At 52.4% G+C, this 70583-nt stretch overlaps 1 protein-coding gene across 1 annotated transcript; it reads left to right on the forward strand.

Moving 5' to 3' along the window:
• Positions 1-24301: 24301 nt before the first annotated feature.
• Positions 24302-50556, forward strand: TRIB2 (tribbles pseudokinase 2). The gene is made up of 4 exons (XM_028515269.2): positions 24302-24392; positions 24792-25952; positions 30736-31028; positions 48098-50556. The coding sequence occupies exons 2-4, from the start codon at positions 25683-25685 to the stop codon at positions 48564-48566; spliced, it is 1032 nt and encodes a 343-aa protein (XP_028371070.1). The 5' UTR covers positions 24302-24392; positions 24792-25682; the 3' UTR covers positions 48567-50556.
• The last annotated feature ends 20027 nt before the right edge of the window (positions 50557-70583 follow it).

The following is a 70583-nucleotide window of genomic DNA, read 5'->3' on the forward strand; positions in this document are numbered from 1 at the left end:
TCCTCTGCACATTTCTTCTGCGCAGGGGGCTGAGGTGATCTCTTCATGGGATTCCGAGGTCCTGCACAGCATGGACTGGCTCTGTCTGTGAGGGGCAGCCCACACATCTTCTAGGCGGTCCGTGTTTCCTGAACATGGCCTAACTGAGCTCAGCGGACTGGCTGAGGGTTTATGAAGCCTAGATCACGCCGCCAACGAAACTGCAGGAGCCGTGTTCTCTTGTCCGGCGCTCCGCTCCACTCCAGCACCGTTTCAGGACCGGGGACATCATCTCCTCCCGAGAGCCGGCTGTGTGTGCCGACCCCACTGGCATTTTCCCCTCTCCTCTCGGCTTTCTTCCTGTAAGAATTACACAACCTCCCGTCCTCCGCGGGCCTCCTCCTCCTCCTCCTCCCGCACGCACCGTGCGGTGCCTTACCTCCAGCTCTGCAGAGCTATGAATAAAGACAGACAGCTGGTGCTCCGGGATCCTGTTACTAATTCAATACGCGCATACCTTTCCCGAGTCGGGCCGCGAGGCAGTTTCTTGAGAATGGCGAAGACAAATAAGCCTTCCCCTCTTCCTCGGCAGAAACACACAGACCTTAGAGACCTCAAAGGGCGTATGGCCTCAGTCAGACCGGCCCCATCCTTGATGGGGGACATAAGGGAGCCTGGACTGAAGACCCAGGTTAGAAAAGGCTCTGCTGTCTGCTTTCTCGTTCTGACCTGCTCTCCACCCCTCCCCCACCCCCAAGGCAGCTCTGACACTGCTTTGCCGCTAGGTCTCTTCATTTCTGAATTAAAGTGAAGACTATTGATTGCTCTATATTCGAAGGAGGATTATTACAATTATGTTATGCGGAGTCCAGCGCCTAGTACTCAAAAGTGGCCAGAAGTGATGATAATAATAATAATAAAAATGTATGTCAAGCTGGTACAGGTTGAACTGCCTCCCCTCATTCAAATGCTGAAGTGCCTAGCCCAAGGACGTGACCTTGTTTGGAGACAGGGTCTTTGCAGAGATAACCAAGTTGAAATGAGGTGTGTAAGGTGGACCCTGATTCAATATGGCTGCGTCATAAAAAGGAGAAATGGGGGCACAGACAGGTGCAGAGGGGGGGCATCTTGTGATGTTGACGGCGGAGGTCAGGGCGATGCCTCCAGGGGCCAAGGGACCGAGAGACACCAGGGAACCACCCACCGCTGGTGTTGGTGGGTGGGGCCTGGGGGAGAGCCGCCCTCACGGCCTCAGAGGGTCCAGCCCTGGGGACGATGACACCTGGGTCTCGGGCCTCCAGCCCCCAGAACCGTGAGAGATAAATTTGTGTCCTTGCAGCCTCTGAGTTTGTGGTGGTTTACGCTGAGGACACAGAGAACCGAGGCGTCAGACAAATGCACGGCAGGGCCAGGGAGAGCCGGAACCGCCCTCATGGCCGGTTTCGGCCCCGCATCCTATCGGTGAGCACCCGTTTCGGCGAGCGGGTGCCGGGTTGGTTTTCACCATCTCATCCACATGCTTGCTCCTCACATACTACCTCTCCCAGCCCCCTTCCTCCGCACACTCGGAACAGGTCACCTCATTTCCCCTGGTCACCTGTAGCGCGTTACCACGCCCACCTGGCTCTGCAGGTAGCAGTTGCATCCTGCTTCCCGCGAGAGGCTGGGGTCCCATCAGCCCGTCAGCAAAGCTGCCTCCCCGCGCACACCCAGTCCCTCCGTTTTGAGTGCGAAGCCCATGGCCGAGGCCTCTGGGGAAGCCGTTTGGCAGTGACGAGGGGCCGGTCCTGAGGCTGCTCCTGGGTGGGACGCCCTGGCCAGGGCCTCAGAGAGATCACCATGGAGACCATAGAGAGAGAGAGGGAGCACAGGACCAGGCCTGTCTGCGGTCCCCCGCTCCAGCTCCTTAAGTGCGCCCAGCCCGTGCGGCGACAGCACTGAAAGCCACGGCTGTCACAACAATCGGACCCTGGAATTGCTCCAGGCCACCCCAGCCACCGGCTTCACTCCTGTTCCTGTTCTGGTTCTTCCCAGGTTCTGAAGCTCCAGGATGTTCTCATCTCGTTTGGCTCCAGCTCCTCGGCAGCGTCCAGGGATCCACAGTGGGATTTCAGATTCCCAGGCTCTTATCTCCTTTGGCTCCCATTCCTCCACCGCCGCCACCCCACCCTCCACCCGTCAACTCTGCCTCTGCCTCCAGGACCCCCAGGAGCAGACTGCCGGGCTCTGCCCCGTGGCCTCACAGGCTGTAAGAAGCTGCCCAATCCCCTTAGCCCTGGGTCCCCTCTGGTTTACTGCAGCCCGACCATCCTTTGCCGGGCAGGGAGAGGAGTCTGACCCGGGGCTGCCATCGGCCCCCCAGGTGGCATCGAGCCCAGGCTCCTGGCCTCGCTTTAGTCACACCTTTGTGAGAGGCTGGAGCCAGGGGGCCCCCAAAAGAAGGATTTGTAATGGGGTCCAGAACTCAGGGTGTCCAGGAAATATCAACAATGTGGGATATCCCCACCCCCACAAGTCTGAGCTGGGGGATGGGACACAGGGAGCAGGGTCATTGAGAGTTGTTTTGCATAGCAAGTTTTGCAGGTAACCTCTAGAATGGTCATTTAACATATCTACAACCTTTAACTGGTTTCATAGATATGTTAAACAACTGTGGCCATACTTGGGGGGGGTTGGGAGTGACTTCCACCCAGGATATAGCTGGGAGGCAGCTCCCGCTGGTTACAGAGCCTGAGTAAACACTTGGAAATGATTGGCTCCACACCACAAGGCCACACTTGCCTGGACTTACTATGGCAGCCCAGAAAAGCTGGAGAAATACGGGAATACTGGCAAGTGTAGGCAGTTGTGGGAGGAGTCACAAATGGGGCTGCAGAGGAAGATTGGCTTGGGGTTTAATCCCAGGTCCGGCAGCCATCAGAAGAATCATCATGTGGCTTTGGCAGAGAAGAGCTGCACATCTTTAGCAAGGGAGAACCATGAGGCTTTGGGGCTCCCTTTGCCACGCAGCTTAGGAAGCTGGAAAGCAAGATGTAGCAGCGATGCAGAGCTCTCTCTTAGCAGTTCGGAAGAATGCAGGAGAGACGCTGTGGGAAGGAAAGGGGTGAAAGGACTCTCTTGCTGATGGGCCGTGAGAAAGTGCCACGTGGGTTTGGAATAAGAACTAGAGATCCCGGTGACACAGCTGATGGTGCTGGGAACCACGGGAGGCCTGCCAGCCGACCATGGGTTACTGGGAAGAACCAGGAGCCACCTGAGCCATGGACTTCTATTTCTTTTCCTGAGATACAGTACCCCAGACTGGGCAAAGGGGGAAGGAAGGACTGTGTGTGTTTGTGGGTGTTTTAAGGGACTTTGGGGTTTTAATGAAGAGATTGAGTCATTACTCTTAAGTCTGTATAACTTTTAAATAAATAATTCCTTTCCTTTTCACCAATCTCTGACATGGAGAGCTATAATTCCCCGGCAGGAGGCAAGGTGAACCTAGTACAGGGGGACCCCAGGAGAAGGGGGAGTCCACTCGGTAACATTGCGCAGCCCCTTCTCCGGTGGCCAATCAGGGAAAACCATGGGAGACCACAGGTGCAGTAGCTTTAAAGCACTACAGCTACGTGCACATGCGCAGTAAAGCCCACCAAAACTAGCCAGGAAGGATCCGCCCTGTAAGAATAGAGTCCCTCCAGCCTATGAGGTCGATCTCTTCTTGGAGCTGGCCTGCTCCCATGTTCTCTGCTATAAGCTCTGGGTGTTCGGTTCAATCTTTGTCCTGATGATCGCCAAGAACCTGGTTACCTGTGCCCACCTGTGACACCTTCATGGCGCATTGCCTCCAGGTGGGTGAGACTAGGTCAGTCCCATGAGCCCCTCCCCCATCCGGTAGGAAAGCTGACCAGTGAGGAGCTCACAGCCGGACGCGACCCTCCCTAAGCAACAGTGGTGAGCTTTCGTGGGCTGGGTTACCGACGTCCCCCAGTCTCATTCTACCTCACCTTACTGTCGTGTTTTGTTGTTTCTCCCTCATTTTGTTTTAATTCTCACCTGGGAATATGTTTATTGACTTTAGAGGGAGAAGACGGGAGAGAGAGATCAATGTGAGGGAGAAACTGATCAGCTGCCTCCTGTACATGTACAGGTTGCAGGGAATCGAACCTGCAACCTTGTTCCAGTGAACTGAGCTACCCAACTAGGGCTGTTTCTCCCTAACGTTCTCCAATCCTTAGGAAGAAGGGATAAAAATGAGTGAATAAACACAGGGAAATTATCGCATTCACTAAAACCAGGGACTATCCACAACGCGAAGCAACATTTTATGGTCTTTACGTGGTCTCTGGGGAAAGGGTTGATTGGGAGTTTCCCAGCTCTGGAAAGTCACCAGCTATCTGAACACTTAACTGCATCCTGGGTCTCCGACAGGCACCAGTGGAGGGTACCGAGAGGTCTCCTGTCCCTACACATGCACGTTAAAGGTGGGAATATGGAACCTGGAGGTTGGGGAGATTCGCCCGAAAGTCATGAGTGAATGTGCCTCAGAGATAACATCCTTTATTCAATGATCCATGTGTTTACCAAGCATCTGGTATGTAGCCCAGAGAGCAATAAAGCAGAGGGGTTGAGAGAATAACGTGAGACTCAGACAGCCCCTGATGTTGACTCGCTCCAAACCATGACTGGTTCGTGTCGCTTTCTGTTTCCTCAACCAGAAAAAGAAAAGTCTGGAGCAGACTCAGAGGCCCTGGCAAGCCCCAAATTCTGCACGTTGTACTGTGTAGATTCTAGGTTGTCCTGACGCGCCCCCCCCTGTCCTTCGGGGTCTCCTCTGTCCACGAGCAATCCATGTCACCGTCCATCCTGTCCCAGGTCCCGCCCATAGGCCCCCTCCCTCCTCTCAACTCCCTTCCCGGCCAGCACCAGGGGCCGCAGAGGCCTGGGGGGGGGGGGGGGGCGGGGGGCGGAGCTTTGATGTCTGCCGCTCTCCGTAGAAAGAAGATACATCTTGGGAAGGTATTTATTTGGTTGTCAGGAGGAGAAACACTGTCTCCTTGGGCGATGCAAAGTAGAACACGGAATCGCTTTGTTGGGCATTAGCCGGGAGCCAGGAGCGGGCGTGGGCACAGCGGCGTCCAGCCGGGAGCCGTCCCGGCTACCTGGAGAACAAATCGGAAGACACGGGGCGACGCGGAGAAGGAGCGCGCACAGACGCCCCTGCCGTCCTGCACATATGGCAGCTTTTTTTTTTTTTCTCCCAGGCGCTCTGTTTTCTTTAGCTCCGAAATCTTCCTGATATTTCAGAGGCATGCTGTGATTTTTTTCATAGAAAGAAATTACAGCGGCTCAAAATGATATCAATAATTATATGCTGCTCAGAAGAGAACGGCTCTGTGTTCCAAGTTGCTAGCGGGAGCTCCGGCAACCGTCGGGAAAGCGTTTGTTTGTGCCAAATAATTAGGTGGAGCGTTTTAGTGGAAGCGTTAGGAGGCAGCGCTGAGGTCCCCCCGACCTGAGGAGTGGCGTTTCTGTCACCCGCTGGCCGAGGGTGGAGTCGGCAGAGCCACATTATTTTTTTAAATTCGTGAATTATGAATAATAACATGTTACTTATATTATGTATAATTGTGATGATGGAATGAGAAATGTACTTTTCTGTGTATTGTCAAGCAGGCCACGAAAAGATGGTGCGTGAGAAATAGCCACAAGAGAGCCCTGGCTGGCATAGCTCAGTGGATTGAGCGCGGGCTGTGAACCAAAGTGTCGCGGGTTCGATTCCCAGCCAGGGTACATGCCTGGGTTGCAGGCCATGACCTCCAGCAACCGCACATTGATGTTTCTCTCTCTCTCTCTCTCCCTCCCTTCCCTTTCTGAAAATAGATAAATAAAATCTTAAAAAAAAGAAATAGCCACAAAAGGAAAGATGAAAGCCCTTAATTGGGGCTCCCTAAAGATTCCATCGGTGGGAAGTTAGGGTTGAAAAACGGTGATGTTTGTCCCCACTTCTGAGAGCAGACTGCCTCTCCCCACCACAGCTCTGGGACTGGCTGTGGGACTGGCCTTGGCCCTGAGGCATGAGCTGATGGGACCTAAGGCTCCAGACGCAGTTGCAGGTTTGGTCTTGCTTCCTCTGCTTCCGTCATCGCCGTGAGCAAAACGGGACCCAGTCTGGTTGCTGTCCCCCCGGGGAGGAGGAGGGAAACTCGATCGGAGTCCAGGCACCTGAGCTGATCCCCGGTGACGGTGACGCTTAGAAGCGTGCACGCCCGGCAGAAACGCGCACCCGCGCAGACCCCAGAGCCGCGGAAGTGAGTGCTTGTTCTAGAGTGATGTGTGTTTTTTTTAGGAGTGATTATTTTTTTAAAGGCTTTTTAAAAAGATTTTATTTATTTATTTTTAGAGAGGGAAGGGAGGGAGAAAGAGAGAGAGAGAGGGAAACATCAATGTGCGGTTGCTGGGGGCCGTGGCCTGCAACCCAGGCATGTGCCCTGGCTGGGAATTGAACCTGCAATGCTTTGGTTTGCAGCCCACACTCAATCCACTGAGCTATGCCAGCCAGGGATAGGGTGATGCATTTTGAAGAGACAATCATTTTGTGACGTGACCTAATTTGTTCTGCTTTCCATGGAGGAGCACTCCCATCTAGCTCAGTTTACCCAGAACTGGGTTGGTTTATACCTGTGGTTGTAATGTTTTATCTGTTTTATGTTTTCCTGGATTTTCCTAATTTTAAACGCAAAGCAGCGTAAATTCTTGGTTGCACAGAAACGAGCTCAGATGGGGTCGGGGGGCCTCCATACTGCCCTGGGAGCTGCGGCCAGGGTCTGTCTACTGGCGCTGAAGCACCTGCGCCCAGGAGAGACTCCTGTTCACCTCCGGTTCAGTGTGGAAGGTGACTGAACACATGTCTGTCTTGTCGCCTGCCTCACACAGGGGAACCACCACCTCTCTCTCAGTGACAATTGTGGGGACTTGCAAATACAACAGAACGTGTCCAGGCACTGGCCACTAGGGACAGCTAACTCCTCCCAGTTCTGATGTCCTTTGAAATGTCCTTAAAAATTACTATTCATTGCCCTGGCTGGCGTAGCTCAGTGGATTGAGCGCGGGCTGTGAACCCAAGTGTCGCAGGTTCAATTCCCAGTCAGGGCACATGCCTGGGTTGCTGGCCATGACCCCCAGCAACCGCACATTGATGTTTCTCTCTCTCTCTCTCTTTCTCCCTCCCTTCCCTCTCTGAAAATAAATAAAATCTTTAAAAATTTACTATTCATGTTTCCTTATGAGAACCTTTCTATGGAGTAGCAAAAAAAAAAAAAGGTCAAACATTTGGTTAAGAATGAAATGCTGTCTTGTTGTCACAGACCAACGTTTTTAAAAACCTTAGTCTCATAGAAACACTTTAAGGCCGTATCATGGCTCAGGAGCTAGCTGCCGGCTGGCTAGAAAGCTTTAAAATACTATTGCAAGTGGCAACTGTCCTTGCAAAAGTCACAGACACTCCCGAGTCGCAGCTGAAATGAAGGTGACTGGAGGATCACGACTGCAGCCCGCGTCCAGTCCTCGGGGCCTGATCTCCGAGACACACTTCTGCTCCTGGGAGCCACGCGCCGCCGCTCCCTCACGGCCGTGACCCTTTCCATTTCAGACGGCACTGCCACACACGCTGCTTCCTCAGATTCACGGCGACGTCACTCGTGGGAATGGCTAGTCAATGTCGCAGTTCTCCCTGCGTTTTATAGAAAAAGTAAAAAGAGCCACATCCCCCCTTTTTCACGTTTTATGTTGCTCCGTTTGCTCCTGAAAATAATCCAATGGGAAAGTCAGGAAGTTGGCACACAAATTAGATCCCCTTCTCTCCCCGAGGTTGTGGGGGCTGCAGGGGAACGTGGAACCGTGCAGACTTGCTCGACTGAAAGGACATGCGTGACAGGAAGCACCTCCCCAACGCAGGAGGACACGCTTCACCCCTCTCTCTGCAGTGATGCCCTTGAATGGCTTTTTGCTGCTTCTCTCCATCTCTTGTTTGACTCAACCCGATTCCTCAGGACCCACCACGGCAGGCAGTCCGTCACTGCCCGCACACAACTGCGTCCTTCTGGATGCTCCGTTACCACCTAAGAGGCTTCGGAGTCTCACAGAAACACAGAAAATCTGAATGATTCGACCCTTCCCATGAATTGGTCCCCCTGGGTCAAAGTCTCATCATCCTTCATCTCATCAGCTGGGGAGGAGGTATGGGAAGTTCTAGGAAAATGTTGGAAAGTTAAATATCTAATTAACCCCTTTTAATATTTTCTATGCGCCAGTTGCTTGGCTAAATATTTCATATGACTTTTAAAAATTTACTTCACAGCACTATGTATAGGTAATTATTATGGTTATTCCTTATTAGTTTCAAATGAAGAAACCGATTCTCTGAGTTGATGTTACAGGATAGAACGTTGTACAATCCTTCTTTTGGTGCTGGGCATGCGATCCCAAACCTGCTTTCACTCCTTGTGCCGTGCCGCATCTCAGAACATCTAAGTAGAGTCATGTTTCCAATTCCAGCTTTAAGAAATTACTTTGAGATGTGTATGGAGTTCAACCTTGGAGGCCAAAGTTTTCTGGATCTTTAAGTGTCTAAGAATGATTGAAAGAAAAAGAGGGGAATACAAGGAAGACAACACTGTGAGAGATACACCAAGTAAAACAGTATGGCGTTATTGCCAGGTGCCAGGTAATAATATGGAGGCTACAAAGGTGGATTCCTTCTATGTGTATCTAGTGTATCACACAGCTAATCATCTAAATCCTCAGGGGACGAATAAACTACTCACGAGATGAGATGAAGACGTGAGCTCCCAGGGTCGAGTCATATCCCACAACAGGCAAAATTTTACATGTTACGTTCTGGATGCATTAACGCTATACATTATTTAGTCAATACATATGTATGAAACATCACTGTGACCTAACGTTACACAAAGCAGCAAGGACTCTCATCCAGAATGGTTCCTGTGTCAGCTCTGTCCTTTCAGCCAATGAGTATCCTCGACTCCAATTTTCTCATTCAACAAACACTGACTAAGCACTTCCTCTGGGTCGTGTACTAGGACTGCAAGTTAACAAGCTCTTAATGGCCAGTTCTGTTATTCTTCTCTCCTTCCCCTAGCACCCAGTCCAGTTCTGGTCTAAAAGGGCTTTTGAGTGAGTACTCATTGACGGCCAACACTTGGCTATACCCTGAGCATACTGAAGAAGGAAGAGAAGAGAGAAAGGGAAGAATCAAAAAGGAGAAAGGAGAGGAAGGAAGAAAGGAAGGCAAGAAGAAAGAAAGAGAGGGAAGGGACTACTAATTAGTTCCAGAATTTAGAAAAAGTATATTCCAGTTGCACAGCTACACAGACAAACCAATTATTTCAACATAATATGGTAGATGCCCCCCAAATGATGTAATGCCTGCCTGCTAAGGGTGCACAGAGGAAGGGTGGGGGTCCCCAGAAAATGTCTTCAAGGTCACGATGCCGGAGCCTGACTTTGAAGGCCAGGAGAAGTCACCTACTGTGATAGAGAATGTGTACGTATTAATGAGTAAACGTTGGGCTGCTTGAATACATAGCGAATGATTCATTCAATGGCTAAATAAGTAAGGGGATGGAGGAATCAAAAACACCTAACATGACTTCTCACCTCTCGACTTTACCTGTTGGAGACAAGAGACAGAACACACACAAAGCTCAATTATTGCTCCAGAATAAATCTAAAGAGACCGTCTGTCAGGCTGCTTTTGGCTGCACGTAACAAAATGCATGGCTACAATACCGCACGAGGGATGCGTCTGTACATGAATCTCTAAGCTGGGAATTCTTGAGACAGGAGTTCGGCCCCTCCACGTTTCCCTTCCACCAGGGTCTTGGGCAGCTTCTCTCCGGGTGTCTTGTGTGAAGGAGAAAACAACCTTCCTGGTGTGTATTTCCTTTAATCTCAGTACTCTGCGCCAACACTACTTCACCTCTGACACCAGAGGGGTGGCCTTCCCCACCGTTGGGGCAGTTCTGTGACACCGGCCTTGTGTCCTACCGTTTAGCTCAGTCCTGACACTGTCTACCTGGAGACAGTCAAATCCCACAGGTTAAGGACTCAGTCCCCCCAAACTGCTCCCCATTTCTGATAATAATCCAAGATGAGGTTGTTCCCTGTGCTTCTGGCCAATGGCTAGCAATTAGAGGTTCCCCTGATCCATCCAAGATTTGATTTATTTGCTAGAGAGACTTGGAGAATTCAGGAGACTGGTTTCCTTACTAAACTGCTGGTTTGTGACAAAGGCTATTGAAAGATACTGATGAACAGCCAGACGAAGTGATACACAGGGCGAGGTCCAAAAGGCTCCGAGCTTAAGAGTGTCTGTCCTTGTAGGGTTTGGGAACGCCACTTTCAGTGCACGTGGTTGTTTGCTGGTTCACCGCCCTGTAACCTCTCTGAAGCCCATGCTTTTGGGTTCTTATGGAAGTTTCTTACACAGGCGTGACTGATGAAAGCATTGGTCGTTGGTGATGAAACTCAGTCTCAGCCGCTCTTCCCCTGCTAGAGGTTAGGGGTAGGGCTGACATTTCCTACCTTATAATCCAGGTCGACTCCCCTGTAACCAGCTTCAGTCCTTAGGGGGCTTACCAAAAGTCGCCACATTAATTTAAACTCAGATATAATTTAAGGGGGTTTATCATAAATGATGCGAGACACTGATTTCACCTTTGTTGTTCTGGAGCTATTTCAGGAACGAAGGCTAATAAAAGATGTTCCTAGGGCTTTTAGATAGGAAATTACGAGTTTGAGGAGCTGTGTTCCAGGAACAGTGGAGAAAGACTGAAAGTATATTTCTTATTAGAAAGTGCAGTATTACATCCTAGCTTCCCCTTTATGGTCTCAAGACTCCATTAAAGCCTCACGCATCACATCCTCACACACCAATTTCAGAGCAAGACAAAGCTTCCTCCCACAAAGTTCTCTTTTGCACCAGAGGGGAAGAAAAACCCTGCCCAAAGTTTCCCCAAGTGTACTTTCCTCCGTCCCTGGGTCAGGATGCTGCCATAGGGCCTTGCTTAGTTGCAAGGAAGGCTGGGAAAAAAGTCCCAGGCATTTCGACCTCTGTAGAGGGGACTGGGTCTGACTCTCACGGAAGGAGGGAGGGCGGTGGCTGCTGGTGGCGACAACAACAGTGTGCACGCGTGTCCCGTGAGTGTGACGGGGAACGGCGGGCACACCCCGGGACAGTCCCCCATATGTGGAGAGGCACGCAGCCGTGTCAGCTCCTGAACGTGAACAGCGAGGAATCATAATTTAGATGAGTTCTGTAACTTTTACTCTTTCTTATGCTTCTCTTATGTGCAGGTTTGTCCCATTAAAAAAAAAAAGCCGTGACTTAGTGACTTCCTTTTAAATATTATATGCGTGCAATGCCGGAAGCATCATTTCTCTTCCTTGGTCTTGCTCCTTCCATCCACTCCGAGGAAATCGATGACTCCACTGGAAAGGTGGGGCTGAGAAGACGAGAACATTCCTCACGTGCAGGGCTCCGGACCAGGAACTGGACACACGTCCTCTCCTTCAGCCCCCACACTGACCCCGCAAGGCAGGCATCAAGGGAATGGCAGGCGCGGTGGGCCAAGCATTAGTCTCCGGTCAGCACGCTGGGAGACGGTCTGGTTGGCTGGGTGTCCGTCCTTGGCCTGTCCGACTCCCAAGGACATGCACGTGTCAGGATCTGATTTCACAAGTGTGTGAACGGGCCAAACACTCAACTTGTGTCAGGGCTCCTGCTGGTACAGCTCATCCCTGATGACAGGCAGAAGATGTCTCTTTTAAGTCCTCTCTAACTCATTAATTCATTACATCACCGAGCCTCACGCCATAGGGCCCATTTCCACGGCCCAGGAAATTTACGCAGATTGCGCCATGACGGCCATAAATCACATTCGGAACAACTACAGGAACAAAAATGGCAAGGGTTTGCCTGAGGTTTGCAGAGCCTTTCATCCGAAGGATGACGTAATTTGTTTTGAACCTACACATTCATTATTCATTCAGCAGATATTAACAGAGCATCCAGCATGCATCACGCCCTGGACTCTCCTAGATGTTTATAAACGTTGATTTGTGATCGGCCTTGAATTCACAAACACTTCCTGATTCTCTGCTAGGCGTCAGGCAGTGTGATCGATTCTGATGGGTTGAGGAACTCAGCAAAAACCAGTCCTGCCCTCAGGAACTTTGTTCCTCAACAGTCATTCTTCAATCACTCCGGAAAAAAAAAAAAAAGTGTTCTGCCTGTGACCCTCAGTGGCAGCATAAAAACATGTGTTAAGTCACAAACTGTATGCTGGGGCTTCGACAGTCTGCTTTCGCCCACTCCAGATGCATGCACTGCCTTTCTGGCTCCGCTCCTGGACGTGAAGCCAGTCCCTGTGGCCTGCTTATCGGGGCCCCCTTGCTGACAGCGTCCAGCTGGGTTTGACCCACGAGAGGCACCGGTGGGGGAGTGGAGGGGGCAGGGGATAAGATACAGGTGAAGTTATTTCTCCCTGCTCTGTCCTGTGTCAGCGCCGCGTGCCTGGGAGAGACCACATCACCCTCCACCCCGAACTGTGGCACCCACTGGGTGGGCCCCTCCAGTGTTCTGGGTGAGCCTCCTCCAGAATTGCAGTTCTCCTGGCCTCCAGTAACCCATTGACGCTGTTTCCTTTTCGTCTGTGTGAGTAGCAAATGGCTTCCTGCTTTCACTAGTCTCTGGGTGTCCTATTCTCCCTTCCTTGTTCCCCCAGCCTGGCACCCACATGAGTAAGAAGTTCCTTTCTTCACATCTTTTTTTTTTTGAACCATCTGTGGCCAATTCTGTTTCATACCAGGACCCTGGACCTTGGCTAATCAGAATACCAAAGTGGGTGCAAATCGACAAATCATCTGTTCTTTTTTATTTTACAGGGACAGGAAGCAGGCCCAGAGAGGGCTTGGCTGGCCTGAGGTCCCTCAGCCTCTGGAAGGAAGGGACACAAGCCGAACCACCTCTGTCACCCACACTCCTGAGGTGTGCACCCCAGACCCCCTCCCAGAGCGAGCCCGGCTTCATCCGTGGGGTCTGATCTTCCAAACAACGGCCCCTTCTGCAAGCGTTCAAGCCTGCGAGCCAGGGCCATGAATGAACTGAGTCACCCCGTGGAGCTTCATTAATTTTAAGGCGATTTAAGATTTCTGAGTCATAGGTTTCAGTCATTTAGACTTTCCCAGCTGGTACTGTACTTGCCCACACACATTCTTCTTTAAAGATTGCATCTGTGTCTAGATGTGTGGTTCTGCCCACTCTTCGTTGGTTTCTGAGAGAAACCAGCCCCGTGGAGTGGTACGTGCAGGGGGCTGTGCCTTTTCCCCTTGCCGAGTGCATTTTAGTCTTTGCTCGAGGGGTTAACGGGGTTAGCAGTCTGCAGCTTCATCCAGACTGCGTCCGCCAGAGACATGCACATTTCCACATTCTACATCCAAAGTGATGTATGGCCCAGCCTCCCAAGGAAACTCAGCGCTGCCATATGGTGACTCCGCGGGCTGAATAATATTTAGCAACTTGGTGAACAAGGGCTGAATCATATCTTCACCATCTTGGCCAACTATTGTTTTATATAGCAACTGTATTAGTAATCTATATACATTTTATTTTTTTTTACACCGGTGCTTCCTGTTACGCCCACTGAAAAGTAAGAGCTAGACCTCACTGGAAGTAGACTGCACAGTAAAAGAGTTCTTGCTCATTAGTGATCTTAAACTCAGTGTTGCATTGCGCAGATGATACGTTCAGAATGTCTGCTTTTTCTTCTTCTCCACAACAGCTGCTGGGGTTGAGCAATAGTCTCCCAGGGTAATGCAGCAGGGAATCCTGGGGCATTTCCCAGACATGGACAACAAAAGATATGTATCCAGGGGTGGGGTCCAGGCCTTGAGCTCTCTCCCTGCCACCAGGGAGAGATGTCCCATGCTCTCAGGATATGGGGAAGGGTAGTAGCAAGCCTCTAGTGTGCGGGCCCCTGTGGCTGGATAATCTTAAGACCGTCATTTTCCTTTCTGAACCACACACCGTTCAATTATTGACCATGGGTAATAATGAACAACCTTTACAAATGGTACCACAGCAAGAGTTGGTTCAGTCCTTGATGATGGGCAGGCATTGTTTAAGCCTTCTGTATGCCACCGTGAGTAGGACACAATTCATGCTTTCAACGAACAAGCAGAAGCTAGAAATACGAAGAGATCCTTTCAATAAAATTTGGCTTGGCTAAGATAGAACTGTGCACTGTATATCAAAAGCTCCTGAAAGAGCAGGTGCCCAAGATGAACCTTGGCAAGAATTATGGAGGCGAGAAGGGTATTCCAACAGTTCAGAGCCTGAGCATCAGGGAGGACAGAATACAATGCATTGTGCAGTGTGGCAGGAGATCCGGCCATATTTATGACCACTAAGAAATATTATTTGTCGCTACAGCACCAGCGTTTTTAGAAAATCAAGAAAGGGATTCTAGGAGAGTCCTTTCCCAGCAACTCACCTCTCCCAGTGCCCAGGGCCAATACTGAGCCGGTCTCCACACATCCCAGACTCATAGAACTTGGAGAAAGCAGCCGCCCTCCCATCTGCAGGTGCTCCCTGGAGTGCAGGTGCCTGAAGACAGGAACCCACTATCTTCATTCTCGGAGAAACACATGTTGCCTTCCATGTCCTGGCGAAGTCCCATATGGCAGCTGGGCTACCGGTGTTCGCCAAAATGAGTGAACATACACACTTCTCATTTGAATACCGAGTGGCAGAGGTGGAAGGGTCTTGAGTGTCATCTGATCTAATGTCCTTGTTTTATTCATGAGACGACTGTGGTCCAGTGAGAGCGAGTAGCTTGCTCACAGGCACCTGATAAATCAGGGGCCCAGCAAGAGCAGACACGAGTGGCCCTGAACAGCAGCCAGGGCTCTCCCCAGGGCTGAATACATTCTAAAAGCTTCGGACAAAAATGCAATCTTTCTTTTCTTTTCTTTTCTTTTCTTTTCTTTTCTTTTCTTTTCTTTTCAATACACTAACCATTCTTTACCTCAATGAAAACAGGTTCTTAAAGATTTTTTTAAAGATTTTATTTACTTATTTTTAGAGAGGGAAGGGAAGGAGAAAGAGAGAGAGAAACATCAATGTGCGGTTGCTGGGGGGGGTGGGGGGGCGTGGCCTGCAACCCAGGCATGTGCCCTGACTGGGAATCGAACCTATGACACTTTGGTTCGCAGCCCGCGCTCAATCCACTGAGCTACGCCGGCCAGGGCCGATCACTGCTTTCTTAATGGGCTTGCATCTTCTCAGCAGGGGTATGTACCCATCCCTGTGACAAGCGTGCAGCAGGGAGAGAGGAGAAGATGTGGTCCCCGCCCTCAGCAAGCTCCCACTCACGGACACCATGGTCAGATTAGCCACCAACAGATCAGCCAGGAAAAATGCATCATAAAAGCCATTGTCCAGTGGCGCTGGGCCCATCAGGAAAGGAGACCTTACCCCGGAACCTGAGATTCCCTTAACCTATGTGCATTATTGTCATCTTGCTGTAGAAATGTTTTACTCCTTTGGGTCACACTTCCTGGAGGAACGTGCTTAGAACAGCGAATAAGACAACCAGGTCACATTGCTCCGGCTTTCTGTAACTGAGGAAAACACGAACCTGATATTTAATGATATAAAACCACCACCACTTTATTCCATCGTGATTTTGTGGGACAGGAATTTGGACAGACGGCAGAACTGGAGACACTCAACAGGATACAGTGGTATTCTATTGGCCGTTGGCCCAGCCTGGAGGGATCCAGACGGCTTCCTTCTCCTGCCTGGAGCCTTGGGAAGGTTTCGCTGGGAGGCGCGGCTGCACCAGGCCCCTCTGCCTTTCCACGTGGTCCGTGGTCCGGAGGCCTTTGCATCTGGTTTTCCCATCAAGGTAGTTGACTGAACTAATTGCGTGGCAGCTCAGAGCTGGGAAAGCCTAAGCCGGAAACTTCCAGTCCTCTCAAAGGCAAGGTCTGCAACTGGCCATATGTCACAGCTGTCGGTCCAAACAGTCCCAGACCGACCAGTCCCTATTCGAGGGGAGGGAAACGGACCCCCATCTGTGGATGGGAGGAGTGTCAAAAATTTGTGGCCATTTTTAACCGGGGCATATATCTCTCTGCTGTGTTTACTTCATGTGTGTAAGAAAATCTTGGTGCTTTGTGGCCCAAGAGAAAATACGGGAAGAAAGAGAAAGAAACATCTCAGATAAGAAAGCAGGGTGGTGTAGGAGAGGCTTCTGTCGTCCTGTCGTGAGTCTCTGCGTGACCCACTGCGCTTTGCCAGTGCCTAGCGTGGTGCGAGAAGCGTCACAGCCCATCCAGCGACGGAACCGAGCTCATTGACAGGCAGTTGTTACTGTATTTGTGGTTATGTGAGTGCATTTCTCACACTAAATCTCCCAGGAAAGGTGCCAGGGGAATCTTATTGCAAAACTAGCAGTTTACTGGGTTGACAAAGAGAACATTCAATTAAGAAGATTTTTCAGAGCACAATGGAATCATTTGAGCTGTGCAATGTGGGCTTAAAAATAATCACATCCAGGAGGCATCTGAAGACAGAATGACAAGATGCAGCCCCTTCGCTCCAGCAGAGACTGAGGGTCCTGGGTGGGCACGGGTGGGCACAGGCACAGTCAGAGGTGGGCCAGCCCCTGATCTCTCTCTGCCCCGCTCCAGAGCCCAGCCTCTTCCCACAGTGCCAGGCTTCCGAGAGAACACCACTTGTAGATTGATTTATGCAGAAAACAATGATAACAGCCACTGTGTGCTCGTCCCCACGCTAGCATCGTGTGTGCAGAGAAATAAAGCATGGCCCTAGGTCTCACGGGCCTCCATGTCTTCGGACTGGGGAATTCTCTGCCCGCTCTTAGAGCCCTGGGAAACGGCTGGGTTTCTTGAGGTAGATGCAGGTGCCGGGTGCAGAGAGACTGAGATAACTCATTGCCTCGCCATACGATACCACGCCAAGCAAAGACTCCTTGAAAAGGATCAGCAGCATGTTGACTTTCTCAGCATCGCTCGACAGCTCTTAGTTTCTGTCTCTTCCTGTCAATCATAATAATTTCCACCCCAAGATTCTGAGAAGCCAAGGCAGACCACCTCTGATAGGGCTCCCAGTGACCGCTGGCTCCTGGAATTCAAACCCTGGGGAATCCTCTCCTCTTGGGTCTGAAAGGGCCTGGCGGCTTGCTTCTAATGCGTCGAGTGCAGCAAAGTGGTGTGGAGTGTCACCTCCGGGGGTTGGCTGTAAATGACTGACTTCCTTTCGGCTTGCCATCTCTCGCGTGTGCTCCAGGGACTCAGGCTGCCGTGCTGTGCGCTGCTGTAGGGACAGGCTCCTGTCGCTAGGCGTGGAGGGAGACCTCCAGCCAACATCCAGAGGGAACATGAGAGCCTCAGTCCAGCAGCCGCCAAGGACCTGAGTCCTGCCAGTGGCTGTTTGAATGATCTTCGGAGTGGAAGCTTGGGCAGGGCAGGGCAGGGGGGGTGGATTTTTGTTATGCGGCACCAGATCACTAATACAAGTATATTAAAGGAAGAAGGAGAAAATGCAACTAGCTCACCCCCTAGTCTAGTGCATTTTTTTTTCCTCCTACAACATGAGATTTCTGGCCAATAAAAATCTTTCAATCAAGATCTGACCAATGAAGTCAAGCCCAGGATTTTAACTCAGTATTCCCATCCCCCCAGGGTCTGACAACAGTCTGGCCCCTCATCCTTTTAGCCTCTGCTTTTAACTCAGGTCCACGGACTGCTGTTTCTTGTCCCATCAGGGCTGTGACTTCTCACCTCAAGAACGTGGCCCAGTCAAGGGCTTCTCTTAGAAACACCTTTTTATCTCGACTTGCGGGCATTCTGCTCAGACTTCAAGGTCAGCGCATTCATGGTCTGGCTGGAAGGATTCTTTTTTTTCTCTCTCTAGAACTTCCAAACACTATTTGAGGCGTGTGTATATGTCCCCTACTGTCTGCAAAGGACTACTCTAAAAAGGAAATGGCAAACCAAACCTTGGCCTTTATTCCTTTATTTAATTTATAGTTTATAATGGTAGCTTCTCCAGTTGCCCGATGTGCACCTTGCATGCTTCAACTCCACGACACATTCTGAGGGCAGAGACATGGTCTTTGTAGGCCTGGCTGTGTTCGCTGTCACAGAATCCCAGAGTGCAGCACTGTCCACGACAGGCTTAATTGTGTTCCCTCAGCTGCCCAGATTCAGACGTTGAAGCCTCGGCTCCATTGTGGCTATGTTTGAAGGCGGGTCTTTGAAGGAGGTAGTTAAGGTTAAATGAGGTCACGAGGGTGGGTCCCTAATGCAAGGACTGGTGCCCTTCTAAGAAGAAGTGCATGTGATAAGGGTGCATGTGATAAGAAAAGAGCACATGGGGACGCAGTGAGCAGGGCGCCATCGGCAAGGCAAGGAGAAAGGCCTCAGGAGAAAGCACACACCTTGACCCCCAGACTCCGGCACTGTGAGACCACACTCTTCTGTCATTGATGCCCTCTGTTTCGTGGTATTTTGTTAGGACTACCCACACAGACTCATATGCTGTCTTTTCACAAGAACTCAGCCAAGGGGGCTGATGCAGAGTTACAGTGGCATAAAAAAGTCAGAGGCAGTATTCAAAACTCCTCTGAGTTTGAATACTTTCCTTACCTGTTTGAGTCAACAGAACAAACTCACTTTTGCCACAGCTCGGTTTTTCTTACCTATGCATGAAGGCCATCTTGCCTATGTTTACCCTGCCCATGAAAAGGGTGAGGGAGATGTTGTTTGCAGAATGTTTCTCACAAACTAAATGCAGAAAAAATGTTAAATATTTCCTCTTTTCTTTTCTCCCTTCCTCTGGGGAATGAAAGGGTCCAGGCTGGCCACTGGAGCCTGGTCTGAAAGGGAAAATCAGAAAAACTGAGCTAACAAGCCTCACCCTTTCTGAGTACTGGCACCCAGTTTGAGTGGTATAAAGTATCATATTGTCCTGAGCGAAAGCAATGATAGGTAGGCATATTTTTAATTGCCTCGCTGGGAAAAGATTATGAAGTCAGTTATTTGTTTACAGGTTTGTATTTTATTAACCAAGAGAGCATGCAAGAGCATGCTCTTACATGTAGTTGAAAGCGAATTGTAAGGGTACGGATGACATACACTCTTCTCCATCTGTACTCTACCGAGAAGACGGCTGCACATACAGCCGAGCCTCCATGCCCTCTGCGCCGGCTGAGCTCTAAGCCCACCTGGGGATCCGGGGCTCACACGTTGGAAAGCATCCTTTATGTAGCTCTCACCTTTGTGCTCACACGTGCTGTTCTGGCTTGCAACTGGTATCGTCGTGATCAAACGGAATTCTATGCAGGGAGCCCCAGTGCAGGCATGACCCCCAAATTGTTTCAAATTTAGAATGGTATTTGGACACAGGAGAATTAGAGAGGAGAGAGAGAGAGGAGAGGACAGGGGACAAAGAGGCGAGGACAGGGACGGGGGAAGGCGGTGGGAGGAAGAAGGGCGGTGCCATAAAATGAGGGCGGGGTTTGCTGTGACAGGTGGCGGGTTCCGGGGCGTGAGCCAGTCATCCAAGTCCCTGGAGACACAGTCTCTGCCACTGAGGCTACTACAGGAACCTCCCCCATGGGGCTCTTGTGAGGGCTAAATGGGACAGAATACATAGGGGTGCTTTGTCAGTTGGCAAGCCTGGTGCACATATTAATTCTTATAAACCTTAATCTGAGCAACCAGGGCTGTCCAAGGCCACGTTCCTGATTGGCCGAACTGGGGCACGAATGGAAGGAAAACTCAATGCATCATTGTTCGGCCACTGGTCTACTGGTGGCCAGCTCACTTTTCCCATGCCGAAAGTTGGACCTTAGAAGCTGGAGGGGGACGTAAGTGATCATTCAATGTAGCCTATTCCCTTTGGAGGGAAGGCATCATTGTTCCCCTTCCACAAAGGGGAGTTAAGTGCCCTTCACAGCCCTAACGCTGGTGAGACAGACGGCTGTGGGATCTGGAGCCCGGACTGCCTTCTCCCTGGCACTCTTTCCCCGCGCCAGGCACGGAAACCCACGCCAGGGCCCCCACAACACCTTTCCAGCTGCATCGGTTTTCACAGCAACATGTCACCTGGTAGCACTTCCTGGACCAGCTGGTTCTTGCTTTACCTGTTTTCACTTCCGTTAGCTGCTCAGAAACATGTAACAGGATGGTAGACAGCTTACGGTACCCAGAAATTTCCCGTATGCTGGGGCTCCCCCCTCCCCTCTACTGTAAGAGCCCCAACCAAGTTTCCGCTGCATTCATCTCACCGGTGAGCAGGTGCCCCACAACTGTCTTCCTGTGCGGGAGGCAGAGACACAAGACCAGGGCCTGGGAAAAATGGTTCCGACAAGCCGATGTCCTCCATAGTTACACACTGGACTTTTCCCAGGGGACCATTTATCCAAAGAGGAAAACCCATCTCCTACCTGGCCATGCTAAAGCAAACAAACAAGCACCTTTTAATAGGTGGTGCTAGGAGTCCCCTTGTACATAAACAACGGCTGTCCACATGTGTGCTGTCTAAAAAATGAGGAAAGAAACCACTGCTATGGGAGGGTTCCCAGTGGGTGTAGAGCGGGGGGGGGGACAACTGGAGTCCACGGGGTGGTGGGCCGATGCTGGGCGTGTAACCGGGGAGAGTGAGAGAGAAAGCCGCCGGGCAGTGCATGCACTCCGGCCCGTGTGCCTGCCTGGGCTCCGTCCAGTCCCGTGCATGGCCGAGGGCACCGGGCTCCGCACAACTCCAGGGGCCCCATTCATGGAGGCCTCAAAGCCAACGAGCAGCTCTGGAGTCCATGCCGTCCGCAGCCGGTGCATCAGCACGAGGTCGCGATCTCTACAGTCTGTCTGGGAAGTTTGTCACCGGGTGTTGAGCCTCGGCGTGGCTTTCTGTAAGGGTTGTTTAAGAAAGATGAATGTCATCACCTACAGGGTGCAGCTCACCTTTTAAGTGAGGTGGTAGTCTTAGAAGTTGTTCTCAAAAACCCTTTATTCAATCAACACACGGTGCTGAGTTTAGGGCTTCACACTTAGCGGGCACCTGGGGTACGTTTTCTAAATTAATGAACTAAAGACAATGGCGTGAACGAAGGGGCAGCTAAATGCACTTCCAGACAGAGACCGGTCTGGAGAGCACTCACAGCAGGCAGCCGGACGTGCCCGTCCCAGAGTGGACTGGTGTAAACGTCTCTCTGTAACTATATGGTCCTTGTTTTAATTAGCACGTATTTCATCGGAGCGACATACTGTATTGAACCATTCCTACCGCTGTATGTTTAACAATTCCCACACATTGTATTGATACTGTAGCATTTTCTCTATTAGTCTTGTTGCCTGTTGGAGTGCTTTCTGTGGATGTATTCCAATAATAATAGCAAGTATTTGTTTATAAGTGCAAGACATTATGTTAGTTGCTTTACACACATCTGCTGTAATTTTTCCGTGTTAGGTAAAATTTATATTATAATTCCACTTTATAATTCAGATATTCTAAATTCATCGAAGGTCATGTAGCTAAAAAGTGAACGAGTGAAGATCGCCACCCAGAGCTGCCTACCAGATGTTTTATTTTTTTAAACCTGAGAATTACTGTCAATATGCACAAATACTGAGATATCGAGGCACTTGGTATAAATTATCTAATTTATTTTGCACAGCAATAGCTCCCAAAGGTCATGAATTTGGCCTTGGAGAACGGGCAGGTCAGAGGCACTGTATAATTTCATCAGAAGTGATAAATACACTATCAGTCACCTGTGGCACGCATCACCCTAAGTGTATACTTTTCTTGATCTCTCCCAGCCACTCTCTCTCTCTTTTCCTTGGAAGCCCCCTGGTGCTTATTCCATGTGACTTTCCCACGTGACCTTTCTAAAACCTCAGTCCCATTGTGCCACTTCCTGATTTCACAGCAATCTTGACTATTTCTCCTCTACGACTAAGATCATGGTTTCGAGCTGGTCTATCAGCTCCTCCCCATTCTAATCCCAATCCACTTTGCCGGCCATGTGCCTGGCTACTGTCCCCGAGTTGACAACGCTGGAGCCGGGGTGAGTTACTAGAAATTTCAGAACACCCCACTGCTTCGCTACTGCACATTCTTTCTCCCCAGCTGAAATGCCAGCGGCGATCTCTTATTCATCTTATCTTATGACTCATAGAACTTTTTCAAGATCCACAAAGACAAATATATTTTTTAAATCATTGTATCTGTACACCCAGTGTCTGGTGCCTAGTAGGTTTCAGTAGATATTTGGATTAATTCAAGATAAAAAAAATAATATTTCCTGGGAAAACTCCCTGAAGTCCAAGAGAAGTTGTTTCTTTTTCTCTGTTCTCTTGATGCCCTGAAATTCTAATTGCCATGTTGTTACACAATGAGATTAAGTATTTCTTGTTTTTCTCTGGACTGGACGCTGAGCTCTTGGGTGGCAGGGACTAAATCTTATACTTGGGTCCTTAACACCCAGCACTGAGCCCGGCTTATAGTAAACCTTCACAGATTTCCTGGAATTACAAATGTAATTCTAAAGCAATCACGTGAGCTGAGAAGGGTGAGTGTTATATTGCTTATTTCACAGTTGAAGAAATGGAGACAGGAGGAGGGGAAGAAATGTGTTGGCTCAATCTGAAGTCAGGGGCACAGTCAGGGCTGGAACCAGGTCTCCCAGCCCTGGTTGCAAAGCACTACCCGTGGCCACTGAAGACAGCAGGGCTGGGTCTTTCTCATCCGGCAGCAGAAGCTGCTGTAGGGTCTGCTCATGAGACAAGCAGGCGACCACAGGTGCCTTCATGGAACAAGGCTGGATTAAGGGACCCTGCTCAGCAGTCCCAGTGACAACCTGAGGGGACAGACGCCCGGGGCCTAGGCAGGTTTGTCAGGAGTAGGATGAAGAGATGGGCCAGGAGGTGAGGCCACTGTTTGACCTTCTCTTCAAATGCTGGGTCCTCCCCTGTCCTTCCTGGCCAACTTCCCAGGAACCTCTTATCACTAGAGTAACTTGTTGTGCATATTTATAAGTTACAAATGTGCAGGACTGGGCATAATTATAAATAGCCCTCCTGTTTAGTCAACAGCGTCCTTCGATGGGCAATAAGTAGTCCATGTCTAGTAGGTCCCCCTCCCCCCACCCACTAGAAAATATGCACGCATGCAGGCAAAAACTCAGGGAGCTGGAGGGCCTTCCCAAACCCCCTTTCCCAGTCCCCTGGCTATTATTTTTACTTTAGTTTATTCGTCCCCCAATCCGATTGCTTCTGATTTACCAGGGTAACATTAGAGTCAGGCCTGGAGTTTCAAGCCTCTGCCTGAGAGGGGCCCTGTATCTGGTGTGTCCAAACCAGGGAGCTGGACCCTCCCGAGAAAGCTGAGAATAATCGAGGGCTGGAGATGGAGACACATGAAACAGCAGCCCGACCTGATTCTCAATGTTGAATGCATTTGCGGGAGTGGGGTGTCTTTTTCACTCAGGGGACTGCCCTGGAAAGGGAAGCATGAATGATTAAATTTGGTCTGGGTCAGAAGGTGCCTGCAGCCGGTCTGCAGAAAATACTCGAAGCCCTGGGCCCGAGGTGCAGCGGCAGGAGGAGGATAAAGCCAACTAAAATTAAGCAATCAGTTTCTTTTTAATTGGGGAGGTGGGTTTTGGGGAAAAAAATAATGAAACTAATTTTTGCAACCCCCCTGCCGCACCGCAGACACTTGCTTCACCAACAGAGAAAGCTGCCGGCTCACTGCAACATCTGAGCAGCGGTGGCCTGATGCTCGGAGGAAGCCTGGCTTTCTGGGGAAAAAGCGCCGGGAAGCTGAAGTGGGTATGAAGTACACTAGTAACTGCCGGAGCTGCTAGGGGGCACACCCGTGGGTAGTTTTCGCGCTGCCGAGACCCTCCCTTCCCGCGACCAGTGACCTCACTCCTCGGCCCTGGGCCGCGGAAGGATATTGCACTTTGTTTACCGAGCCGGGGCCGAGCCCGGGAGCAGCGAGGCCAGTGCCCGCGCCCCGGAGCCGGCGCTGCAACGGCAGTGGCGGCCGCCCGCGCCGCCGGCGGGCGCGGGGAGCCGCCCGAGCACTGGCAGCCGCGAAGCTGATTGATGGGCGCGCGGCTCAATGAGGGGGCCGGGCCGGGGGAGGGGCGGGGCCGGCTCGGGGCTGAGCCAGTGGCGGGTGCCGAGGGGGGGGGGCGGAGGCTCGGTGGAAAAGTGTCGGTGACATTGAATGGGGAGACCCAGCGCGAGCGAGGCGCGCGCGCGCACACCCGCGCACACCCGGCCAGGCTAGCTCAGAGATCCCCGGCCACGTAAGTAACTATTAATACCGCCTCGCCAGGAGATGCGGGCGTGCTGAGCTCCGGGATTGGCCTCGGGCAACGTCGGCCATCCCCTTCAATTTTAAATACACGTTCCTCTTACCTCCGAGGGGGAAGGAAACAAATAAAAGAAGAGGAAGAAAAGCCGTCAATTTCCTCCAAAACCCACCCGGCCAGGCAATTGGGTGTAGGATAGGGGGAGACCGAGTGGTTGCAAATTCTTCCAAGGCAAGAGCCAGTTACCCAGCGGGAAAGGAGCGCCGCGGGTTGGCAGGGCTGGGGGCGCATCCCCTTCCAGCGCCCGGAGGACCCCCGGAAGCCTGGGCCGGGGAAATCGGAGACCATTGATCTACCCTGGTGCCTTCCCGCACTTCTCTCCCCTTTTTCCAGAGGACGACCTGGAGCTCCAAACAGCGGCGACAGCATGAGCCTGTGCTGACCTCCGGCCGGCCGGCCAAGCCCCGGGCTTTGTCGCGGTACCTGCTCCCGGCCCGCGCCGCCACTCTTTTGCAATCTTTTGTTGGCAGCGCTGACCGCTCTAAGTTAAATGCTCTCTTGCTATTTTTTTTTTTTTTTTGGTCTGTTTGTTTAATTTTGGGAGAGCTCTTGCGATCTTGGAAAAGCCTCAGACGCCATCTACAGTTAAATCGTAGATAACTACCCTCTCCGGCACCCCCTCCTTCCACGCCCCCCACCCTTTCCACCAAAAAAGGGGGTGCAGCGCGGATTCCGTCTGCCGAGCGGCGCGAGCCGGTAGACCTGTGCTGATTTCCTTTTTCTTTTTGTTGGGTTTCTAACGCGCGGAGAGCAAGCCGCCGCCGCCGCCGCCGCCGTGCGCTCGCCGAAGATTGCACGAACTAGCACAGGGCTCCTCCGCCCCGTCTGCAAGTCGGAAGCCTGCTTGGGGATCGCTCCCTCCGGGGGACCCGCCGCTGCGGCTCCCACTTTAGCCACCCGGCTCCTCGTCTGCATCCACGCTGGAAAGAGAGGGAGAGAGAGAAACTAAAAGTGCGGAGGTTCTGCACATCTCCGGCTGCTCTGGGGTAACAAAAGGACCCGAGCCGCTGCCGACCGAGTCCCCCCGGGAGCCGGGCTCGGAGCAGACCAGGTGCCCGGCGGCGCGCATTTGGGGCTTCTAACTCTCCGCGCAGCCCCCTTCCCATCCCCTCGCCTCGCGTCCCCTTTTAAAATCCGTGGCACGGAGGCGCCTGCCGCCGCGCTCGCCAGCGGCTCATCCCTCCAGCGGGTTTTTTTTGTTTGCCGTGTGCGCTCCCCACACTCATGAACATACACAGGTCTACCCCCATCACAATAGCGAGATATGGGAGATCGCGGAACAAAACCCAGGATTTCGAAGAGTTGTCGTCTCTGAGGTCCGCCGAGCCCAGCCAGAGTTTCAGCCCGAACCTCGGCTCCCCGAGCCCGCCCGAGACTCCGAACTTGTCGCATTGCGTTTCTTGCATCGGGAAATACTTATTGTTGGAACCTCTGGAGGGAGACCACGTTTTCCGCGCGGTGCATCTGCACAGTGGAGAGGAGCTGGTGTGCAAGGTAAAGAGCCCGGGGTTTTGTTGTGGTGCTTTTTGTGTTTTGAAAAGATTCCCCGGCCGTTTGACGGGGGCGGGAGGTCGCCAAGCCCCGGAGTCCGGGGGAGGGAGATCTTGCCGGATGATAATCCGTGGCCTTGTTAAATGGGTTTATTTATTTGTTCGTGTGCGACTAGTTGTGGCGAAGTTTTTAGAGCGTTGCAGACAATGGGGCGGGCTGCGGCGGGGGCGTTTTGGGGAGAGCTCAGGACAGGGAGCGCGGCGGGACCGCGCCAGGGCCACGGACACGCGTTGCACTCAGAGGCTCGTGGAGCTCTTCCGCGCGACGACGCCGGGTCCCGCAGCCCGGGGGATTTCTCCCGGTGTCCAGCCCCCTCCCCTTCCAACCCGGATCAGGGGATCCCCCGCTAATTTCAAGGCGTTGATGAAGGTTCCTTTCGCAGCCATTGTTCTCGGCAGCGTGCAGGTGTCAAACCTTTGTTCCGAAAACAGGGACACAAAGGTGTCCCCTCTGGCAGAGCCCAGGGGCCCAGCGCGGGGAAGGAGTTTACCGAGATCTCCCTTCTGCCTGGAGCCGTGAAAGGAAGGTGGTGGGTGGAAATCAAAGCCGCTCGCACACCTTTGGGTGCAGGAAATAGTGACTCCTTTTGAGTCTCCTCTCGTGTTGGTTTCTTCTCATCCTCAGACGTCCGTGCTTGAACGCCCCTAGCCCCCCTCCCCCCGGCCCCCCGCCCCCGCCCCAACACACACCTCTGCCTGTAACACTTGGAGCCTCCAGAACACCCGTGCTAATGCAGAGAGGGACGCTGCCGACCCTCTTCGTCATTGACCCTGAACAGTGACTGGCTGTGTCTGGGTGTCTTTGTAGGCGCCCGCAGGGCTCCGGGCGACGGGATGAGCAGGAGAATAGTTGCAAAATTAAATAAATAAATAAATAAATAAATAGCATGACAGCACACCACTACCTAGGAATTGGAGAGAGATCAAGAATTCACTGTCACTTCATTTTAGATTTGCTCACTGTTTTTTTTACCCCCCCCCCCCCCAGGGAGAGGGGTAGGGGGAAGGGGATCATCAGGAGAGGGGACCCCCTGCTGTCTTCGAAATGGTCACTCTGCACAGCTGTGCTACAGATAATGCTCGCCCCCTTTGCCATGAGCCACAGACTGCCCTGTGGACTTGATTTCGCAGGGGACTGGCGTATTGCATTGTACAGCATGGGTTTTGTGGAGGTTCCTCTGATCAGACCTCAGGGGAAAATAAGAGACTCTTAAATGCTGCTCTCTGCTTGTGCTGAGCATTTGGTATATTTTGCATCTTCTCTGAGGTATGGATACCCACAGCAACTGTGCCTGGTTCACCAGAATTCAGTAGGCTATTCAGAGCTGGACTGAATTCTCAGAAGACCTACAACGTTGCACAATAGGGTAGTCATCCTTTGAAATGAATGAGTTCCACAGAGCTGCCACTCCGCTGTGAAATATGCACAATCACTCCGTGGTGAATGTTTTCACTCCTTTTGCTCAACTTCGGTGCAGCATTTTCATGTTTTTCAAAGGCTGCAGATACTTGTAAGTAAGGGGGAGGGCTCTGCCACCAAATTCTGCAGCAGCGTCTTGCTGTTATTTCTTTGTTTAAAAGCAGAGGTGACCCTGACCCCTGCTCTCTCTTTCTCCCCTCACATCCTTCAAGACATATTTCACTCTGGGCTGACCTCACGGTGTCATTTGCAGACTTGCTCTCTGGCCTGAAACTGTACTTAATCTGCTGGTTTCGTTATTGCAAAGATTGAATCAGCAGCCCCTCACCAATTACCGTGTGGCTGCAAGTGGATTTAAGTGCTGTATCATTGTTCTGCTTGACAGAGGTCATCCCTGTAAGACACAGAAGCTTCTGTTTTCCTGCTTTTTTTTCTTTTCTAACCAGAGGTGATGTGAGTGACTTCTCATGCAAGTGTAGTTGAACATATGCTAGGAAGCTCCAAGGGGTTTTGCAAGGCTGTTTCTGTGAACTACCCTCCGACGCATACTGCAGGCTCTTAGCTTACGCTGAGACCTGCACATTGATCAAGTTCCATTTGATGTCTTGGAATATAAAGTTCTTTTCTCCTAGCTCTGTGCTGACCCAAGGAAGAGGTCTTTGCAAAAACAAATCAAATGCAAAGATGCCACTCAATATAGAGAACTGCATAGAGAATTCTCTAGGAATGTTGTTTGTGTGTGCAGGAGGGGTGGGGGATTTGAGAGTCATTTACCCAAAATAATCAAGGCTGGTTATTGTCTCCATGCCCACTTGAAGCAAAGGGAGAACCCGTTAAGGAGTCCTTGGCTTATGTTTTCACGGGAAGGCTGGTAGCTATGGTGCAGATGGACGTGTTACTATCTTGGCAGGATGGGCACCCCCCACACCCCCTTTTTTTTTTTGCAAATGCTATTAAAGATGGCCCAGTGTTACTGCTTTATCTGAACTGTCACATTATGTCATTATGTAACGGAGGCTCCAAATTAAACATTCAAAAGCAGCTGGCAACCAGGCTTATGGCTTGCTTTTGCACTTGAAGGTGATAGTTTAAATACCAATCCAAGCCCATAAATGCCTGTTACTGCTACTAATAAAAGTGAGGTTCCTACCCATTTGGGAAAACGTGAGCACAGGCTTGATTTTCCCTGCTCTGTCCACCATCTTGGAATTGGGTCTCTTTACAAAGGGTATGGCTGGCTACCCACTGACGCTGCCCTGAGTGTGTTGGATTTTCTTTTGAAAATTCCGTGCCCATTCAGTGTTCCAGCAGTGGGGCAGGATGATAGATAGACGAAAGGGACTGAGCAAAAATTACTTTTTGTGCTTCAAAAATGCACTTGAGGCAGGAAGTATGTATTCCAAACGGTCCTCCCTCCATGGGCCCAGGCCACGGCCTGCAGCCCGACGCTTCAGAACACGCCTGGCTGTTATTATGTAATAATGCAGAGCGTCTGTCTGCATGCGCCTCTGCACAGCGTTGGTGGCTCTCCGCGAGATTTCTGAGGCTGCCCCGGGTCTCTGCCGCCTGCAGCGTCACGGTTCACGCGGGCATTTCAGATGCTTAATTGAATGGGCCTCTGAGGTCACTGCTTGGAGGTCATCCCTTGACAGGCGCGGGGTGTGATTTGCCGTCCCTGGAGATGCTGAAGGACTCATTCTTAAATTCGAGGGCTTTCCTGAGATGCCTCATGATGATGGTTCATTCACAACGTTCTTGGCTTCCTCGCCCGGGGTTTAGCACAGGCTCTTGCTCACCCTGTCTGATTCACAGGTTTTATTTTTTGAAGCGAAGAGGGATTCAACGCATGGATTCTTAAATAGCAGCCCGCATCCCTGGATGGGTGTTTTGGAAGGTGCGTGCTTCCCCTGGAAGCACATTCGGCGTGGAGCACACAATGGAGAGCGGGCAGGGTCAGCTCAGAGCTCCTCTCCCATTCTCGCGTGGGCTCCGGACCCAAAAAGGGTCAGCAGGGTCCAAAATCAATGTCTTTAGCTATGAGGAGCAGGGAGGCCCCGTGACCCTAAACGCTTCTCATCCACCTCATCCAGATTAGCGGTGGCCCAGCCAGGATTAGAGGCTCAAATGGAGGGATATCTAGGCCAGCATTTTCCCACCACGCTCTGCAGAATGCTGGTCAAGGAAAGTGTGTTTTAACGGACGGAAAGGGATGGAAGAAGCTGAGCGACAGGGAACTGGTAACACTGTGTCTTGTCCGAGCGTCCTGGCCTCGGATGCTCTCTGGCAAAAGCTGCCTCCTCCTGTAGGCAGAGTAGATTCCCGAACGTGAATTTGCCGGCAGATAGTAAAACCACATTCCAAACCCAGGAATTTGTAGTCCCGATTTAGTGGTCTACACATGAATGAAAGCTTTTCTTTTTTTTTTTTAACCTCAAAAATTCTCTGTAGGCTCATACCTCTTTAGGTCTGTTTCAAAAAGAAGCGGAGGGTGGATTTTCTTTTTAAATAATAACCTCACAATGAGGTGGCATTTCACAGGCTCTCTTTGATTCATAGGCGGTGGTTGCGTAACTGGTTCATTCAGCTAGAAGCCGTGGAAGGACGAGAGAAGGCAGCCTGTTAACTGGGACTGTGGCCTGTTCCCAGCTCTGCCACCAGGGGCTTGATTGGACTTGTTCTCTGAGCCTCAGTTTCCCCATCTGTAAAATGAAGGCATCCAATTAGATTGTCAGGAAGAAAAGCCTACATATTTAATCCATTAATTGCTACCACGTTCAGTGCTATATGATACAATTGTATAGCCCCAAGTGCGTTGTCTGTCATTGTTATAGTTGTAGGCTGTTTGTGTACATTTTTCTTTTTCTTTGTTTCTTTTTTTCTTTTTTTCTTTTTGAGGGAATGTAAGGTGTTGTCTGTGTAGCTTGGGATGGGTCACAGTCAGATTTCGCTTTGATTCTTCTGTAGCCAGGCAATTGGGACAGACAAATGATAAAATGTACCTCTCTGGTATGTTTTATTATGATTGCATCTTGCAAAAACACCTTTACCTTCACCTTCTGAGACCACCCTTCCAGCACGGTGAGGCAAGTATCACCTGCCCATTCTACACGTGAGGGCTCAGAGATGTCCAGTGATTTCTTCAGGGCCACCCAGCTGGTAGGACGCAGGCCCCGTGCGGTCCGGGTTCAAGGCCAGCACACCATTTGTCATCTGGAAGGCCACTCTCCGCGGGAAGTGCTTGCCTAACGGGACCTGGCTGTCTCAGAGGCGCCTCTGACTCTCGGTCTCGCTGTGCGTCCCGCCCTAGGTGTTTGACGTCAGCTGCTACCAGGAGTCCCTGGCCCCGTGCTTTTGCCTGTCCGCTCACAGCAACATCAACCAGATCACCGAAATCATCCTGGGGGAGACCAAAGCCTACGTGTTCTTCGAGCGGAGCTATGGGGACATGCACTCCTTCGTCCGCACCTGCAAGAAGCTGAGGGAGGAGGAGGCGGCCAGGCTCTTCTACCAGATCGCCTCGGCCGTGGCCCACTGCCACGGCGGGGGGCTGGTGCTGCGCGACCTCAAGCTGCGGAAGTTCATCTTCAAGGACGAGGAACGGTGAGTCCCGTGCCCGCCCAGACCCGCGTGCTGCCACAGGTCGCTCTGTGCCGCCTGCTGGAGAGGGTGCAGGGGGGAGGCTGCCCGGCTGCCCGTGGTCCGGGTGTGGAGACGGAAGCGGGGAAGGACCCCGGGGGGGGGCGGCGTAAATGTTACAGGGTTTGACGTGCCCTTGGAAAGCAAGTCACCGCTGCTCGGAAGGAGTTACCCAGTGCTCAGAGGACAGGTGCAGGATGTTTCGTGACCTGGCACTTAGTTTTGGGTTGCTGTTCCGAACCCTGAAGGTGGCTGCGTGCGAGGCTGGGTGGCATTTTCGACGTGAACGAGGCCAGATTTTCCAAATCCTACCTTTAGAACACTCGGTGCCTGGCATCAGCCATTTGAAATTCATTCATTCATTCACTCATTTGTTCACTTAATAGATATTTTCTAAATATATACATGTCCATATATATATAAAGTATTCACCACAGTTCTCAGTGCTATGGGTAGCAAGCTGCATTAACCAGGTTGCTGACCTACAGAGACGGTCGGATGAGGCCCCACATAAAGGTAGGTAGTGGGTCAGCAGGGAGCGGGGGCTGTGAAGTCAGTTCTAACCAGGATTCAGAGAGTCAAGGAAGTATTTATAAGAGAGACGCATTGGGAGGCAGCACTTGGAAGATATGTCTGTCACAGGCCCCGTGGGAAGGGCTGGCGTTCCAGGTGAGGAGATGGCCACTGCTGGTGCGAAGCCATGGGGACGCGAGGGTCTCGGTTCTTTTAGGAGGTGGCTGGGCAGGACGCTGGGCATCTGGGCTCCATTTCCGGTTCTTCCATCCACTCGTTACGTTCTAGTTAGCAGGCCCCACGGGGCCCGCTGTCTCCTCCAGCTGACTTTGATTGTAGAAACTCTTTCAAGTGACTTTTTTTTCTTTTTAATAACGGGCTTTATTTCTTCAGAGGGGTGGAGGCAATTGATTTATTCATTGCTGACTACTCCGAGAATTGCCCCAGAGGGTGTACTCACGGGATGTCTTGGAATCCTCATGGCCGCCGTGGGCACTGTCACCTCCTATGGTTGGGAAAGGGGTCGGGGAAGCGGACGCCCATCGTCACAAAGCTGTTACGGGCTGTCTGAATACAGGTCTCGTGCACGTTGTGCATACCCTCACTCGGCTCACGTGTCTGCACAGAGCTCGCTGTCCAGCCTCTCTGCCTTCTGCCCAGTGGCCCGGGGCATTTCTAGGCTCTGGCTTGTAGGAGTCTGAGGGCGCCTGAAGGAGAGAGACCCCGTGGTGTGTGCCCTGGCTTGCCCATCCTTGTGGTCTGAGCTAGTGGGGAGGTAAATGGGAGGCACTGGGGGATTAGGAAAGGTAAAGGGCCTGTGGTCACTTAACCCAAGTGGAATAATTTCATGAGCGTTTATAATCTAGCTGAGCACAGGACGTGCAGACCGCCCCTGGGATTCCTAGGGCCACAGAGTCGGGTTATGGTCCCGTGTTCTTACCCATAACGGGGACTCGGAAGCACCTGTGGCGACTCACACCCTGGCCTTGGATGGCCAACGGTGTTTGGGTTTAGTAACAGACTGCAGAAGCGGGAGCTACTCTCCGAGATCCAGGGTGTGGGGCGACACTTACCCTTTCTCTTCCTCCGCTCAGGCCTGGAGACCCAGGCCCTCAGCGTGGCTTGCCTTCAGCGTCCTCTGGGGCCTTAGGCAGCTCCCTTCCCCCGGCCTCGGGCTCCTTCTCCCTTTATTGCCCCGGCTGAAAGGTCTTCCTGAATTCTAGCATTCCGGGGTGTGCTTCTTTGAATAGTCTCGTTGGGAAGGCAGATACCTGACCCCCGACAGGACACTGCCAAGGTACCCTTCCGGCACTTGTGTGTTCCGACTTTCTAGGAGACGTGCCCATTAGCTCTAATGACAAATATGAGAGGGAATATTGGGTGACATCTATGAGGCCCCCTCGAAGGTCACCGTGTCCCTGACCTCTGACTACAAACTGGAGAGGTGAGCACTGCGTGCCCGTTCTGTGGTGGAGGGCTCCGCAGGGCAGCGTGGCGGGGTCTTGAAGTCGCAGGCGGGGGAGAGCAGAGGTCTGGGTGTGTTCTCTGTGAAGCCAGCCCTCGAGAAAGGACCAAGGGAGTAAGGACAACAGATGCCCTCTCATGGGGCTCCCCATTTTCAAGCATCGTTTTCGATCCCCTTTTTAGGGAGCAATTTCCGGCAGCGGCAAGTGCGTGGGGTGGCATGTCCAGCGGCGGCCCACCGTGGCGTCTGTGAAGTGAGTCAGGGCAGGGTGGACATGCCCAGGTCCTAGACCTTAGGAGAGGAGTGGGCTCCAGGAGTCCCGAGGGCCCGGGGAGCAGCTGGAAGCAAATCCTGTAGGTCTCCTCCTGTCCTTATGTTCGCGTGTGTCAGAGTGCCAAGGAGCACGCGGTGGCAGAGCCCGAATCCCTGACATCCCAGGGCCTCGGGAAGACACACACGATGTAAGGAGCTCCCATGGGAGGCTGTGGGTCGCTGGTATTGACTTGGGAGTTATGTCTGACTTTTGCAAAAGAGCACGACCCTTTCTAGAAAGAGCTAGAAAAAAAGTGTCCTGTGTGACTGTCAAAGCTAAATTGGGTAGGAAGCTGATTGGCATCTGTTCTGGTCTAAGAGCACCTGGCTCGCTGCAGCCTTGCTGTCCCGAGGGGCCCTGGAGAGGAGGAGAACTCTCCCATCTGATTGACAAGGTGATGGCCACGCAGGAGTCAGTGACCTTGCTCAAGGTCACAAGCCCGTTGGACGATGGAGCTAGGCTGGAAGTCCTGTCATTTCACTCCAGAGCCCCGCGGCACGCTGCGGCCCCGGCGGACTTGCTGTTCTGGCCGTGACAAGTGTCTGTCTGAGCGGGTCTGAGAAGGTCACTGCTGTTTGTAAGGACATACTGAATGTCCTCATCAGTAGCTCCTAAGACTCTTTTTTTAAACCCCACTGTTAAGTTTTTTGGACAAGAGGAGTAATGCCTAGTAGCCTTTTTTCTTCTTTTTGTAGTTTTGGTTTTTAACCGTTTGATTTCAGAGTATGAGACCAGTGTGTCACTCAGCATGCTTGTCCCTCAGCATCTGCTGAGGGACACAGCTGAGTCTTTGTGGGCCTGCACGGTGGCCTGAAGGGCACAGGGGTCGGGCAGGGGCCCTGGACCCTTGCTGCTAGCAGCCCCCCCCACCCTAGTGAACACTATCCAATCAGCAGGCATTTCTGTAGGACTGCAGCCTCCTCCTCTCCTGACGGTGAGTGTGGGGAGACCGGGGGCTGATTTTGAAAGACTTTTGAAGGTGACATGAGGGCACCTGTCTGCTTTGTAACCCTGGACACATCGGTCCGCAGCCGGAAAAACCTGGAAGAGACCTGGCAGGGCCGCTTTACTAGTACTTTTCAAATCGCCACACACCTTCTGCACAGATGTGTCTGCACCGGCCTTCTCACAGATGTGCTTCTTGTTCCTTGATGACCAGGAAAGGGACCGAAGGCAAGAGCGTCCCCTAGTGAAATCGGCTGAGCTCCCCCCGGCTCAGAAGGGGGCCGGCCTGCAGGCCGACTCCTGTGGGTAGACGTTCTACTGTGGACCGTTGGTAACTCTGAGTCCAGGGTCACCTGGGAAACATTCTGAGTGCCACTGTCACCACCCTAAGTCCGGTTTCCCAGAAGTCGCTTTGCAGATGTCGTACACAGCTGACACCCAGTGTATGTGAGGCCCGAGGCCTCCGGGTGGAATTAGCGGCACCTCAGATTCTTCTCTGCTTCTTCCGTTTCATTTTGGTTTGGGTTCTAGATTCCAGTTCTGGCTCTGCCACGTGTTAGCTGCCTGATCCTGGATAAGCCATTTAATGCTTCTAAGCTGTAGTTTCTGCAAGGCCGAATTAACAGTTGCATCCCCGTGGGGTGGTTGTGAACGTGCAGTGAGATGATGCGGTGACTCACGGGGCAGGGCAGGAGCTCGCTGGTGGACAGCTGGCCCTGGAGTCATGATGACACGGAACCGTCACGCGTGAGCCGCACCCAGTGTGCTGTGAGTTCCTGGGGACCGTGGTCCTTCCCTCTGGCGGCCATTTCCGCGAAGAGCGGAGCCCTCGTGATGTAAGGGTTCAGATTGAAGCCACATCCTCTTCTCTCTGTTGTTTAATTATAGTCACTGAATCAGTGCCGGGAGGGCCACTGATAGGTCAAGTGCATGTGCTGTGGAACCTTCAGCTCGGAAAGGCCAGGAGGTTGACAAGATGTATGCAAGGCAAGCTGGACAGGAGGGTGGGGGGGGCGGGGGGCGGGGGTGAGGGGTCACACCCGCCCACTGTGTTTCCTGCCCTGCTTGCTGCTCCTCTTCTGCCCCGGATGTTTCTGCTGAGCACAGCGCCCTCCCCCCTTTTGTTTTCGGTTTGAGGAAGTTAAACCCCTACCCTGATTGAATGCACTCCTGGCACACCCTCTGCATCCACAGTTCCTGTAGTGTAATCTGAGTGGGAGGGGCCCGTGGGCGGCGGGCCCTGAATCCACGGAGGGCAGTGCCCAAATCCTCCTGCCCCTGAGTTCCTGTCCTCCTGCCCAACCCCCCTCGGTCCTCTGCTGTGTGGCTTTAGTGATCCGTGTGGTCAGCTGTGCTTGGGGGACCCTTGTTTCCGTCAGAGCCTCTAAGTGGGGGGGGGGGGCGGGCGCGGGCGGGGGGGGGGGGGGGGGTCTGCACTGGGGGCAGGGCTGGTTACTCCTGCGTGGAGGCGGGGCCACTGCCTGGAAACTGATCTCTGCTCTGGCGCTCCACCGTGCCCAGTTACCTGGCCCCTTCTGCGCAGGCGGCCTCACCTGTGAGGTGGAGGGAGCAGGAAGACTCCTGGCGGGATCGGGATTGAATGAGTCCGCGCAGTGGGCCCTGGGCTCGCCTCCTCACCCACCCCTGTGGTCCCTGTCCCGAGCCTCCCCTGCCTGGGTGCCTGGCCCTCTGGGGGGCTCAGAGGCCAGTTTGCTGACTCAGGATGTGAGCAGTCCTTGCAGCTGGTGCAGCCCGAGGCCGCAGTCGGGGCGGCTGAAGCCCCTGTTTTGCCGGCTGGATCTCTCTGCTCCTTCGGGACCACCCCTCGCTCCCCGGGCCCCGCCAGGGTTCGGCGCTGCTGTTTCATTGCACAGAACTACCCCGTGTGAACGGAGAAACAGGCCTCTGTACTTATCTCTTCTCTGGTTAGGAGATCTTTATCAATTGACGTCACAGGTTTCACTTCCTCTGCTTTGTGGAAGCTGATGGGTGCTGGCTTCTGCAGGAGGGAGCTGGGACCCTTCACAGGAACCCGGGGGCCATCTGCCCAGGCCCCAGGCCTGCGCCTCACACCCCAGATGCCGCCGGGAGGTTTTTCCCTTCCCCCACCCGCCTGGGTCAGCTCTCTGTTTCTCTGTTGTTGCTCTCTCTCCTGCCTCTTCCTTTAGATCTCCAGGTTGCTCAGCCTCTGCTGAAGCTGTCACATCCGACAAAGTGCAGAGGGCAGGCAGGAGAGCTCTGGGGACCAGCCTCTGCTTTCTTTCATGACTAGTGAGTTACGTTATTTTAAGTTTGTAGGCTCACTGAATTTTTTTGGCAAACGCCTCACCTTTTTTGGTTGAAGGACACAGAGCTCCTGGAATTCCCTTCTTTTTCTCGACCACTTTTATGTGCTTTAGGCTCTGCCAACCCCCCAGGAAGGTTCACCTCCCCTCCCTTCTTCCGCAGGATGGCAAGGGCACCTTCCACGGCACCTGCCCTCCGCCCATGTTCGCGTGAGGCTTTCCTCTCTTCCTGCGGGACCTGTCCTGTCCTCACTGCTCCTGGCACGCTATGGGCATTGAGTCAATGAAAAGGTCCTTTATGGTCCTGGCTGGTGTGGCTCAGTGGATTGAGTGCCAGCCTGTGAACCAAAAGGTTGCTGGTTCGATTCCCAGTCAGGGTCCGTGCCTGGGTTGCAGGCCAGGTCCCCAGTAGGGGGTGTGCAAGAGGCAACCACATGTTTATGTTTCTCTCCCTCTCTTTCTCCTTCCCTTCCTCTCTCTCTAAAAATAAATAAATAAAATCTTTTAAAAAGAGAGAAAGAAAGAAACTCCTCTATGGAGTAGGAACAGCTCAGATTGGATGCCGGTGACAGACCAGAAGGGCAGAGAGAAGTACAGATCGCTGGTGTCAAGGTCATGGCCCAGAGTGGGGGTGCGAAAGGTGAACACCTAGGAATCCGCCATGTAGACAGACACCCTTTCAAAGGGAACTACTTTCACAGCCCCACATCCCAGGAGAAATTAACCCGGCCCGTCCATTCGGATTTAACAATGTGCGCCAAAGTGGCATTTACTTAAGACACTGTTGTCAGGGTCTGTGGTGGGGTGTAATTTCTCTTAGGGCAGGCTTCTCTGGTCGCTGTTGGAGAGGGGAGCCTCCTTGGGACTCTGGGCTTGGAAGTAGATGAAATAATGTGTTTCTGGCCCGGCCGCTGACTGTTTGTACTTAATAAATTAGCTGATGAGCTAAACTGGGGTCCTGGGAGAGTGGAGCGGAGCCCACAGCAGGAAGACTTTTGATTCCTTTGGGCGCTGGCCTCCCCCCTCTGACAGGAGTCTCCCTCTGATGGACTTAGGGTATCTGAGTTCCCTGAGGCCCCAGGGGCCTGGGGCACCGCAGGGACTTAGAATGGGAGCTATCCTGGCTGCTCTCAGTTGTCGTCCGGTGGCTTTGGGCCTCGTAACCCAACGGTCTGGAGATTCGCTTACTCGTGCAGCACCTGTTTTGTGTCAGGCATGTGCTGGGTGCTGGGGACACTGTGGTGACAAGTGAGACAGACACCTGCCCTCATGGGACCTGCATTTTAATGCAATATCACCTGGGGTCCACCACGTACCAGGCCCTGTTTTAACTGTGACACTTACCCGAACTGATTTTGTCTTCATTAACTACGACATTTACATAGATTTAAAGCTGATAAGTAAGGTGGTGTTGTTATCATCTTTGTGTGGATTTCCTGACTGAGGCTCAGGACTCAGGGCTAATCAGCGCCAGACCTGAGGTTGGAACCCAGGACACCTTGTAACAGGGTGCAGCTGAGGGGGGCCCCCAAATGGGGATTTGTAATGGGGTCCAGAACTCAGGGTGTCCAGGAAATATTAAAAATGTGGGATATCCTCACCCCCACAAGTATGAACTGGGGGTAGGACACATGGAGCAGGGTCATTGAGATCTGTTTTGCATAGCAACAGCTTTGCAGATAACCTCTAGAATGGTCATTTAACATATCTATAACCTTTAACTGGTTGCATAGATATGATAAACAGCTGTGGCCACGTTTTGAGTCAGGGGGATGGCAGTGACTTCAACCCATGACATAACTGGGAGGTAACGCCCCCTGGTTACAGCGCCTGCGTGAGAGCTTGGAGATGATTGGCTCCACGCCACGGGGCCACGCCTGCCCGGATTTACTATGGCAGCCCAGGAAAGCTGGAAGAGTGTGGGAATCTGGCAGGTGTAGTCGATTGTGGGAGGAGTCGGAAATGGGGCGGCAGAGGAAGATTGGCGCGGGGATTTAAACCCAGGAGCGGCAGCCATGCTGGGGCTTTTTGGGACCACGCAGCTTTGGCTAAAGTTGGGACCGTGCAGCTTTAGGGTGCTCCCTTTTTGCCACGTGGCTTAGGAAGCGGGAGAGACTTTGTCTGGAAGAAAAGGGGTGAAAGGATTCTTGCTGGTGGGCCGTGAGAAGGTGCCACATGGTTTTGGATTTAACTGGAGATTATGGCGGCGACACAGCTGATGGTGGTGGAACCAAGGGGCCACCTGAACCACGGACTTCTGCTTCTTCTCCTGAGACACGGTACCCCGGGCTGGGCAAAGGGGGAAGGAAGGACTGTGCATTTGTGGGTATTCTAAAGGACTTTAGTATTTTTAACAAAGACATTAAGTCATTACTCTAAGTCTGTATAACTTTTTAAGTAAATAATCCCTTTCCTTTTCACCAGTCTCTGCCATTGAGAGACGTCTTTCCCTGGTGGTGGGGAAGGTGAGCCTAGTAAGGGGTGAGGGACCCCCAGAGCACAAGGGTGGGCCCATTCGGTAATAGTACATCATTCGCAGCCCCCCGCTCCCGGGGTATGTTCTGTGACAGCCTGACTTCTGAGCCCGTGCCTTAAGAGACCATGGTTGCTCCAGGAATTTCAGGTGTCACGTTGGCTCCTTGTGCCCAAACCATAGAAAGAATTTTCTCAAGTGACTAGGCAGCAAGCACACACCAGGTGGCCCTTGCCGGCGGGGTTCTAAGTGAAGCCTAGAGCCTGATTTTCCTGGGGCACTCACGGCGGCAGACGCAGACAGGCCCGCCGTTCCCCAGCCTCACGGGCAGTGCTAATGGAGTGGGGTTCGCTTCCTCGTCAGATACGTGAGAGGAGGTCACTGGTCTGTCTGCGTCCCAGCGCCTAGGGCAGGGCGCAGTAGTGTAGGTGCTTAGTGAACGTGTGACAGTTGCCTAAATGGGTGCACGGATAGCCCCGCGTGCTCTGGAGACATAAATATCACAAGAAAACCCCCTTAGATATGTGGATGGTAGGGCAGGAGGTGGAGATGCCTACTCAGTGCCCTTGACCCAGCAGTCTCTGGGGTCTCTCTAGACTGTGGAAGAGAGTCCAGCCTGTCTGAAGTTTCCTTGGACTCTAGACACCACAGTCCTGGAGCAACATGCCGCCTCGATGTCCTGAACTCTGGACACCCGGGGGCATCTTACACCTGGGAGTGACGTGGCCTGGAAAACCTTCCCTCGGCACCTCCTGCACGCTGCTGGCGTCGCTAGCTGTTGGGCGTGCCAGGGGCAGCCCCGGGCAGGCCTTGCCTAATGGGAGGCACAGGGTCGTGGTTATTTCTAGTACCATTTGCAGAGGAAGGGGGTGCCTCAGACAGCTAGCTCCCTGGGGGCAGGAAGAGAATGTTCCAGCAGTGGGGTGGGGTGGAGAGGATGATTGCGTCAGGGAGGAGAAGGGCTCCTTCATGGCTGGTCTGAGGGATACAGGAGGGAAGGGGACGGGGACCCAGGAGGTGTGAGCAAAGGCCAGGAAGCCTGCACACGCTGAGCGTGGGGAGGGACATGCTGGGGGAGGGCACTGTGCGGGGACAGAAGAGGCTAAAGGGACTGCCCTGAGCCCAGCCCTCACCCCACCAATAGGGCCTGGAAGGCAAGTTCTAGACCCTCGGCAGCTAGGCAAGAGCAGCACCTCAAGGTGGGCCCGGCTGGCTGGGAGACCCAGGGCTGGCTGGGTCCTCGGCCGTCCAGCACTCGCAGTTAGATGGTGTGCGGAAGCTTTCCCGAGAGGCCATCGATGGATGATTGATGATTGATTCAGGACCGGGGATCCTCCGGGAGCCCGGCCTAAATGCAGGGGAGCAAGAGGCCCTTGGCTTACGGATGAGGAGTCCGGAGCTGCTTTGTCTTCTGGGGATTCCCTGTCTGTTCCTATGGAGACGGCAGCCTGCCTGCCTGCCCGGTGTCTTCCTGGAGGGGAGGCGTTGGAGGTGCACGGTTTCCCCGCTCTCCCGTGGCCATGATGACTCGGCTGCTGTGCTGTGGGCAGAGAATGCAGGACCCTGCATGGGGGCTGGGCCGTGGGTGCCCGGGACACACCTGGGTGCTGGAGCTGGATGGAGTCTCCCATGCCAACTGTGAGATGACCTAGCACATTCCTTCATCTTTCTAGGCTGTGATTTTTCTCTTTCACCAACCCCCACCTCCCGGATTTGTGGGTAAGGTCCTGAGAGGGTATACCGGCCACCCTGCGCCACGAACCGGCCTCCTCCTGCAGCCCCTCCCCATAGACCCTCTCCCCCTGCCTGACGTGTTTCCCTCACGGGTTCACCGGCTGCTCTCAGCTCCTTTGTGAGCAGCTTGGCCTTGGAGTCGCGTCTGTTCGTCGAATCGACAGGACCTGGTGAATTGGTGGCGCTCAGAGGTGACCACCGGAAAAGTGTGTGTGTGTAGGAAATAGAATTAAAGGAGTGAAGGTTTATGGGACAGAGTTTAGTGGCCCATAGAGTCCCAGTGGTGGCTGCCAGGTTGACATGGTGCTGGGACCCTCCTTCTCTGCCCCTCGCCCCCAGCAGTAGCCCCAGGTGGACCCTGGCCTGCCCCAGGACTGGTAGCCAAGGCAGCCAAGGGTAGCTTCGCAGCAGCGGGGCAGCGCGAGGCCAGGCCTGGCTGCGGTGGATCTCCTTCACTTGACCATTCACCGGCTTGGACCCTCTCGGTAGAATGGCCTTCAGTGACTTCTTCGGATTCCGCTGACCTCAGGCCGCCGGACTTCCCATCCTGGCCAGGCCCACTTGGTCTGGCGGAACTCCCGGCCCGGCCCCACCCTGGCCCACCCTGTCCTGCTCTCTTCCTGCCCGAGCCCTGGGCGGCCTGTAAAGGTTTAAAAGGCGAGGCTGAGTTGCTTGTGTAGGCCATTCGTGGTGTGTTGGAAGGGGCACTAAATTTGGAGGTCGAGCACTTGGGTTTGAACCTGAGCTCTGCGTCTCACTTCTCACTCACTCACTGGCCTTGGACCAGTCCCATCGGTGCTGTGTACCTTGGTTTCTTCATCTGGTATATGGGCAGGTCCAGCTTCCTCTCTCCACCTTGTGAGCTACGGCCATTAGATCGTGTGTGTGTGTGTGTGTGTGTGTGTGAGATATAGTTTTGTATGAGGCCTCGTGCCGAATAAACTGGGGGCCATGTTTGTCTCCCTGTACCCAGGGCTTTTCCTTAAAAGTTCCCCTGTTTTTGACTCTGAGTAAATCTGTGATATTGGTGCCAGGGTATATATTTTGGAGAGGGCACCAACGTTAGGGTCCTCCTCATGTGGATTCAGAGCTCTGTTTTTTTCAGTTACCCTAGTATGGAGTACCTAGGACATTGCATTTCCCACACCGCAGCTTCCTTGTTTTGTAGGAAGTTTGCACATAATAATGTTTGCCTTTCAGTTTTGTTAGGAGCGATAGAGGTGTACACTGATGAAAATCCCCACATTTAGGTATTCGTGGTTGCTGTTGTTAACTATAATAATTATTTTCATTATTAGAAGGATGTCACATAGAAGGTGTTGCTATCCTTGTCACCTAAAAATTAAGCTTAACATCAGGAACTTTAAAGCTGGAAGAGCCCTTTTCGGTCTGTGTAGCCATATGTTCGTATTTCACAAAAGGGAAACTGAGGCAGAAAGGGAATCTGCGGCCAAGTTCCACTTGGTCCCCCCCTGGCAGCCCCCCAAGCCTCCGTAGAGAGTGGGCAGGGTGTCGGGCTCCCATGACCAGCGCTGCAGCTCCCCGGAGGCAGGGAGTGGCTTCCTCACCTGGCTCGGGATCCGGGGACACACGGCCTGGCTCCGGCCCCAAGCACCAGGCCGCCCATGTGAGCCTTGTTCATGAGAGGTCGAAAGCAAAGCAGGCTGTGAGATGCACGTGGGGGGCAGCGTCGCAGCCAAGTCCATCCCGCTGCGGGCTCGTGGCTCTTTCCTCCAAGAAGCTGCAGGAGATAATCACTGTCATTTATAGCTTTTTGGTCACAAACATCTTCAAAATCCCTTCCCCTGGTCTCTTTTGGGAATCTCTGTTCTTCATGTACCACCCACCCACCTCCACAAAGCCCGTCCCGCAGTTCTTTATCAGGGCTGCATAAAGTGAGCGGGAGTGAGCTGGGGCTATGTGTGTGGGGGAAGAACATGCCAGCCAGCGGCGAAACAAGTGCAGGGAGCCCAGGAAGGCATGTGGGCCCGGAGTTTACCTCCGCTTCCATCTGCCTGAGGCTTGTCCATCTGTCCTCCCTTCTTCCCCTCTGGGCTCCGGAGTCAGAGGTGGAGCCTTATCTAATAGCAGACTCACTCAGAAGTCCCCCGTCCGTAGCCAGTTCACTAGGCTCCCTGGTAGATACCGTAAACGTGACTGGAGACTTGACTTGACTTTGAAAGTCCTGTGCAAGCACTGCTCATGGGATCCTCGGAAGAACCGAGAAGGTGGGGGTCACATGTCAGATCTGTAGCCCCAGCTGCCTAGTTTCAATGCCCCGATGGTGACGGGGACATTGGAATGACGAGGGCCACCAGTGCACTTGTCAATTTTTATGAAAATCGTTTTCTTTGCCTTGAAGTGTATCGTCCTCAGCCTCCTCAGGGACATCAGAAGTGGAAAGTGGGTTCATTTATTTCCTCCCACGCGGACCCACGCAGGTGCTCTGCTGGTCCCTCCCCACACCCCCCCCATAGAGGGCAGAGGCCCCAGTCCCCGACGGGGAGTCAGGCTCCAGAGACCTTCCTTGTGGAGCAAGTCCACAGGGACCGGACCGGAACTCCAGCCCGGCCTCGGGTCCCTGACACGTGTGCCCTGGCCAGTCCTCATCTGAAGACGATGTAATCCAGGCCGCCTGCCCCGGCCCTGGCCTGGGGGTGATGTAAACAAGAGCAGGATGTTCCAAGAAGCAGGCAAGGCCAGATCATCGCCGGCGATGCTGTCTCCGGGCAGATGCTTTCCGACCCTTGACTTCGTTTTGAGTCAGTGCTTCGAGACCATGGACTTTGTAAGATCTGTCATGCTGAAGAGATATCCCCGAAAGTTTGTTTTCAGAAACCTCCAACGAAGGACGTGGTATCTACTCCACTTAGAATCTGGACGCCCTCTTCAAACCCTATTGAGTTTTCCCCGAATATATTGATATGGATAACAATAATTACTGCTTTCTAAAGCGTTAAAAATTTCAGACTTAGAAACCATAGCATCTATTAAAACAACCTTGCCTTTAAAAAAAGAAAGCTTCTCTTTCCCTTCTCCCCACCCCCGCCTGGGATGCACGTGTCCCTGCAGTGAGGGAGCCGGCTCCTGCCCCAGAGGTTGCCTCGCCCCGACCCTGGGTCCACCTGTGCCACCCACGGTGATGGAGCTTCCTTGATGGCGGGACGTCCTCCCTCGGGTGGTCACGGCCCAGGGAGGGGTGAGTGCACGGCCCCCACTGGTCTTACTGGCCGGACAGGCTCGGCATTAGACTCAGGGTCCACGGGAAGGAATGACCATTTCTGCTTTGGAAGTTGATTTTATGAACTTTAAAGAGAAAGGAGATGTGGGTACCTAGCACAGGTTCAGCTCCCTAGAGCATGTCTGGTCTTTGGTGTTTGATAGTTGTTACACAGCAGTGGCCGGGCTCTGTGGCTGCCCTGCCTCTGCACCCTCTGTGCCTGGTGTGACAGGCAGGTGGGGACAGCAAGCCCAGCCTCTGAAGGGAGGAAGGTGACGTGGGGGATGGATGCGCTTGGGGTGGCTTGTTATTTCACCCTCAGATTCCCTAGGTATTTGCGTAGCTGCTGACCTGCCTGGAGCTGGCGGGGAGCGGTGAGCCCCAGCGAGGGGGTTAGTTGCTAGGAGACCGCCCTTCACCGTTTTCTAGGGCCCTTTGCTCTGCTCTGGAGACGGACTCAGAAGAGGGCTTAGGGGGTACGTGGGGCCCCTGCTGCCTGGTGGTAGGGGTGGGTGGGCGGTGGGGCAGAAGAATGAGGCCGAACCTAGGGTTGTGCCCTGGGTGGGCAGAAGAACGGAAGGGCTTGCGATCTGGCTTTGCCCCAGGAGCTGGGGGCGGGGGGTGGGAGGAGGGGGGCAGCAGCGGGACAGTGGGGACAGAAAGAGACTTTGCTTGGGATGGCAGGCGCACTTGTGCAGGTGATGTTTTGTGGAGTTGTGTTCTTGAAACCTGTATGGTGGTGTGAACCGATGTCACCCCAATAAATTCAGCTAAAAAGGGAGCCTGAGGTGCCGATGTCTGTCCCCTGCACGGGCTGACGCATGTCTCCTTCCACGCGCCCTGGAAGGTGTCGGAGGCACAATGCACAACAGCTGCCCTCCGGGGTCCTTCACTTGACCTCCACTTAATCCTGGCCGGGCAGGCGGAGCTGGGCGCTGCCTCTTGAAAACTGGGCGCGCTGAAGCTCCTGGGGCTTACCTGTGTGCCTGTCCCTTTCCCTTGTGGACTGGGCGCCTGCCGTGTGCCTCAGGTGCTGAAGGGGCGGCAGTAAGCACAGGTGATGCAGGGGACCTCAGCCACCCGCCCGCAGGGTCCTGTAGGGGAGGACTGAAGCGATGGATCACCCCGAGATGACCGCTGGAATCACTCAGAGAGTGCAAAAGTGTAGAAAAATGAATGCCTGGTGTTCAGGTGCTGATGGGGGGGCTGGCAGCCGTGGGGAGGGGGTGCTGCTTCTATAGGCTGCTTCGGCAAGGCCTCTCCAGTCAAGTTCACCTGAGCAGAGACAAGGAAACAAAGTGAGCTGTCACGTGTCTGGGGAAGAGCATTGCGGGTGGGGGCAGGGGTGGGGAGAGATCCCGAGCAGAGGCCCTGGGAGGGACCGAGGTCAGTTGGCATATTGGCGGGTCAGAGAAGAGGCTGGGGTAGACGGGGAGTGTGGCTGAAGATGTGGCTGAGATGCCTGCCGGCCACCTGGCAGCCTTGACGTTGACCCCACTTGGGAGGCATTGGGCAGAGGGACCCGGCCCTGGACTTGGCCCTCTGATTCTGGTTTGGTGCTCCTTCCACGGGACTGTCCCTCGTCCCACAGATGGGTGGGCTTATTACTGCTACTACTCCTGTTCTGCTGTGATCATTATCCCACAGCTACTCAGCTGCCAAGGCAGTGAGCTGGGGGGAGACGGGGAGCCGGGCTCGCTCCCGAAGCTGGGCCGAAGCAGGAGAGTCTGAGGGTGAGGAGGGTGGGTGGAGGAAGCCGTGCCCACTGGGTGTCTCCCACTCACCCCCAGTCTCGGGACAAGCAGAGAGGCTGGTGTGGGGGGCAGCGCCACCCCCCACGTTGGAGGAGAAAAGGCAGAAGGTAGAGGAGGTGGGGTTTGGTCAGCGCAATTCTGGATGAGTGTGTCTAGACCATTACTGTCTGTACGGATCATGAGCCGTGGCGAGGCGGGGAGGTCGTGTGTGCTCTCGATCGCGGCAGAGCCAGGGTGAGCAGACGCGACAGGCTGGCTGCTCTCTGTTACAGACTTCTAGAACCTTCAGTCTGGCAGAGCTTTTAAGACAGTCTTGCCCAGACAGGCGCACAGCCATGAGAACACACTTAAAAACGGTTAAAATGGGGAATTTCATCGTATGTATATTTTACCACAATAAAAAAATTAAAATGAAAAACAAAGAATGACTACCTTGCCTCAGGGTCCTGTTTAAGGCTGAGAAACAGAGAGGTTGAGTGACTCACCCACAGCCACACAGCAGGCGAGCGAGCTCTGGCCTCAGTGTGCCCTCCCAGTTCCAACCCAGCGTCTTTTCCATTGGCCGTACCGTACCTCGCTCCTTGATGGAGATGGGTACAGGGAAGTTGTCACTCCTTGGTGTCTGAAACTCCTGTCTTGGATGACATTTGGATATGTGAGATCTTAGAATCAACTGAGGATTTTTCTGACCTTTTCTACTGAGAGCTCCCAGCAGATCCCCCTGGGTTCATTTGAGCCGTGACTCCTCCCTTCTGGAGCTTTCTGAGGGGCCATGCTGGTTGCCGTAAAAGGCTACGACCCTCAGCAGCAGGCAGGGGGAGACACAGCTGTGGGTGGAGCTGGTGACAGGCTCCGAGTGAGGACTAAAGCCGTATGGTGGTTTTTCCGAGCACTCCCCTGCTCTCTGTTCCTCTGAGCCTCACGGCTCCTGGGGCCACAGCGCAGATGCTTGGAAGTTCGCTCGTGAGCTGAAGGAACCAACTGATGTGGCTGATACAGGCCTCGCAGGACCTCGCTGGTGCTGTTATGAGGTTCTAACGCCTGACTCCCGTCCCTCCGCCCTGTCCTATGTCACCTTCGTGGCAGGCCTTCATCAGTGTGATGGAATGGGATAGACTGAGTGTATGGGGCTTGAGAACCACCGGATCTCGGTGGTGGTGACAGTGTTCTGGCCAGGAGAGTCGCAGGAGGGTTTCCGTTGTAAGCACTGAAAGGTAGGAATTCCTACTTTTCCCTTTAAAGAATGGCAAGACAGGGAAACAGGGATCTCAGAGGTGCCGGGGCCAAGCAGAAAACACTGGGCTATGAGCTTAGGGTTCTGGGCGGGGGGCAGCCCTCAGTCTTGGCACCAGTCACGGCGCGTCCTGGTCCTCAACTCCATTCACTGAAAATTAGGTCTAGTTAGTGAGAAGAATTCAGCTCCTTACGGCAACCAAAGGGATTTCCTCAGCGCTTACTTTATTTTATACCCAATGATGATATCCAGAACCACCGTACAAAGATGAGGGCTAGGTTCTAGGGCCTTGGAGTTGAATGAGATCTTTCTACCTCTGTTCTCAGCCAGTGCACCCAGGAGACTCCTACCTTCCCCTCAGCCAGCACGGGGTCCTCAAACGGGAGGGGGACGACTGGGCACAGGGTAATGAGTTTGAGAAGGACCTTGGGCTCATGCTATTGCTCACATGGACACCTCACGCACGCCAGTGTGCCCATGGCGGACCTAGGAAGACACGAGCCCTTCTGGCGTTTTTCTCTGTTTCCCAGCTAAAAAGGCTTTGGGCAAGTTACTCAAACTCAGAGCCTCCATGTTCTTATCTGTAAAATAGGATAGTAAAATCTTCCATTTCTAACAAACGTGTTGTTGTGAGACCAGAATTCCCTGGGGTGATGTGAAAGGTGCTTGCAGACCGTTACGTCACGTGTGTCGGACGTTTACCGGAAGTGGTGGGCAGAGCTTCTGCCAGCTTCCCAGTTGGTCGGATCTGAGTTCAAATCTTGTGAGCCCTGATCATGTCTCAGATGTGACTTTGAGAAACTTACTTCATCTCTTGCTCCCTTAGGACTAAGATGGGGCGATAAGGTTATCTGTGGTTCGTTGACGTGCTGAAGGTTTAAGTTTGCTGATAGACTGTAAGCTCCCTGCAGAGTCCCGATCAGTCTTGTTTGCTCTTGTGTCGCCAGCCCTGGAACAGCATATGGCACCTAGAAGGTGCTTAGTAAGTGGCGTTGCCTGGCTGAGTGAGTGAGAGTCCCCGGAAACCCAGCAGGAGCCATGATGGAATGATGGGACCCTGACGTTTCTGAGCTCATGTCTTGCTCCTTTTCTCGCAGGACTCGGGTCAAGCTGGAAAGCCTGGAAGATGCCTACATCCTGCGGGGGGACGATGACTCCCTCTCCGACAAGCACGGCTGCCCTGCTTACGTGAGCCCGGAGATCTTGAACACCAGTGGCAGCTACTCGGGCAAAGCCGCCGACGTGTGGAGCCTGGGAGTGATGCTGTACACCATGTTGGTAGGGCGGTACCCTTTCCATGACATTGAGCCCAGCTCCCTCTTCAGCAAGATCCGCCGGGGCCAGTTCAACATTCCAGAGACTCTGTCGCCCAAGGCCAAGTGCCTCATCCGCAGCATCCTGCGGCGGGAGCCCTCGGAGCGGCTGACCTCGCAGGAAATTCTGGACCATCCTTGGTTTTCTACAGATTTTAGCGTCTCGAATTCAGGATATGGTGCTAAGGAGGCGTCGGACCAGCTGGTGCCGGATGTCAACATGGAAGAGAACTTGGACCCTTTCTTTAACTGAGCTCGCGGCCCGCAGAGACGGAGCTGGTACCAGGAGCGAGAGAGGGCAGTGGGAAGGAGTTCTTCCAGGGAACGCGCGTCACCTGGCTCGGCAGCAAGAAGGACACTGACACTCGCATGTTTCTTGGTTCAGAGAAGGGAAATCTTAACAGGAGCTGGCGGAACCCGTAGCAGGGGGCAAGCCGTGTTCGTGTTCGGGTGGGGCTCCGGCTCTGCGGTCCGGTCAGAGGCGGGGAGCCCCTGGAGCTCCTCCTCCCTGATTGGCCCCAGAGACCACCCCCCCGTCAGTCAGGCTCCGCCTACCCCACTTTTCGTTTTGTTCAAACATAGCTGCAGATCCTGACGGAATCGAATCTCTGCCTCAAACACACATCTTGGCATCGCACTGTTAGCATTTAACTTCTTGTCATGATTCAGGGAAGGTATAATTGGCTAAGGGTTTTGTTTTGTTTTTTTTTTTCTCCTTTTTTTAAAGAAGCCAACAACCACCTATCTGATAACTAACGTTCACTTAAAAACAAATTCGGTGCACACAGACTGACCTGGAACCTGGGTGCTAAACTAAAAGAGAACAGAAGTCCAGTTTGTGTCTCTTAACCACTCTCTTCAACTCGCTTCTTCTGAGCAAACGATTTCATATCCCGGTCAGGAAATGAGATGTTAATTATTTGCTCCCTGAAGGGGGAGAAAAAAAAAATCTCTCCTTTAATAAGCTATTCTGTTTTTTGTCAATTGGTTTGTGGCAGGAAGCTATTAGAAGTCAAACTTCCAGATGCATTACTGCTATCATAATTTAAAGAATGAAAAAAAAAAAGGAAGAGAGGAAAAGAGACATTCGAGTCTTTAATTGTTTTTTCTTTTGAAGGGTGAGGGTGGCCGGCGGGCATCCTCCTGGCTGGCGTGGGAGCAGAGCGGCGGTGTGAGCCGGTGGGACGCTCTTGGTTGGAGTCTGACGCTTTTGCGACCCCTGACCCTCAAACTAAACGTTCTTGTCTTTGCTTTATTGGAGACCAGTGAGACAAAGCAGGTTGTCCCACATGTATCAAATACAGGGCAGCTATTTCGTTTTCTTTATGAAGAATGATCCTTTTGGCTTGGAAGGCCCTCTGGTTCGGACAGAAACCCTCGGTGGAGACAAGCGGGAAAGAAAATAAGCTGAAAGCTAGGATGATATAAATAAAAACAGCTCTCTATCCCAATACGCACCTTTGTATCTTCAAGAACTCTTCTATTTATTAAGGAAAATGTCACATTGTGATGTATTAAGCCAGTATTTCAATTACGGGTTGACTTGGGATGACATGTTACATGCTGTTGTTAACATTTATATATATATATTTTTTTCTTGTTTTGAGTATTTCTGTCCCTGAAATAACCTTTTCTTTGGCTTTTCTAGATAGCTTTATTTGATTTTGAGTGGCCTGTTGTTTCTTCTTCTTTTTTTTTTTATTAACGGCTTTTCTATTGCTGTATGATGCAGAACTCTTTTGGCATAAATATTTGTGTTTCCAGTACCTCAGTTGTTTGGATTTTACTGCCTGTATGCGTTTTGTGAAATGGTCCTGTTTTTGGGTAGGTCACATGTGGACTCTAGTATGTAAATGTTACTTGAATCTGTGCTCCATTATAGTGTGTGGCATGTATGTGCAGACCCGGATGCTTTATGCCTGCCCAGCAGGAGCCCGGCCCTCGCCTTCCCGCGAGGGCGGCTTAACCTTCATGTCAGGAGACGAGGCGGCCACGGATTTGCCCCCGATCCCGCTCTGACGGCGGAAGACGTGAAGGAGAGAGGTGTTTCGCGCACCTGAAGATGGTTCTCCATCGAGGAGGACCTGCTTTTCTCCCTTGTCCCCTGTTTAAGAACCCGGAGGAAGATGGATCGGTAACATGCATGGCGGGGGTCTATGGCCTCTGGTGCTTTGTCCTGTATTTGGTTTCATGTTTTTGTCCTAATCTCTTCAATCAATAAAATCGTGCGTATTTAACTAAAATTCCGGGGCCCAGCCAATGATGATTTACTGCATCTGGGGTGTGTGGCCGCCGCACGCCGGCCAGGAACTCATGTTCTCTGAGGTCTTCCCTCGGGGGTGTCCCATTTTCCGGCGTCTCTGGGCCACACTGGAAAAAAAAAAGTTGTCTTGGGCCACACACTAAACACATTGGGACATGTAATCACAAACAAAAAATCTCAGAATGTTTTAAGTAAATTTACAATTTTTGCATTGGGCCGCATTCACAGCCATCCTGGGCTGCCTGTGGCCTGTGCAGGTGGGACACCCCTGTTAGGGTGAACCATGGCCACTGTTTATACAGGGCAAGAGCTCCCTTCTATGGTGACTGGGCACCGGCCGGCCAACTTAGATGGAATATCTCACTGAGAGGTAGTATCTCACCGACTCCATCATCAGCACCACCTTTGGAGGTGCGAGTTACATTCCTGTCCCAGGTTAAGAAATAAGCCCAGAAAGATACAGACTTTCATCTCGGGATACCACCTGTATAAGGGATAGAGTCGGGCACGGCCTCCAAGTCCGCTGACTCCTGAAGCCCATCACGCTTCCTGTGACTTGATCCCAGAGGTTCTCAGGGTGAAGGTCCTAGAAGCTCAGGAGTGGCCGTTCTTCCCCAGGACCCCGTCATCCAGGCTGCGACGTGGGTCCCCAGGAAATCCGCACCAACTTCGGACCTGGTGGGAAATGTCACAGGAGGAGATCCCCGAGTGCCCAGGAGCCCTTACCTCAGATCCACAGAACGCCAGCGGGGTGGGTGCCACGGGCAACTCTGTCCACCGTGGTCCTCTTTTCACTGCAGTAATGGCAGCCCAGGGGGCCAAGTCAATCCTGAAATGTCCAGGCGGAGCCTCCTGTGTCATTTCAGCGCAGGTGGGAGACAGACTTGGATCCAGATGGAGGCAGTGGGCGGGCAGAACGGAGGAGCAGGGCAGGCACGCAGGTTCCTGGAGGCTCGGTGGATGCATACCCACCTGCCTCTGTCAGGAGGTGCCTTGGAGGAGGTGGCGGCTGCATCGGAGTCCAGAAGCAATGGGCTTTGGGGATGAAGGAAGAGGAACTGCAGTGCCGTCCTCAGCAGAGAGAGCGGTGTGGGAGAAGTGAGCAGAGAGGCTTGCCCAGGGGGGCGCTGCGGCTGCCCAGCGGTGGGTACACTCCCCCACAGCCCTTGCAAAGGTGGGTCAGGTGGGACATGGCCAAAGCAGAGACTCTCTAGGCCTTGGGGCCATTCCTCTACATCCACGAAATGCTTATTGTCTCCTGATGTCTCCTTTGCATCCCCAGTGCCACCCAACCCAGTGCAGGGCACGTGGGAGGTTTTCGGTAACAACTGTCCATGGAGGTGTCATTGGTGCTGGGGGCTCTCTGCTGCTGAATTTCCTCTCGACCCCAGGTTTCTAGGGGGGGGACGCCATTAGAAGATAGCTTTGCAGGGTTCGAGGCCCACCAGTGGCTTTTGTTAGGGCGCAGATAGGCTGATCCAATTTCTTTGCTCTTTCGCTGCCTGTGATTAAGCAAGAACGGGCCTGCTGCCTAATGAGCGGCTGTTTGGATTGTGTTGTGTCAAAGCTTCGCATGCGGGGCTGCCGGGGGAAGGAGGTGTGGGCACACACGCCCAGCCTCCGCGTAATGAGCCTCCGCCTTCGTGAGCGCCCAGAACCAGCAAGCTCGTTCCCCCTGAATGTCTCAAGGCTTGGAACCAGCCAGAAACCTTTTATTCTCTAGTCTGTTTGGGAATAGGTAGCTCACCCGCTTGTTACTTAATACAGACCTGGGGCAGGGCAAGGGGCCTGGGCCACTGGGAGAGAGGCAGGAGTTGGGGAAGTAGCTGGCCCAGGGTTTGAATCCTCATTCTCATGGTGGCGGCCCCTGAGCAAATCACTTCTATAAGGACCAAGGCCATTGAGAGGATTAACTGAGTTGGGGTGTGTCAAGAGTTCAGACCTGGGCCAGGCGGGAACACTGACTGTTACTATGATCAGCTGAAGGCACAGTAGGGTGGGGTTCTTTCAACTGGGGACTGGCACCGGAGTTGAGAACTGATGGAGTGCATTCAAGGAGAGTGAGAGGGACCCACCGCAACCCCTCCCTGCCCCATCCCAAGCAGCTTCCCTTGTACAGTGTTTCGTGTGTAGTTCTAATGCGGATTTGTAGAAAGAAAGACAGAGGTCCTGCTGCTAGATATGTTTGAAACTATGGGTCAATGCTTACTCTCAGTGAAGACTGGACAAAGCAAATTTGACAAGGCAGCCAAGGTCCCGAGAAATCAAGGGCATCGGGAGTCACCCAGAGAGTAGGCCATGGCCTCTGAGTGGAGGGCCAAGGGGTGCTGGAGCTCTGTAAGTGGGGCCCCTACCCACACGCCAGGGGTTCTGCTGTGCACCCAACTCCTCCCGCTAGGATCCTAGGTCTTGCCCGCGGTGGCCAGTCCGTTCTCTTCAGAGACGAGCTTGGTGACCAATCTTTACTGGGTGTCAGATGATAACCTGCAATAATTATGAGTTAAATATCAATACATGAAACGTCTGAACCAAAGTGCTTCGTCCTTGTGCTTTTAGAGGCTCTTATTTATACAAGTTGGATGGTTGTCTTGTGTCCCAACAGCAGGCCAGGGCCCTGTAATGCAACCTGGGACACTGAGTCCCTCTCTGAGCCCATGGACGACCCTCGTCAAGTCTGTGTCATGTCCGTGCACTTGAGTCCCCAGGGTGACTACACACGCTGTCACTGTGGGAAACACCTAACTTTGAGAGAAAGACCTGGCCTAAGAGATGAAGGGGAAGGGGGAATAGGGACCAACATCTCTTACTTAATCCATCCATTATTATTACTATCATCCAGCATTTCAAAACAGGTAGCAAATGCTACTCACGTGAGCCTCCAAGAGCCCGAATCAGTTGAAGGACGCTATCCAGTGAAGGAGTTAACACCAACGCCTGTATTTGAACCCAGTTTCCCAATCCCTATAGCTGTTCCCCCCTGGCAAAGGAAAAGGCTCTCAGCAGAGACCTAAATGCCGAAACCTGGAAGCTGTGACCTAGGCCCCCTCTCTCCTCTCCCACCCATCCCACCAATGTTCCTGCAGCTCACAGAGGAGTCGCCTAGGAGATCATTCCAGTACCAGCTGATGCAGGCTATGTAGCTGGGTGGTGCGGTTACTTCATACGAGTTATTGCCTTGGCACCCGAAAGGGGACCCCATAGGCTTGCAGCATCTTCCCCCACAGGAACGTGGGTCCTCGACAGGAGAGGAGGGCCGTGTCTTCAGACTTCTAGGCATCTGGATTCTGGGGATGTCAAACCTTTGGATGCATGCGCCACGGTGCATCAGGGACCCAGATTTTCCCAGCCAGGACCTTGGCTTCTTTATAGCGGACCTGCCTTAGCGGCACATTCAGTTGTCTTCGAAGCTCTGGTACATGGAGTACCAAATCCCGAGTTCGGACATCAGCATTTTGTGTCCCGCCACCAAACCAGAAAGGAGCATCTCAGTGAGCTGCCCAAGAGGCCCTCTGGTCTTCGCACTCAGTTTTCGGTTGCTCGTTAACTGCCTTCAATCCCTCATTGCCCCTCTGTACTACAGTGCCATCCCATCATCCTTATCCTCATTCTTGGCCGATACTTTCCAAATACTGAATCCGTGCATTGACTGGGGTGTATCTCTTGACTCCAAGTTGCCTCTGCTGAAAGCTTTAGCGACTGGGCCTCCACTTTGTACCAGAGACCCTCTGTGCTCTGCATACCTCCCGGTGTGGGGTCCTCAGTGCAGCTGGGTGGGCTGTGATCCAGCCCCAACCCCTGTCGTGCCACCTGCTTTCGTGGCCCACCCCACTCCCAGCGTTACCATGTCAGCTGCGTCTTCACTGAGCAGAAGCTAAGTTAGAATCACGAATGCCGGAGATCTATGGAGGAGAAATCCCCGAGAAAGGGAGCTGGAGGAGGCAGGGCTGGGCAGCCGGCCCACAGCCATGTGGGCGTCAGAGCCAGGGCCCCGGTACCAGCCTCTCGCTTAGACAGCGGCTGGGCCATCTGGGGAAGAGCAAGGCCTCAACTCCGAGGCTGAGCTGCATGTTAACAAGATGACAGCTGTGAGCTGCCAACTGGCTTGAGCCACACCGTTTGTGAGGTAGAGCAAGCAGATGACTCTTAGGAAAACAAAAGTTCCCCTCCAAAGATTTGGTTTCTCAGTTTCAATATGTCCCGATCCCTGAGGTCTGGCTCAGGCTCTGCGGGAGCGTGCGAGCCGGTGGGAGAGACGCGAGTTGAAGGCTTCCCATTTCTCAATGCTGCTGGGATTCCCAGCTCTCTGGTCACTCCTGGATGTGCACTTCAAAGGGAAGTACACATCCTCCCTGGAACACACCGGCCCATAGGAAGGGGAGACAATGGGGTGACACCCTCAGGCCGGCTCTTTCTTTCCTGGGAAGGAGGCGGAGATCTCTGGGGCCTGGCAGGGTAACAGAGCCCCTGATCCCTGTGGGGAGGCTGGGGAGGCCTGGGGCCCAGGGGAAGCTGGAAAGGTGGCCTGGGAGGACTCGATAGGGAGGGGTGTGGCAGGGATGCGGGAGGAGGAGACGCACCCGCCCCCTGAGTATTGTGGATATTTATCTTCTGCTGTCAGCACTGCTGCCCCCACAGCGCCCTGGGAAGCAGGGACAGGTGGAGGGGGGATTTGCCCTGCCAGGCCAGCTCTCAGACACACTGATGAGCATCTTTTCCCAAGAGCACAGGGCCAGGGCCAGGGCCCTGGTCTTCTGACATCTAGTCAAATGCGCACCTAGCTGAACCAGACTGGGGGCATGAAAAAGAATTTTGACATATAAACTCCTTAGTAATTATTAAAATGGACACATGGCTTAGGTCTCCTCTGTGACCTGCAGTGCACAGGTAGCACTGTCTTTACAGACATGCTGCTTGGATGGTACAGAAACTTCAACCTCACCTGGGGTGGTCCCCATGGCTGTGGATGGGGACCCTGCAGGTCAGGGAGGTAAAGGAATTTAGTGGCTGTCCCTACAACGTGGCCTTTCCAGGCACAGCTGCAGAATCACCTGTTCCAGAAAGCCCTGCTGGAACAACCACCCTGCCCAGGGGCCATGCTCCACCTCTGGACCGTGGTCTCCTTGAGGGCCAGGCCCAGAGTCAGGATCCATCAAGTGTGTGTTGAATGAATGAAGATGGACTGGAGACACGCTCAGGGGCCAGCCGGAGAGCTGGGTCTCCCGTGGCTTTCAGAACACAGGAGTCTGATAGCAACACGGCGGCTGAGATGATCACGCCAAGGCGGGGAGGGTGGGCAGGGAGGAAAGGCAAAGGACAACTGGTGAGCTGGAGAAAGGACCCTTCCTAAAAACCACTGCCATTTCCTTCATTCCATAGGAGGGTTTGTCATTTTTAACACACTGAATCCAGCTGGCAGCTGGGCGGAGCAGAGTCCTAAAGGCTAAGAAGAGCCACAGACTGACATAGATTGTCTCAGCTCTCTCCACCCCTTCAGGGGCGGACCTCCAGGATCAGCAGGCTTCTCACAGGCACCATAATAGACTTATTCTCGAACCTTCGTGTGCAACCTGGAAGGTGACTGGCCATCAAACAGGTGTGAGGTCTGTCCAGAAAGTATCCAGCCACAGATTATGAAACAATAGAGACATTTATGGAAGAAGATACAAGATACAAGAAACATTGTACATAGGACAATGACACCCCAGTCCCCTTCAAAGTAGGTACCTGGGGATCTCACACAGTTCTCCCAGCATCTCTTCCACTGGTCAAAACACTGTAAAATCCTTTGCTGGAATCCCCATCAGCTGCCCTGTCGTATTTTCCTGAATCTCATCAACAGTCTAAAATCTCTTCTCTTTCAAAGGTGATTTTAGTTTTGGGAAAAGTCAGAAGTCGAAAGGCACCAAATCTGGGCCAGAGGGGGGCTGAGTCACCTGGGTGATTTGATATTTCGCCAAAAAACTCTGCAGGAGACGTGATGCATGAGTGGGCACAGTGTTATGAGGAAGCTGCCCATCACCAGTTGCCCATAGCTGGGGCCTTCTGCATCATCTGAATAACTTCCACGTAAGAATGTTCAAATTTAACACAAAATTTGATGTAGATTTGTTCCTCTACTCGCTCAGCCATTTCAAATGCGACAGCCGCACAGTACACGTGCTCACTCAATGGCATCTACCACCCCCACTGACCAGAACAGTGAAGTCATCATTGTTCATGCATACACCCTCCAGTCCACGCTCCTTGGCTGCCAGGTTACATGATGTCGTGAAAACCATTCTCACGACACTAACAAGGGCTGGACCTTTTCCAGACAGACCTCGTGTTTGCAGACAGACTGCACACTAGGTTTAACAGACCATTGTTTCTTCCCAAAGTCAATGCAGCTTGATGCCTTTGTGCCAGAGATGTTATTCTGGAAAGAAATGCAAAATTTGTCTCAACACAGGGAAGTTTTTTTCATATAATTTTCACAGTGTTCACCAGGGTCAGCATGAAATTTACTGAGATGCTGTCCAGTCCGGGGTAAGCCTGAGGCCACTCCTGGTAGAGGAACCTCAGAAAGGACAGCCGGGTTTCCCTGGGAAGAGCTTGACAGTCTTTACCTCCCCCATTGAGCTGGATTTTCTGATATTTTCCCCAAGAGTTTATCTGCAGCTTATTTGCATAATGAGGAGAACTTCATTAAACTCTATTTTCTGTAGTTCGTATTTTTTAGAATGCATATCTCTCATTTGCTAAGTAGAAACTTGCTGTGCTATTAAACATTCTTTTTCAAGCCTCACCCCTATCATCCACCCCAGATGAGGTTCTGACACGCACCTGTGGGGACCCTCTTGGCAAGTCTTAACCCACCAGCTGACCACAGCAGACCACCAGACTCCATGACCAGTGTGGGGCCCCGGGGAGATCCCAGTGGCCCTTGACAATTACAAGGCAGCGTGATGCATGAGAAATGAGAAAAGCAGGACTCAAATTTCAAATGCGGCTACTCTTTCGATGCGTGAATTGGGGGAAATCCCTTAGACTCCCTGAACTCTGGTGATTGACAACTGTTTTGCCGATTTCTGAAACACTCTGTTGCGAGAGCTAGCCTGGGGGGGTGGTGGGTGCGAACTGCAGACATCACCAAAGCAGGTGGGGGCAGGCCGAGGAGGAGGAGGAGTGACGGCCTGGCCTTTCTCTGCAGCTGGCAATGCTCAGCTGCATGTTACGAAGGGTGGTCTCCAATGCACCGGCCTTTCTGCCAGCTTACAGATGCCTTTCCCAGGGAGAAGGGCCTGGATATTGCGTCTTTGGTATAAGATACAGTTGGTAGTTCTGACCCATAAAGCCTATTGGCTCAGTTTCCCTGTGGCCCATTGAGCTCCCATGACAGAAGTGTACCAACAACTCGCCTCCATGTGATTCTGCTGTTGTGGTGAGACCTGTTAGCAAAACTGTCACTCTCATTGGCAATATTACAGCTAAGTCATCCCATAGAGATCCCTTAGAGATACATGTATTAGTTGTCTTAGATCACCCCTTCACTGATACAATAATTATAGACAATGTTAAGGACAGAGACCAAAGGACGAGGAGGGAAAGGGGGGAAGGGTAAATAGCCTAGAACTGAACATAAATTCAGCGCCGACCTCCTTCTCCGTCTTCACTTCCTCCATCCCTCTTTCCCCTTCTCCCTGCTTCCTTCCACTGTGCATTTATTCCATCAGACATTAAATCAGCAAATGCTCCTGACAACATTTTCTGCATCGTGCATTGTTCAGGAAATACGGACATAACAGGCATGTTATTCCTGCCCATAAGGAAGTCAGGGTCCAAAGGGGACAAGAAACTAGACCACCACAATGCTGTGGGAGTTCCTGTGACATACGTAAGCTTCGGGAGTGACAGGGCCACTCAGTCCAGCCTTGGGGGAAGCAAAGAAGGGCTCGCTGGAAAACCAGTGTGGCCAGATTGAGTCCTGAAGAAGGAGTGAAAGGTTGACCAGAAGGCCCACTGGTCTGAGATGATGGCATATTTCCAACTGCCACTGCCCGAACCTAAACATAATTGGTTATGAAATGCTCTGTGCCTGAGTAAATGAAATGAGCGAATTAATTAGCAAAAACATACTTTTCCTGTCAGCAACCTCTAAAACTATTTTTTCGCTGGTGTTGTAAATTGTATACAGAGATACAATAAGCAATGTTTCTGGGATCAGTTTTATCACAGACACAAATTGTCACTGACAGCATTGTGTGGTCCCTTCAATGTCCCCAAAAGTGTATGTTTGGCACTGAAATGGGTAGTACAACCTTCCAGAGAGCACAAAGCTAAAAGAAGGGTGACAGTTCCATGGGCACTGAGGCCATCTAGAAAGACTCTGGAAAGGTGCCTCTGGATTTGAGTCTTCACTGATTTCCTAGGATGAAAATTTCTGCCAACAGGACTATGAAAGGCTCTCACTGCTGGGCTTGCTGAGAGCTGGGCCTCAGTCTCCAGGTTTGGGGATGCTGGCATTGTGGAACAAGCCAGATTCAGCCCAGGTTGGGCCGGATCCATGCCCAGCCCAGGCTGGGACGACTGGGACAAACTCCAACCCACGCCGTCCGCCAGGGAGTTCAGCAGACCTTCGTCCACTCGGGCCGTTTGTCCTTCTGGACTTAAAATCCTACACAATGACCCGCTCTCCCCTAGACTCACAGTTTATGTTGCCTGCACTGTATCAGTTGAAGAAAAGAATTTCATCCTGCTTTCTAAAAAGCGTATTTTCTCACATTTACTGAAGACAACTGTCGCCTCCCGTGCTAGAGACTTAATGGGTGTTGAAAACAGGAACAGAATAAGATGCTGGAAAGATACTAAGTTACTTGATGCTTCTGTGTTTCAGTTTCTTCATCTGTAATTTGGGGGTGATTATTCCCTACCTCCCATGTCTATTGTGATATTTGCACAGGACAGGAGATTTAAGTGATGCAATAATGTCTTGCTAGTATCATCAGCTGCTCAGGTTTGGGTTCTTTGCATTACTTTTCTGCCTGTGAATCCTAGGAACCTTTGGGACAAACATTTGCTTAGGGGAGCGAGAAAGACTCATAACTACCAACTGGTCGCAGATGAGTCCGTGGTCTCCCTGGGAGGCCCTTGGAAGGGAGTCCGGGCCTTCTGTGCCCCCAGTAGGCCTTCCTGCAGGACTGTGCAAAGGGCGTTCTGGGCAGCACGGGACCAGGGCCAGGACTGGGGGTGACCTCAGGTGTCCCCATGGACAGCAGTTCAACCACTCAGGAGAGATCCTATGGAAAACAAGGATCGGAATGCCAGGAGGTGTTGCAATATTATTTTAGAAGATTCATCTGCTTAGTATTATAGTTCCCCTCACTTAACCCTCCGAGGTTTTGGACTCTGTTCTGGTGTAAAAATTTTTTTCTGTTTAGAGAGAGTTCCGCTCATTGCTCATTGCTTTAGCAGACTGCACATCGGGAGAACTTGTTTATCCTGCTGAGTGAGTCATCGATATCCTGCTCTATACTAAGCCATGGAATGGTAGACTTGGACGGATCTCAGGGCTCCTCCGGCTCAGCCTCCTCGTTTTACCAGGTGGGGAATGGAGACCCACAGGGGAGAGGGGTTTGCATGGAGCCACACCCCTGTGCACCTGGTCCTAGCAAACAGGTTTCCAGATTCCAAGTCTTGTGTGTAACTGAGGAAATGGAACAGACAATGTCTACAAAGTTTTGGAGGGACTCGGTAGAAAGGAAAACCATGTTAGAAATGATAGGCGTCATGTTCTAATTTGACATTTCAGCAGCTACGGAAGAAATTCAGACTTAAGAAGGGGAATATGACACTTAGTTAAGGAGACACAAATAGAAAATAAATCCATCACCATTCTGCCTAAAAATGTGTGTGTGCTCACTCCCCAGGCACCCTGCAAAGCCCTCAGATATGCCAGAGAACAGGACAGATACGGACCCTGCTCTCTCTGGGCTGTCTGGGGAGCTTTTGAGACTCTACATCTCAGGTGGTTCTCAGATTGCTTACCTGAAGTCCTAGGGTTTCACAGAGATGCCCCCGGGTCTTCTGTGAAGCTGCAGAGGAGATCAGGCTGGGTTCCGGTCTCTCCCCCACCCCATCCCCGTGTCAACCACGGGGCGGCCCTATTCTCTCCCTCCGTACTGGGACTTCACGTGAAGATCGCGTTGGAAGACACGATTCCTTTGATTAACTCACTAAGCTGGTTCATGCTGCCTTCTTCTATTATTCAGAAAAATCTTCACCTGTAAGTGCAAAACTCAGCTCACATGATCTGGAGAGCAGGAGCCACAGAGTTGATTGGAAACCTTTGGGTGCATCAAGTTTTAGGCTCAGCCAGGCCAAGGAGCTCAGGCATTGATGGGGCTGCCCGCTCTGTTTGATGCCAAATAAGGGAAAGATCCAAGGACGGAAGTAAGAACATCAGGGTTTCCTTCCTTCCTTCCTCCTTCCCTCCCTTCCTTTCTCTCTCCCTTTCTGTTTCCCTCCCTCCCTCCCTCCCTTCCTCCCTCCCTCCCTCCCTCCCTCCCTCCCTCCCTCCCTTCCTTCCTCCCTCCCTCCCTCCCTCCCTCCCTCCCTCCCCCCTCTTTCTCTTTCTTTCTTTTCTCTCTCCACTCTGCTTATATCTGCTTCACTTCCTTAGCCACAATCCATCTCCAAATAACAGGGACATGACTGTTGGCTGCCCAGATTTATAACTTCCAGCAGGAAGGAACATTTCCTCTCTATGTACGCATATAGCCACCCAGGAAATAACATGACTTGTTCTGCTTGGATCTCTTGCTCATTTCTGAACCAACCAGTGACACCTGGGGCACAGGGGCACTTGTGCTGGTTAGTCAGTGCTCAGGTGCCATCTCCTGTGGAGGGACCTGGGCACTATGATTGGCAGTCCCACCTGCACCAAAGATCACAGCCTCATCGAAAGAAAGGGTGAGAATGTGCAGATGGGAAGACCAAAGCTATGGTATCTCAGTCTATCACATCCTTGCTCTCTCTTTAAGTTGATAGAAGAAGTATCTGCTACCTTATTGTATTTACTTTTTTTCATATTGACTGAATTGCAATAATGATTCCTGGCAGCTCAAAATAATGCATGGGAAAGATAACATTCAAACCCGTGATGTCAAGTTAAAAAGGCAAAATGGAATGATCATCGCATTATTCTTGGATGCACTAGCTGGGTGGAGACAGGTACATTGAAAACGGAGTTTTAGTCTTGACTTCCTAGCCTTCTGGTCAGACAGGGAAGAGTGGGCCTGTGATTCTCATGGTCTAACATTAGAATCTAGTTGCCAAGCGGCAAATAAAATGACTTTTTTCTCACTTTGAGGTCTGAGTTGAGTTGGTCACGGACGCTTTTGTCTACGAGGCATTTGTATAGCTTTTTTTGTTTTGTTTTTGATTTTTTAAAAACCAGTAGCCTATTCTACCCGATCTCTGCAACTCTGGGTGGTTCTTTTCTAAACCTTTTGCCAAAAATGAATGGAGACAGCCTCTTTTAAATGGATGTTGTTCAGAAAGAGCAAGCTCCATGCTACCGAGAGAGGCGGAGCCTACGGAGGAAGGCGACTGTGCCGAGGGCTAAAGGGTCACGTTAGGTGTTTCGCAGCCACAGGGAGAACCAGCGACAAGCCTCTCCTCTTCAAAGGGAAACCTTTGCTCCCCGTCTCAGTAAAGAATGCTGGAACCCTAAGAGGGCATTGTAAATAAGGTCCGTTTCATAGAGAAAGTCATGACCAAGGGATCATCTCCAGAAACGTTCGACATCGCTGATAATGCTGGCTGCATTACACTGCGTTGTCATTCTGTGCACAAGACATGGAAATAGAAGGCAAGCTGTTCGTTTTCTAGGTGAGAGCACGCATGCAGATTCCACAAAAGTCAAACAGAGCCTGGCGCACGCACCACGCAACAGCCCCGAGGGCCGGGCAATCTGGGTTCTGTGTCTGGCTCTGCCCTTGCTTGCCATGTGTCCCTGTCAGAATCCCTTCGTACTTAAACTGTGTTTTCAAGATCGGCAAAGTGCTAGTTCTGACTTACGTGATTGCTAAGATTTCCTCTGGCTTTAAATGTCCGCATCTAAATTGTATTGTTCTTTTTATTATTTATTTTATTATTATTTTTAGAACATGTCACTTTTTTAAAGGATTTTATTTATTTATTTTTAGAGAGAGAGGAAGGGAGAGAGAGAGAGAGAGGAACATCAATGCTGCTCGTGCGCCCCCTACTGGGGACCTGGCCTGCAACCCGGGCATGTGCCCTGACTGGGAGTCGAACAGGTGACCCTTTGCTTTGCAGTCTGGCGCTCAGTCCACTGAGCCACACCAGCCAGGTCTAAATTATAATTTTAATAATGGACTGTAGAACACTATGGTTATGAAGTGACAATATTGCTATCCACATGGAGCTTTTGGAGATTAGTCTTGTGAGCTGGCAATACACCTCCCCTTTCCAAAACACTCTTGTTTTTCTGTTTTTCTCTTGACAAAACTGACATTTTGCTGAGAAAGATTTTGAATGTCTCTTGCTCTTAATAGTTTGCTCTTTATGAACAACCCTCCCCCTCAAGATACACACACACACACACACGCAAGATTCATTTTTCTTAGAGATCTTTTTCCCCTATAGCGTCTCTGTAGGACAGGCACTGAGGTCTGCCCATCACGGGCGCCGTCGCCCACCACTCCGCCCGGACAGCGGGCACCCCAGAGTGCAGGTCCGCCTCCCCTGGCTGCGGAGAGGACCTCCCGGCGCAAGAACAAGGCTCACCCTTGGAAGCTGGTTCCCCCACCCCCACGAGGGGGCACGTGTTGAAAATGGGGGAGGAAGGCTTCATCTAAAACGATTGAGATTCTCCTCCCAGTTCTGCCAATGAGCTAAGTCCGTGTGTAAGATTTGCTGAGCCCGACAGGCCACGTGGCGGTGTACAGCCCTCTCCCACACATACTATTTCTCACGGCCTTCGCAAACAGCCCTGCGAATGGGCGGTGTCCCCCACGTGCTCCGGACGAGGCTGCGCAGGCCCAGGTGGCTCACCGAGGCACCCGCACGGCTCTTGGGGAGGAAAAGCAGGAGCACCAGGGCCGGGTGCAGCTCTCGCCAGCCCGCCGCAAGAGTGCGGGCTCCCATTTTCCATCCCTGGGACGCGGCCTCCTCGCGGGTAAACCGGGGACCGTGACCCCAGGCCACCTAATTCACAGGCATGAGTGTGTTCCGAGAACACAAATGCCATTCATTTTCGACTGACCAGAATCCAAGTCTCTTTCAATAGCTCAGAAACATGGTCAAATATCAAAGGCCTGGATTTAGCAACTCCGAGTGCCCGAGCAGGCCAAGCACCACACAGGCTCTGCCTTCTCCTCGGAACAAGGTGGCATTAAGCAGCAAGCCCAGAGCCGACCTAGGACTCCGTCCAGGGGGGCCTGAGAGCGCAGGCGCGGACTGCACATTTGCAGGTTTGGTGTGGCCTGAGGCTCCACTGGCGAAAAGAAGCTACCCACGACGTAGGAGAAACATTTTTGTGGACACAAAAAGTGGAGATGAAATAGGAAAAAGAAACTCATGCATTTGAACATCTTACAAAAATAACAAATGAATAAGTTATTGAAAAACATTGGAACATGTTCTTTCTCAGGGTAACTCTTGAGTTCTCTTCCTGCAGCCATTGCGCTTAGTCATCTCCAGCTTTTTAAGGTATTTATCCGGAGTCTGTTGCTGCTGGCTTTTCCCAAGATGGCATCTGAGTGCCGCCCACCCCCTAAGCCCTCAGCCTGGGCCTGTGCTGTCTCTCAGATCCCCCCATGCCGCCTCCCAGAACCACCCACACCCCCTACCCCAGCCCCTGCAGGAAGCTTGTGAGAACCCCTAGCCTCAGACCACCGTGAACTGACCTCCGAGCCTGCCCACTGACAATCGCCAGGTCTAATTCCTCTGGTCCAGAGCGCCTGACAGCTGACACTGGTTGATCCCTGCAGTTTAGAGAGGGTGGCCATATTTAGCAAATAATAACAATACAGATGCCCAGTGAGGTCTGGGTTTCAGATAAATAAATATTTTTCAGCATAACTATGTCCTGGTGGTACTGGTGCTGTTACCCTGGGGAAAGAAGCAGAGTGGGAATCACACTCCCATTCCACAGAGCGGGAAACTGAGGCCCACGGAGGGGAAGGGTGCTGTCTGGGATCGCACAGCGAGATGGCGATATTGCCGGGATTCGAACCAAGGTGGGCTGACCTCCGAGCCCAGGCTTTGCCATGGCCTGTGCCGCCTCTGCTAAATGTAACAGTGTTATCTACGGCACTTGACGGTTTTCAAAACACTTCCAGGTGCACGATCTTAATTAGTCTTCACAGGCACCTTTGAGATCGGCTCCATATTCATTTGTTCGGAGACACCTTTTTTTCTTTTTTAACACTTTAACCTCTCCGGCTTCAGGGCGTATTTTACTGTCAGTAGTGTGTCGGTCTAACTGGCAGCATTTTTTTCTTTTTTTCTCAGAAGGGCAGAAAATTATGGCATCTTGGATTCCAGTCAATGAAACGTTACTATGTATTTTCTGCAGCCGAAGAAAGAGGCCGGGGGAGCTCTGGTCTGCAGAATCAGGTGGCAGACACTATAATTAAACCTGTCTTCCTGACCTTCTCCTCCCCTCCCGTGGAAAGGAAATGACACAAACTTTGTCCCCAGGACACACAATGGAACGAGGGTGGGTTCGGGGAAGGCTGCCAGAGATCAGATTTCTAGAGGAGGGTGGAGCCCGTCGTGGCTCCCTTCCCCTAAGTCTCTGTGTGCGTCTGGAACCTAAAGGCTGGGCATTTAAATGAAGGACCTGGCAAGGGATGGCTGACCCGCCTTTGTCTAAATCTTCCAGAGGAACGGCACAGAGGAAAACCACTGCGAGCTGCTGTGGAAGGCACGTGGAAGATGCAAAGAAGTGAGAGACAGAAGTGTACTCTGGGAAAGCCATCCTGGGCCTGGCCCACCAGCTGGAGGGTGCTCCCTGAGATGCTCGGGCTGCCTGCCTGAGACTGGCCCTGGCCTGCACGCTGCGTGACTCAGGGGGCCTTCTGCCACCACTTCCTCTCCGAGCCCCACTCTGCAGTCTAGACTGAGCTGGAGGCGGTCCTTCTTGGTGCCGGGCCCACGTTTCCCAGCCTGCATTCACAGAACCTCATTCCAAGTGTTGTAGTCCTGGGCTCGAGACAGCTAATATCAGGAGGGAGTCTTCGCTAGGGAAGAGAAACACATTCTGCAGAAGAAGAAGGAGGAGGAAGAGGAGGAGGAGGAGGGGGAGGAGGAGGAGGACAATTCTGCACTGCCGGCAAACAGACAGGTCTGAGATGGAATTGATTTTCACTTTCGGAGCTTAAGGAGCAAAAGACATCTGCCGGAAAGATGATCATTTCAGAAGAGATGGTGTGAAGGCTCTAGAATGAGAGGCATTCCACGTGGTCTTTCTTTTAAACAAAAAGAGCTGAACACTGGGTGTCTGTATGGATATAATGTACAACACAATGACTACAGTTAACAACGCTGCACTGGGTGCTTGAAAGCTGTGGAAAGAGCAGGTGGTGAAAGTCCTCACCACTCACAGGGAAGGGTGGCTGTGTGACCAACGGGTGTGTTAACTCCTGTGGTGGCCATTGCCCAGCGTGCACATATATCAAAGCATCATGCCGTATGCCTTAAACTGACACGAGGCTATCTGTCAATAACACGTGGATAAAGCCGGGGTAGGAGAAGAGCTCATTCCAGATCAGAAGCCCACCCGCAGATCTCTCTCTGTGTTGGCGACAGGCAGACGCATCACACCTGCCTAGGCCCTCAGTAGTAAATCACACCACCTAAGCTCAGCTCAGGCTTCCTGGTCAATGTTCATGTCCTCCTTGGAGAGACGAAGGAACAAGGACTCAGAGTTGTCCGTGACCTTGCTCAAGCTAACAGACTGTTTGTGGTCGAGTTGGCAGCGGAGCCCGGGTCCTGTGACTCCCAGGGCTGTGTTCCATTTACCCCTTGCACTCTTAGCTATGAGCACCTCAGGAAATCAGAGGAAGAGGTCAAGTTTTGTCGGGTGAACTTGGGAGAAAGTGAGGGAGGGTTAGGTAGATAGAGTGAAACGAGAGTGACAGGGCCTGGAAGGGGCTTCAGAATGCGCACTGTGTCCTGCAGCTACTGACCCAACGGAGCGTTTGGAACACGGATGGGTGAGAACGGGAGAGGCCAGCGTCCGGAAAGCCATCTCAGGGACGGTGGGGGACTTCACGTCAGAACACAGAGGCTTGGTTAGACCAGGGAAGAGGTTCTGGAATGAGAGACCTTTGATAGTGAATTAGAGGGTTAAGAAGAGGATTGTTACCAAGATTCCTCCAAGCATCTTGATGCAGAAAAGGTGTTTTCTTTTTTTGTCTGTTTAATAGCATCCTACTTCCCACAAGGTAGCCAAAGTTGTAAAAAAATGGTGCAACGGAAAAAGAAACACGTCTAGGATCATACACAACTGGGCTGAGTCCAGGCTACCCCACGTACTGATTTTTGACCTCAGACGAGTTGTCCAGGGTTCCTGATGGTCAGCTTCTTCGTCTGCCACATGGAGGCACGGTGCCTCTCTCAGGTGGCCTCCGGGGCCACGCACCCGCCGCTGGTCAGCTCACGCTGTTGTTGGGCTCCTAGTCGGGCGCTGGTTCTGTGACGGCCCCTCACTCCGTAGTTCAGTTTTTTTCACCCGTCTCCCCTTTTTGCCTCTTGGCCCCTTGGCGTCAGTGTCTGGCACAGAACAGACTCTCAAAGCAGCATGTTGGGAATGAGGATGCAGAAAAGATGGGAAAGAAAGGATTTAGTTTAGCAAACTCTAGAAACCTTTACTCTAAGGCCTTCAGCCTTTCTCTCCCTTTCCAACCTCCAAGCCCTAGTCGCCATCCTGGCCTCCAGCCTGCATGCCCAGGAAGTCTAAGCGGAAAGACTTCAAGATAAATTACAAAGTATCTTTTCACAGGGGAGTCATGCATTTACCATTATTAAATATCGGTGGTTTTCAGTCGACAATGGTCTTTCACGTTCCTTGCCATCTCTCTGGAGTTTAGCGACAACCCGTGGTGAAGAGAGAAGAGCACATTTTCATTGTACAGACCGGGAAACTGAGTCTCAGGCAGGCCACACAGTTACTGGGGACACAATTGGAACCGGAAGCCGAGGGCTCTGACTCCCTGTCTCCATGCCTCCCTGTGCTTCAAAGACGATGCTAAGCTAATAAGCCTACAGAGAGTGATAGCCGAGTAGCGTCCCCAACACCTTGGCTGTGAGTGGGCTCCCCTGGGGAGGATGGGAGCCCCACACGGCCCCCGGTTCCTGCACACTCATCAAACAGGCTTAGAGGAGCGCGGTCCTGCAGCCCTGACTCGGAAGCTGAATCACCGCGAGCCCCGCTGCTGGATGGAAGAGAATGGCGTGGGTGGTCGTGTCCCAGACAGAAGACTCCGGGCCAGATGGAGACGCGCCTGCAAACTTGGACGGGGCTCTGGTTGTTGCCGGATCTCTGGTGTTGCTCTCTTTGGATTAAATGATGGTGGAGGAGGCTGCAGCCAGGAGGTGCCCACCCCTCATGGAGTCCCTGGACCCCTTCAGGTGGGGACATCTCCGAGGGTGATTTGCAACCAGGCCAGCCGGGGTGGGGGGGGAGAGGCTGGGGCACGGCACTGGGCAGTACAGACACAGCAGTGCTTTGTAAGGAAATCCAGGCAGTAACTACAGTGTGGCAGAGATGCTATTTATACAACACCCATCTGCCGAACATTCTGGGTGCTTCCCTCCAGACACACAACTTGAACACAGCAAGTACTTAGGCTGGAGCTAAGGGCTCCCTCTGTTATGGCTGAATTGCCCGCCCGTGTCCGGTCCAAAATGACGCTGCTTGAATGGAGGTCTATCTGGAATGACTCACTCTGGCCCGGGTGCAATCATGATAATAATCAGGACAGCCTCAATGTTCTGTACCGTGTGCTAATCATCAGTAGGTATCATCACACGTATATATGGGAGGAAATGGGGGTTCACCAAGGCTAAGTGACTCATCCAAGGTCACATGGCTCTGACTGGTGGACCTGCGGCACTTCTGCCTATGCTGGGACCCCTCAGCCGGTGGGTGACCGAGTGCAGTTGGAACCAGGTGTCTGACCTTCAAGCCCAACCGGGCTCTGTTTCCCACCCTGAACCCCATGCTCCATCCCCTCCCAAACTTGCCATCTACTTCCTGCTCCTCTTCCCAAGTCCCCAGAGGAAGAGAACCCCTGAGAGTCACCCTCAGAGGGAGGCAGCGAGATTGTTGCTCTCACTGGCCCAGCGCTGGAGTTTCAGATGGCTTCAGTCCTCTGGAATTTGTAAGCAAATGTTCCGCTTTTGTCTTTGGCAAATCCAAGCACATAGTTCATCTTCACAAAGCCTGACCGGGACCCTGAGCACCGGGGGCTCCTCCTCCTGTCACCTCCGCTTCATCTGCTCTTTCTCTGCCCCGGCACACCAGGCAGTGCCAGCGTCTGCTGTGCGTCTGCTGCGGGACCGGGAGCCCCAGCTCCTCGCTGCTCCTCCAACCCGCAGCAAGTCCTCTGGGAGCCTGGGCAGGGTCGGGAGGAGATCTAGGAAGCCATCTGTTTGGGATTGCCCCCAACCCTGTCTAGGATGGAAAGAGAAGAGCCAGAGACAGGATCTCAGAACCCTGTTGAGTCCATTTATAGACATGAATGAAAAGAGAAAATTATGGATCCATAAATCTAACCAAATTTGGAAAAAGTCCCAGGAAAATAAGCACTAAGTGCTTATAAATGACTCGAATCTGATGAGAAGGAAGGAGAGGAGGGACCAGGGGAGGGAGGAGGGAAAAATGCGTAAAGGCAGCCAGCATCCCCCGAGCATCCTGTGTGGCTTGCCCCGTGCCGGGTGCTCCGAGACCAGGATGAGAGACAGACTTTGTTTGTAGTTTAGAGTCATCATTCGATGATGTGTGATTTTTGGCGAGTCATTTCTCCCTTTGGACTTCAGTTTTCCGTTCCAAAGAGTGTTGGGGCAGATGATCTCCAAGTTTCTAGCCAGGCCTGCGCCCTTAGGGACGTGGGGACTTCATGGACCAGCCGGTGTTTCCTCCTGCAAGGACTGTGTGTCAGCGAACGCAGGGTCCGCACCTCATCATTTCACACGAGGGCGGCTGCGGTCCTGGAACGTGTGCTGCTGTTTCTTCTTATGCAGGACCAGAGCCTGGCCACTGGCCTGGGAGAGACACCTTGTCATTAGGAGATCTGAGTCACCAGTAAGGGTGTGGGGGAACTCAGTAGGTGAGAGGAGATCAGGGAGGAGAGGAGGGAGCGAGGAAGCCAGAGGAGGTAGGACATGCGAGGTGGCGGAAGCAGCGAGTAGCCAAGATGTGCCTGTAGGACAGACCCCAGAGGCCGAATCTCTCACCAGTACCAGTTTGCTTTATTCAGGGGGATCACTAAGCACAATGGACTAAGATAGCAAAGAGAAGTGCTCCTTGAGTTACAACGGGGTTACCCCCGAGAAACCCTTGGCACGTTGAAAATGTCATAAGTCAAAAATGCATTAAGGACACCTAACCTCCCGAACACCATAGCTTAGCATAGCTTACCTTAAATGTGTGCAGAACACTTACATTAGCTTACAGCTGGGCAACACCATCTTGCTGCTGTGTCCCCGGGTCATGAGAGGGTATCCTATTGCCCAGGACTAGCCCAGGAACAATGCAACACATGAAGTATGGCTTCTACTGAATATGTATTGCTCATACTGTTGTAAAATGGAAAAAAAAGTGTAAATCAAACCATGCTAAGTCAGGGGTCATCTATGCTGTCAAAGGATTTGGGTTCTAGTCCCTGATCTGTGGCTGACACATAAATATGTCCCTTTCTCTCTTCCTCTGTACAATCAGGGAGGTGCAGGGCCTTTTCAATGACCTGCTTACACAATAGTATCTCATTCCATTACTGT

Source organism: Phyllostomus discolor, chromosome 6, assembly GCF_004126475.2.
Source record: "Phyllostomus discolor isolate MPI-MPIP mPhyDis1 chromosome 6, mPhyDis1.pri.v3, whole genome shotgun sequence".
In the NCBI taxonomy this organism is placed as follows: Eukaryota; Metazoa; Chordata; class Mammalia; order Chiroptera; family Phyllostomidae; genus Phyllostomus; species Phyllostomus discolor.

What these genes read in the sequence shown, in the direction of transcription:
- TRIB2 (XM_028515269.2), top strand. Translation starts at nt 25,683, where the DNA reads ATGAACATACACAGGTCTACCCCCATCACAATAGCGAGATATGGGAGA. An exon ending in GAGAGGAGCTGGTGTGCAAG is followed by an intron (nt 25,953 to 30,735) that starts GTAAAGAGCCCG and finishes GTCCCGCCCTAG; the next exon opens with GTGTTTGACGTCAGCTGCTA. An exon ending in ATCTTCAAGGACGAGGAACG is followed by an intron (nt 31,029 to 48,097) that starts GTGAGTCCCGTG and finishes CTTTTCTCGCAG; the next exon opens with GACTCGGGTCAAGCTGGAAA.